Source organism: Aegilops tauschii, chromosome 3 (assembly GCF_002575655.3).
Source record: "Aegilops tauschii subsp. strangulata cultivar AL8/78 chromosome 3, Aet v6.0, whole genome shotgun sequence".
Classification (NCBI taxonomy): Eukaryota; Viridiplantae; Streptophyta; class Magnoliopsida; order Poales; family Poaceae; genus Aegilops; species Aegilops tauschii.
The window spans coordinates 189,728,181-189,799,299 of NC_053037.3; the positions used below are offsets into that span (position 1 = coordinate 189,728,181).

General features: G+C 47.5%; 4 protein-coding genes across 6 annotated transcripts; all 4 read left to right on the top strand.

The window, feature by feature from the left end:
• Positions 1–12,459: 12,459 nt before the first annotated feature.
• Positions 12,460–13,330, top strand: LOC109739409 (putative E3 ubiquitin-protein ligase SINA-like 6). The gene is made up of 2 exons (XM_020298492.1): positions 12,460–12,543; positions 12,626–13,330. Exons 1-2 carry the CDS (start codon positions 12,460–12,462, stop codon positions 13,328–13,330), a joined length of 789 nt encoding a protein of 262 aa, XP_020154081.1.
• A 20,854-nt stretch (positions 13,331–34,184) lies between these two features.
• Positions 34,185–41,942, top strand: LOC109771153 (GDSL esterase/lipase At4g10955). Of its 2 annotated transcripts, XM_020329858.4 has the most exons (3): positions 34,185–34,441; positions 38,377–38,497; positions 40,688–41,942. In XM_020329858.4, exons 2-3 carry the CDS (start codon positions 38,436–38,438, stop codon positions 41,664–41,666), a joined length of 1,041 nt encoding a protein of 346 aa, XP_020185447.1. In that variant the 5' UTR covers positions 34,185–34,441; positions 38,377–38,435; the 3' UTR covers positions 41,667–41,942. The 2 variants fall into 2 exon arrangements, with proteins under 2 accessions (XP_020185447.1, XP_040259711.1); XM_040403777.2 differs by lacking the exon at positions 34,185–34,441 and having other exon boundaries at positions 40,792–41,942.
• A 1,202-nt stretch (positions 41,943–43,144) lies between these two features.
• LOC109771175 (large ribosomal subunit protein cL37 alpha) lies at positions 43,145–44,579 on the top strand. The gene is made up of 2 exons (XM_020329881.3): positions 43,145–43,380; positions 44,110–44,579. Exons 1-2 carry the CDS (start codon positions 43,257–43,259, stop codon positions 44,421–44,423), a joined length of 438 nt encoding a protein of 145 aa, XP_020185470.1. The 5' UTR covers positions 43,145–43,256; the 3' UTR covers positions 44,424–44,579.
• A 1,868-nt stretch (positions 44,580–46,447) lies between these two features.
• On the top strand, positions 46,448–50,186 carry LOC109771162 (CO(2)-response secreted protease). 2 transcript variants are annotated; one of them, XM_020329866.4, is made up of 10 exons: positions 46,448–46,735; positions 46,891–47,107; positions 47,220–47,372; positions 47,471–47,582; positions 47,660–48,218; positions 48,301–48,404; positions 48,521–48,763; positions 48,881–48,995; positions 49,108–49,321; positions 49,399–50,186. In XM_020329866.4, the coding sequence occupies exons 1-10, from the start codon at positions 46,649–46,651 to the stop codon at positions 49,953–49,955; spliced, it is 2,361 nt and encodes a 786-aa protein (XP_020185455.1). In that variant the 5' UTR covers positions 46,448–46,648; the 3' UTR covers positions 49,956–50,186. The 2 variants fall into 2 exon arrangements, with proteins under 2 accessions (XP_020185455.1, XP_020185462.1); XM_020329873.4 differs by having other exon boundaries at positions 46,596–46,699.
• Positions 50,187–71,119: the final 20,933 nt, after the last annotated feature.

The following is a 71,119-nucleotide window of genomic DNA, read 5'->3' on the forward strand; positions in this document are numbered from 1 at the left end:
ACCGGGATTTGCATGGTGTGAGGACAGTGGACACGTAGTATACCGGCTTCTGAAGCGGGAATTTGTGTCCGTCCTCCTCTCGCTCGATGACGAGCACCGCGCTCACCACTTGGTGCGTTGCCGATATGTATAGTAGCATGGGTTTGCCAATGTTCGGTGCAGCCAGGATTGGGTTGCTCGGTAAAAGAGCCTTTATTTCTTCCAGTCCGGCCGTTGCCGCATCCGTCCACTCGAAGTGGTCGGTGCGTCAGAGAAGGCGATAGAGTGGCAGTGCTTTTTCTCCTAGTCTGGAGATAAAGTGGCTTAAAGTTGCCACACACCCGGCTAGTTTTTGGACCTGTTTAAGGTTTGTTGGCGTAGCCAATTGTGACAAAGCTCGGATTTTGGCTGGGTTTGCTTCAATTCCTCTACTGGAAATGATGAAGCCCAGCAGTTTTCCAGCGGGAACGCCGAAAACACACTTTTCCGGATTAAGCTTAATGTCATATGCATGGAGGTTGTCGAATGTGAGACACAGATCGTCTATCAATGACTCGACATGCCTAGTTTTGATGACGACGTCATCCACATATGCTTCAACTGTCTTGCCGATCTGTTTCCCCAGGCATGTTTGAATCATGCGTTGGTAGGTGGCCCCGGCGTTTTTGAGCCCGAAGGGCATAGTGTTGAAGCAGAATGGCCCATATGGGGTAATGAATGTCGTTGCGGCTTGGTCGGGCAGCTTCATTTTGATTTGATGGTAACCGGAGTATGCATCGAGGAAACACAGTGAGTCGTGTCCTGCGGTAGCATCAATAATCTGATCGATGTGAGGGAGGGGGAAGGGATCCTTAGGGCAGGCCTTGTTGAGGTCTTTAAAATCGACGCATAGGCGCTAGGATTTATCCTTCTTTGGCACCATCACCAGGTTTGCTAGCCAGTCCGGATGTTTTATTTCTCTGATGAACCCGGCCTCGATTAACTTGGCTAGCTCCTCCCCCATGGCTTGTCGTTTGGGTTCGAAAAAGCGCCGCAGTGTTTGCTTTACCGGTTTGTATCCCTTCAGTATGTTGAGGTTGTGTTCGGCCAACCTGCGTGGGATCCCTGGCATATCAGAAGGGTGCCAGGCGAATATGTCGCTCGCGCAGGAACTCTCGTAGCGCGGCGTCAACCGTTGGGTCGAGTTGTGCCCCGATGGATGATGTCTTCTTGGGGTCCGTCGGGTGGACTTGAAATTTGACTATTTCATCTGCTGGTTTAAAGGAGGTGGATTTGGGTCGCTTGTCTAGGATTACGTCATCCCTATCCACAGTGGAGTGCAGCGCGGTTAGCTCTTCGGCCGCGAGGGCTTCAGACAGTGCCTCGAGGGCCAGGGATGCGGTTTTGTTTTCGGGGCGGAGTGCTATGTCCGGATCACTAGCAAGAGTGATGATACCGTTGGGCCCAGGCATCTTGAGCTTCATGTACCCGTAATGAGGTATAGCTTGGAAGTGTGTAAATGCATCTCGCCCCAATAGGGCGTGATATCCGCTATTGAAAGGGGCCACTTGGAAGGTTATCTCTTCAGACCGATAATTCTCCGGCGTGCCGAATACCACGTCAAGTGTGATTTTTCCCGCACATCGCGCCTCCCGACTGGGAATGATTCCTCGGAAGGTCATGCTGCTTTGCTCGATGCAGCTCCTGTCTATTTCCATTTTGTTGAGTGTATCCTCGTAGATGAGGTTTAGTATGCTGCCGCCGTCCATGAGCACTTTGGTGAGCCGAAAACCGTCCACAATTGGATTGAGGACCAAGGCGGCCGGTGCCTGGACTGTCGGGAATTTTGGTTCGTCGTTGCCATTGAAAGTTATGGTTGTGTCATTCCAAGGGTTTGTTGCCGTGACTTGGCAGACTTTGGCGAGGTCGCGGAGGGCCCTTTTGCGCTGATTGTTTGAAGCAAAAGTCTCGAAGACCGTCAATATGCTGAGGTCGTGTCTTCCAGGGGGTGTTGCTCTGGGGTATTTTTGGTGAGGATATCCTCGCCGCTCTTGGCCACTTGCCGGAGTACCCAACATGCTCTAAGGCTGTGGGTTAGTATGGTATCCGGTGTTGCGTGTATTTTGCATGGACTATCGAGCCATCCCTCTAGAACTATTCCGCGCCCCGTAATGTGCTTAGATTTCTTTACTATTGGTTCAGGTGCCCCGCAAGGGTGCATCCTTTTTGCCCGGACGAAGGGTTGAGTGGAAACCGGTGGTTCCCAGAGGGTTGCCTGAGTTTTCCAGGCGCTTTCCATTGCGCAGTACTTCTGTACGATGGTTGCCAAGTGAGCGAAGTGTAATACACGACGGCGGTTGATGTCATTGAGGATTCCTACGTCCGTGCAATTATTGCAGAATGTTGAGATCGTGTCTTCGTCGCGGCAATCTTTAATCTTGTCTTTGACAAGGAGGAATCTGGCCCAAAAGTGATGGACTGTTTCCTGAGACTGCTGCCGTATGTACATAAGATCACGTATATCTGGTGGGTGGGTGGCTTTAAATCCGAACCCTGACCCAATTTAGGATCCGGAGTTTGAGAAATCTCCGAGCTTAATGGTTCGGGCTCGGGGATATCAACTGATTTTTCAGACCTATCATCCGATTCTAGGTTCGGAGGACAGGGCGCGTCGTTTCGCGGACAGGTATCCGGCTCTTCGAGATCGGAAATCCAAACATAGTTCGTCCTCAATATGGAGGAAGAGTTGTTGTTTTGCTCCTCTACTACCACTATCTGATGGGTGATCGATGGAGACCTGATTTCTCTCTGATCGGCTTTAAGCCCAATCCGATCGTAATCTGTAGCGACCCCCTAAGGCGGCGATATGATCTAAGAGTTCATTTAAAGACGACAACTCCGTCGGATCCATCCATTTGGAGTATTCGGAGTCAACACGGAGGTGATTTTCGATGACCCGAGAAGTCATCGTCGGCTTGACGGCCGTACGGGCGGTGGTAAAACTGCCCAGCCGGAGGGTTTGGCCTGAGGCCAGGGCTCCTCCGGAGGTGATACCATCCTTGATAACGAGGCGAGCCATCAATCCTGTTTTCGACGTCACTATGGAACTCTCAATGAAAGCACCAATGTCGGTGTCAAAACCGGCGGATCTCGGGTAGGGGGTCCCGAACTGTGCGTCTAAGGTCGATGGCAACAGGAGACAGGGGACACGATGTTTACCCAGGTTTGGGCCCTCCCTATGGAGGTAATACCCTACTTCCTGCTTGATTGATCTTGATGAATATGAGTATTACAAGAGTTGATCTACCACGAGATCGTAATGGCTAAACCCCTAGAAGTCTGGCCTGTATGATTATGATCGTCCCTATGGACTAAACCCTCTGGTTTATATAGACACCGGAGGGGACTAGGGTTATACAAAGTCGGTTACAGAGAAAGGAATCTTCATATCCGGACGCCAAGCTTGCCTTCCACGTCAAGGAGAATCCCATCCGGACACGGGTAAGAGTCTTCGGTCTTGTATCTTCACAGCCCATCAATCCGGCCCATGTCAAACAGGCTGGACGTCCGAGGACCCCTTAATCCAGGACTCCCTCACCCCCTCTTTGCACTATAAATTCCCAAATATTCCGAAACCCTTCGGGGTTAACCTAGATCAGAAGTTCCACCGCCGCAAGCCTCTATAGCCACCGAAAACCAATCTAGACCCCGTTTCGGCACCCTGCCGGAGGAGGAATCATCTCCGGTGGCCATCTTCATCATCCCGGCGGCCACCATGATGAGGAGGGAGTAGACCACCCTCGGGGCTGAGGGTTTGTACAGTAGCTATGTGTTTAATCTCTCTCTCTCGTGTTCTTGAGATGTCACGATCTTGATGTATCGCGGTCTTTGTTAATATAGTCGGATCATATGGTGTTTTCCCCTCTCTATCTTGTGATGAATTGAGTTTTCCCTTTGAGATTTTGTTGTTATCGGATTGAATACTTTTATGGATTTGAGAACACTTGATATATGTCTTGCAATTGAATACTCGTGGTGACAATGGGGTATCGTATTGATTCACTTGATATATGTTTTGGCACTCAACTCGCGGATCCTGAGGTGACATTGGGGTAATCTATGCATAGGGGTTGATGCACGTTCTTGTCTTTGTTTCTCCGGTAGAAATCTTGCGGCACTCTTTGAAGTTCTTTGTGTTGAATTGAGTATTATGAATATGAATTTGCTTTGGTGTTATTTTAGTACGAACTCTAGGATAGATCGAACGGAAAGAATAGCTTTGTGTTATTTTAGTACGTACTCTTGAATAGATCGAACGGAAAGAATAGCTTTGAGGTGGTTTCGTACCCTACAAACAATTTATTCTTATGTTCTCTGCTAGATAGGAACTTTGGAGTGATTCTTCATCGCACTTTGAGGGATGGTTATATGATCCAGTTATATTAGCATTGTTGAGAGGTTGCACTAGTGAAAGTACGGACCCTAGGCCTTGTTTTCAAGCATTGCAATACCGTTGTTGTGCCCGTTTACTATTTGCTACCTTGCTGTTTTTATTTATTCAGATTATAAAAATATATTTCTACCATCCATATTATACTTTTATCACCATCTCTTCGCCGAACTAGTGCACCTATACAATTTGCCATTGTATTGGATGTGTTGGGGACACAAGAGATTTCTTGTATTTGGTTGCAGGGTCGTTTGAGAGAGACCATCTTCATCCTACACCTCTCACAGATTGATAAACCTTAGGTCATCCACTTGAGGGAAAATTGCTACTATCCTACAAAACTCCGCGCTTGGAGGCCCAAGGCGTGTTTACAAGAATAAAGTTGCGTAGTAGACATCAAGCTCTTTTCTGGCGCCGTTGCCGGGGAGGTGAGTGCTTGAAGGTATATCTTTAGATCTTGCAATCGAATCTTTTAGTTTCTTGTTTTATCACTAGTTTGGTTTATAAAATAAAACTACACAAAAAATGGAATTGATGTTGCATCATATTATTGATCATCTTTATAATACCGTTCTTGAAAATGATGGATCGGAAAATTGTGCTCAATTGTTAGAAGAAGAGGTCACTAAAATGTTTGGCACAAAATATTTAAATGATGAGCATGATTGCAATGTTGTTAGTATGAATTCTTTGAATATCCATGATGCTAATGATATGCAAAGCCATAAGCTTGGGGATGCTATGTTTGATGAAGATGGTATTTTTACTCCCCCAAGTTTTGATGAGAAAATTTATTATGATGAAAGCATGCCTCCTATTTATGATGATTATATTGATGAAAGTGGGTCCGGAAGAGTGTCAAATCTAGGTACTAATGATCCCACTATTTTGGAGGGTGTTGAATATTATTGCAATAATTATGAAAGTGGATTTGGAGAGGTCATGACTTTATTTAGTGATGAATCCACTATTTCAGAAGAGGTTTCAATTGATTATTATGAGAAGAAAGTTGCTATCAATGATGATTATGGTGATGACATGTATTTTATAAATAATAATGATAATCATGAAACTTGTCATCATAATTTTAATTTTCAATCACATGATAGTTATTTTGTTGAGTTTGCTCCCACTACTATTGATGAGAATAAATTTGCTTATGTGGAGAGTAGTAAAATTTCTATGCTTGTGGGTCATGAAAAGAATGCTTTATGTGATAGTTATATTGCTGAATTCATTCATGATGCTAGTGAAAATTATTACGAGGTAGGAACTTATGCTTGTAGGAATTGCAATAATATCAAATTTCCTCTCTATGTGTTGAAAGTTTTGAAGTTATGCTTGTTTTGCCTTCATATGCTAGTTGATTCTTGTTCCCATAAGTTGTTTGCTCACAAAATCCCTATGCATAGGAAGTGGGTTAGACTTAAATGTGCTAGTCATATGCTTCATGATGCTCTCTTCATGTTTCATTTCTTATCTTTTATGTGAGCATCATTGAACTCATCATGCCTAGCTAAACGGCATTAAAGAAAAGCGCTTGTTGGGAGACAACCCAAAACTTTTACCTACTGTTTTTATGTGTTCACATGATTATGCTACTGTATTGATAATGTTTTATTGCTTTTTTTTCAATAAAGTGCCAAGTAAAGCCTTTGGGATCATGTTGGGTGATAGTTCATTTGATCTTGCTGAAAAACAGAAACTTTTGCACTCACGAAAATAATTCTCATTTTTAACATAAGAGTGCTTTTGAGTTGATTCTTTTTTAAGAAGTTTAATATACAAATTTCTCACGTGGTCCCAATTTTTTCGTAATTTTTGGAGTAGCAGAAGTATGGTTTGAGTACAGATTACTACAGACTGTTCTGTTTTTGACAGATTCTGTTTTCAATGCATAGTTTGCTTGTTTTCTAGTTTCTATGGCTTATATTGCTCAATATAAATTATATAAATGACATTCTACATTAGGAATTGTGTTGAAACAATTATTAATCTTGTCTTTGGCAGTACCAAAAGTGAAATGGTTTGCTCTTTATCATACTAACCTATCTCACAAAGTTTCGTTAAGTTTTGTGTGATTGAAGTTTTGAAGTTTTGGGTGAGATATTGATATGAGGAGAATAAGGAGTGACAAGACCCTAAGCTTGGTAATTCCCAAGGAAATAATCAAGGAATATCCAAGCAACTAAGCTTGGGGATGCACCGAAAGGCATCCCCTCTTTCGTCTCAAGCATTATCGGTAACCTCACTTGGAGCTATGTTTTCATTCGTCACATGATATGTGTTTTGCTTGGAGCGTCAATTTATTTTGTTAGGATTTGCTTGCTTTTATTTAGAATAATGTTTTGCATCGTTTTTTTCCAATAAAAGTGGCATTGATATCCTTTACTATGCTTATTTTGCAAGTCTACATGTTGCTGTTTGAAAACAGAAAGTGTATCGATGTTGCAAAAATTCCCTAGAAAAGTCAGAATGTGATAAAATGTTGAAACTTTTTTCAAAATGAGCTCTGATAAATTTTCTACATTGTGGGGAATTTTAATAATGTTTGGAGTTGCATAAGTATTGATACTCTTGCATTCTTTACAGATTGTACTGTTTTGGCAGATTGCTGTTATGTTTGCATTGTTTGCATATGTTTGCTTGTTTAATGATTCTATTTGAGGATAGGATTATTAAATATGCAGAGGCATTTAGTATGCAATGTTGAATAATAATTTTAGTGATTTGCTACAGTAGATAATGATAAGGTTTTTGCATTGGCTTATACTAACTTATCTCACGAGTTCTTGTTGAGTTTTGTGTGGATGAAGCTTTTGAGATTTAGGGAAACCGTGATATAAAAGGAATTAAGGAGACACAAAAGCTCAAGATTGGGGATTCCCAAGGCACCCCAAGATAATATTTCAAGAAGTCTCAAGCATCTAAGCTTGGGGATGCCCCGGTAGGCATCCCACCTTTCTTTTTCAACAATTATCGGTTAGTATCGTTGAGCCTAAGTTTTTGCTTCTTCACAAGATGTTTGATATTCTTAGAATGTCATTTTATTTTTGTTTTTGCTTGTTGTTTTAATAAAATTCTTAGATCTGAAAGGTTTTCAATAAAATAGTCGTCAAATAGTTGCCAGGGAGGCTAAGTAAGCGGCATTCACATCCTGTCAACGAAGCTCTTTTCTATGGAATTGCTCTAGTGCTTCACTTATATCTTTTTGAGCATGGTGTGCTTTAGTATTTTTGAAGAAATTTTCTCTTGCTTCACTTAAATTAATTTGAGAGAAAGATATATTATGCTCATGATCTTCACTTATACTCCCTCCGTTCGGTATTACTTGTCTTGGAAATGGGTGTATCTAGAACTAAAATACGTCTAGATACATCCATTTGTGCGACAAGTAATTCCGAACGGAGGGAGTATTTGTTTGTGCTTATCAAAAGAAACACATGAAAATTAGTCCCAAAGTGATAGATATCAAAGAAGGATATAATAAAAACTTTCATGAAGATCATTGGACAAAATCAACTTGATTCCTTGTAATAGTTTTGAGATATGATTATGTGATATGTGAGTCATGTTGATGAGTAATTATGCTTTAGTAAGAATATTGGGGTTAAGGTTTGTGATTCCCTATGCAAGCACGAAAGTCAATAGTTATGCAATGAAATTACATCCTACTTGTGGTGCATTATTCGGTGTTAATTATGCTTAATGCTCGCTTATGAGATTATTCGTTTCTTGGTTGGTCTCTTCTCAATCTTTTGCTAGCCTTCATTTTGCACTAAGTATGATCACTACTTGTGCATCCAAAATCCTTTAAACCGGTTTTGCCACATGAGTCCACCATACTTACCTATATGCGGTATTCTTTTGCCGTTCTAAGCAAATTTTTATGTGCCATCTCTAATTTTCAAAACAAATTTCTCCTTTGTGTGCTCGTATTGCTCGCAAGGCGGTGAGGGGTGGCCAATATTTTCCATGCTAGATGTGTTATTCTCACGATCTGTGTTTATTCACTTGTCATTGCATGAGAGTAAGGCAAAGGTATTAGGGATGCCCAGTCCCGAAATGAAAAATGAATTTACTTTATGTTGTTAAATAATAAATTCCTTGGGAAGTGTTGGTATGGAGGGCACCCGCGGATACGGTTAGCCATGGAAAGTGAAAGTATGGTGGAAAAAGGAATAAACTTTATTTTCTATTTGGGAACTGCCTATGATATATCTAGCATGAAAAGTGTTGGGAACTCTAAGTCGTTTTCGTTGGTGGGAAAAGTATGCCTCTCAAAATGTTTTTATCTCTAAATTTTCGCTTTGAGCTCTGGCACCTCTATAAATCCCTACTTCCCTCTGCGAAGGGCCTTTCTTTTACTTTATGCGATTTTTATTTTTAATTTGAGTCTCCATCTTCTCTTATAAAAGCACCAACTAGGGGGCACTATGATCATACTTGAGCATTGGGTGTAGCTAATATGCGAGTGTGTTTCATGAATGGATCAATGATTGAGCATGATGGGCTAGGGATAGCTTATTTTAGCATTGATATTTTGAAATACATGGTTGCTTGTTGATATGCTTGAGTATCTAAATTATCATGCCAAAACTAGACTATTGCTTTGAACAATACAAATGTGCAAATTTCCATGCTATAAAGAAAAGAATATGAGATGACATGTTAGGCAGCATTCCACATCAAAAATTCTGTTTTTATCGTTTACCTACTCGAGGACGAGCAGGAATTAAGCTTGGGTACGCTGATACGTCTCCAATGTATTTTATTGTTCCATGTTGTTATATTATCATTCTTGGATGTTTTAAATCATTTTATAGTCATTTTATTTCATTTTTGGGACTAACCTATTGACATAGTGCCAAGTGCGAGTTGTTGTTTTTTGCTTGTTTTTTACATCGCAGAAAATCAATATCAAACGGAGTCCAAACACCGCGAAACTTTTTGGAGATTTTTTATGGACCAGAACACCCAAGATGGGCCAGAGCAGCACCTGGGGGGTGCCCCGAGGGGGGACTGATGTCTACTATGCAACCTTCTTCTTGTAGACGTTGTTGGGCCTCCAAGTGCAGAGGTTTGTAGGACAGTAGCAAATTTCCCTCAAGTGGATGACCTAAGGTTTACCAATCCGTGGGAGGCGTAGGATGAAGATGGTCTCTCTCAAGCAACCCTGCAACCAAATAGCAAAGAGTCTCTTGTGTCCCCAACACACCCAATACAATGGTAAATTGTATAGGTGCACTAATTCGGCGAAGACATGGTGATACAAGTGCAATATGGATGGTAGATATAGGTTTTTGTAATCTGAAAGTATAAAAACAGCAAGGTAACAAGTAATAAAAGTGAGCGTAAACGGTATTGCAATGCGTTGAAGCAAGGCCTAGGGTTCATACTTTCACTAGTGCAAGTTCTCTCAACAATAATAACATAATTGGATCATATAACTATCCCTCAACATGCAACAAAGAGTCACTCCAAAGTCACTAATAGCGGAGAACAAACGAAGAGATTATTGTAGGGTACGAAACCACCTCAAAGTTATTCTTTTGGATCGATCTATCATAGAGTTCGTACTAGAATAACACCTTAAGACACAAATCAACCAAAACCCTAATGTCACCTAGATACTCCAATGTCACCTCAAGTATCCGTGGGTATGATTATACGATATGCATCAAACAATCTCAGATTCATCTATTCAACCAACACATAGAACTTCAAAGAGTGCCCCAAAGTTTCTACCGGAGAGTCAAGACAAAAATGTGTGCCAACCCCTATGCATAAGTTCACGAGCGGAACCCGCAAGTTGATCACCAAAACATACATCAAGTGGATCACGTGAATATCCCAATATCACCACAGATAAGCACATGCAAGACATACATCAAGTGTTCTCAAATCCTTAAAGACTCAATCCGATAAGATCACTTCAAAGGGAAAATTCAATCCATTACAAGAGAGTAGAGGGGGAGAAACATCATAAGATCCAACTATAATAGCAAAGCTCGCGATACATCAAGATCGTACCACCTCAAGAACACGAGAGAGAGAGAGATCAAACACATAGCTACTGGTACATACCCTCAGCCCCGAGGGTGAACTACTCCCTCCTCGTCATGGGGAGCGCCGGGATGATGAAGATGGCCATCGGTGAGGGTTCCCCCCTCCGGCAGGGTGCCAGATTAGGATCCCGATTGGTTTTTGGTGGCTACAGAGGCTTGCGGCGGCGGAACTCCTGATCTATTCTGTTCCCCGATGTTTTTAGGGTATATGGATATATATATATAGGCGAAAGAAGTAGGTCAGGGGAGCCACAAGGGGCCCACGAGGGTGGGGGTGCGCCCAGGGGGTAGGGCGCGCCTCCCTGCCTCGTGGCTTCCTCGAAGCTTCCCTGACGTCTACTCCAAGTCTCCTGGATTGCTTCCGTTCCAAAAATAACTCTCCCGAAGGTTTCATTCCGTTTGGACTCTGTTTGATATTCCTTTTCTTCGAAACACTGAAATAGGCAAGAAAACAGCAATTTGGGCTGGGCCTCCGGTTAATAGGTTAGTCCCAAAAATAATATAAAAGTGTTTAGTAAAGCCCATAAAACATCCTAGATGGATAATATAATAGCATGAATACTTCATAAATTATAGATACGTTGGAGACGTATCAGGGACAACCCACCAGGGCGCGCCAGGGGACCCTGGCACGCCCAGGTGGGTTGTGCCCACCTCGGTGGCCTCCCGCACCCCCTCTTTGCACTATAAATTCCCAAATATTCCGAAACCCTTCGGGGTTAACCTAGATCAGAAGTTCCGCCGCCGCAAGGCTCTGTAGCCACCGAAAACCAATCTAGACCCCGTTCCTGCACCCTGCCGGAGGGGGGAATCATCTCCGGTGGCCATCTTCATCATCCCGGCGGCCACCACGATGAGGAGGGAGTAGTCCACGCCCTCGGGGCTGAGGGTTTGTACCAGTAGCTATGTGTTTAATCTCTCTCTCTCTCTCTCGTGTTCTTGAGATGTCATGATCTTGATATATCACAGGCTTTGTTAATATAGTCGGATCATATGGTGTTTTTCCCGTCTCTATCTTGTGATGAATTGAGTTTTCCCTTTGAGATTTTGTTGTAATCGGATTGAATACTTTTATGTATTTGAGAACACTTGATATATGTCTTGCAATTGAATACTCGTGGTGACAATGGGGTATCGTATTGATTCACTTGATATATGTTTTGGCACTCAACTCGCGGATTCCCGAGGTGACATTGGGGTAATCTATGCATAGGGGTTGATGCACGTTCTTGTCTTTGTTTCTCCGGTAGAAATCTTGGGGCACTCTTTGAAGTTCTTTGTGTTGGATTGAGTATTATGAATATGAATTTGCTTTGGTGTTATTTTAGTACGAACTCTAGGATAGATTGAACGGAAAGAATAGCTTTGTGTTATTTTAGTACGAACTCGTGAATAGATCGAAAAGAAAGAATAGCTTTGAGGTGGTTTCGTACCCTACAAACAATTTATTCTTATATTCTCCGCTAGATAGGAACTTTGGAGTGATTCTTCATCGCACTCTGAGGGATGGTTGTATGATCCAATTATATTATCATTGTTGAGAGGTTGCACTAGTGAAAGTACGGACCCTAGGCCTCATTTTCAAGCATTGCAATATCGTTTTTGTGCATGTTTACTATTTGCTACCTTGCTGTTTTTATTTATTCAGATTATAAAAATATATTTCTACCATCCATATTATACTTTTATCACCATCTCTTCGCCGAACTAGTGCACCTATACAATTTGCCATTGTATTGGGTGTGTTGGGGACACAAGAGATTTCTTATATTTGGTTGCAGGGTCATTTGAGAGAGACCATCTTCATCCTACACCTCTCACGGATTGATAAACCTTAGGTCATCCACTTGAGGGAAAATTGCTACTGTCCTACAAAACTCTGCACTTGGAGGCCCAACACGTGTCTACAAGAATAAAGTTGCGTAGTAGACATCAGTTGTGCACGAGGAGGATGAGATCATGACGACGGAACATGACCCGATGATGGAGCTCTCTATGGTCTCTATGGACCTCACCTTGCTCCACTGCCCCTTGTCCCTCCGCCCCTTGAAGCCTCCAGTGTATGAGGTTCGAATACACCTCGTCCGTTCAGCTGATCGAGCAAGGTGCAGGTTTCTTGATTGATGTGATGTTTGATTGATTTGTGCAGTGCAAGGGAGGGCACCTGGCTTGCGCAGTCTGTCGCGGCGAGTGCCCCGAGAACCAGCGGCAATGCCAGAAGTGCGATCGCGGCGGCAGCTTCGACGTGCGAAACACGGCGATGGACGCCGTCCTCTCCTCAGTGAGGGTGGAGTGCCTGCACGAAGGCTGTGGGTTGTACGTCACTTACCACAAGCTCGCCGATCACCAAAGCGTGTGTCCGCTCGCGCCCTGCAAATGCCCCATGCCCATCTGCGGCTACGAAGGCCCGCCGTCGGCGCTCTCTTACCACATCAGCACCGTGCATCCCATGCCCGTGCACAGGATCCAGTACGGGAAGGTGCTCTACTTGCAAGTGCCAGTGTCGGAGCCACGGCTCTTGCTATTCGCGGAGGAGGACGGCCGCGCATTTATCTTGGTCGGCGGCATGCTCGACATCGGCGCGCCTATCACCGTGTCTATCGTCTGCATCAGAGCAGGGGCGTCCCCACTGCCCCACTACATGGCCAAGCTGTGGGCGAACGGCTCGCCGGGGGAGCCCAAAGTAAGGACCCACGCCATCAAGGTGGAAATCAAGGTGACAAGCAGCAAGGATCCCGACGACGTCGTCGTGCAGGAGCTGACCTTCTTCGCAGTTCCGCCAAAGCTGCTGGCCGGGGCTGGGTTGTCAAAGACAGTGTCCCTCCACATTCAGATTGACAAGCTCGCCTCCTAAATGATTCTACAGTGCCTTCTGTTTATCTTAGTAATATGCTAATATAGGGGTTAGCTCGGTCTACTTTAGCTTAAGAGATGGTGGGTTTTGGTGGCGATGCAACAATTACTTCGACATTAGATCAGCAGTTAAAGTAATTTCCAACAGTCAAACGGATATTTTGTGTCTGTTGGATATAAAGATCCTTTGGGTAAGAAGTATAAGTAGCTTAGTATATGCTTGTTTCAGAAAGTGTTGCATACTTATGCGAGTTGATGCGACACATCAAAGTAGTACTACTACTAGTAGTACTCACCCGACTGCGCACCAGGCAGATGAAGCTCGTGTTGTGTTGGTGTCGTGTGTGGTCTGCACATTAACCAAAACCTCGCGCCTCCAGGGTACAAGTGTATGTGGGTGGCATCGACCTAGGGAGCTAGAGATGGTGTGTGCGAGAAGTCCCGAGAGACTAGGTGTGTGCGTGGGAAAGAGGGAGAGAGATGATATGTGTCGATGTAATGCGTGTGAAAAAAGACTAGTCTATAGCTCGCCACGAGGCTCTTCTCGTTGAACGCCCCAATAACCGTAAGATATGTATCCGACGGTGCCAGTTATTGCACGTACACAGCAGTAGAAAAAGAAGTACCATTGCATATTACAAAACTGCCACACCATGGCCGAGAACACGTGCCCACGTTACGCCATCCGGGAATAGTGCCGCACTTCGAAACTAGAACCGTCAATAAATTTTGAGCTTGCGTCTTGTCACATTCCAAATTACTACCACGCTATATTTAATTGCAAACCTGTTCACACCGATCACAAGCTAAACGGTTTCCCACTTAGGAGCATATTAGTACTCGGTTATAAATACTACTATGCCAAGATGACTGCACATTCCTCCTCAACTTCTCATCCACAAAAACAAACAAGTCATTCAGCATCCTTCCCTTGCGTCTGCCATGGCCAGCGTGAGGTCTGGGTTGAGAGATTACCACCAGGGAGAGGCGAGCATGAAAGCGGAAGCACGAGAGATGTCTCGCCTCACCGCGAAAGCAGCCGACATGTCCTGTCGCGCGGCAGTAGCAGCACAGAGGTCCCGCCATGCCGCCGAAGCAGCACGGAGGTCCCACCGCGCCGTCAATGCAGCAGACTGGTCCGGCCGCGCCGCGGAAGCAGTATTGATGTCCCACCGCGCCGCAAATGCAGCAGAGATGTCCTCCCGCGCCGCAGCGGCCTGGGAAAATGTCTCGCGGGAAGGCGAGGACTCTTACTGGCGCATGCATGCGATCGTCCATAGCTAGATGGATCAGATCTCCGACTGGGCGAGGTTGCAGGACGACATGAAAGCCTCATTTGAACAAGCTACCGGCATCATCCGGCAACTAGGGGAGGGAAATGCGAAGCTCCGGGCCGAGAGCGACCTACTGAGGGCGAAGATCGCCGGAATGGTGGAGACCACTGCCTTGTTGAAGAGGACGGGCGTCATCATCGAGAAACTTATGGACGAGAATGCCATGCTCCGCATCGAGCGCAAAAGGCTGGTGGAGAAATCCGTGGATGCTACCAAGCAGTGTATTAAAGACATGAAATTGATGAAAGAGATCATCGCCTCTCGCCGCGAGAACTAGTCTCCGCGACCTGCAGCGCATCAAGAAAGTAGAGATCAGGGAGCCAGATCGTTGTATGTGTCTTCCTTCTTCTTTTGCCCTTGTGTTTCGGGCGTAGCCGCACGTGGCTTTTTTAATTATCTTCCTAAATATGTAAGACAATTATTATGCACTGTCGTCGTCCCTATATATTCATCAGTCTTGCTATAAGTCGCAGTAGATGCTATATAGGTCCGTCGGATCTTACATCAAGATCCACGCAAAATTTTATTTTCAGATTTTCTTTTTTCTCTCTTAAATCTCAGTCGAGTGAGACATAGCCACGCCATTAAACAGGGGCTTGGGCGCCATTAATGGAGAGCCTGGGAGAGAGGTGGGTGGCAGATGGAGGTCAAAGGGCTCTCCTCCCGATAAGCACGCGCAAGGGTGTGATCGCATGCCTCCCATACTCAAATAGCTACCCTGCATGGTGCCTCCTAGCTAATAAAAAAAGGGGACGCTGGCGGCACATAAATGGTAAGTAGAACGCCCACGGTTTCAATAATACTACTTGTGTTTCCGACTGTAACATGACAACGCTTTTTCCAAAATGACTGTGTTGATTGTTAATGGGCGCGCCTTCGCAAATCGGACATCAAAATTACCACAACATGTTGGTGCCATGGCATGACACCAAGCCAAGTTTCATGATTTTCATGCGTGTTTTGGATTTACAGGAATTAAAAACAAAGTTTCTCAATGTTTCTGGCCGAGCCACGACGCCCAGATGTTTGAATTTCATTCCCATTTCTTGTTTGAGACCTAGAAATGTACCCGAGGACACACATGTGATTTTTCAACCAACTTTGGTGCACTGGAGCATGTGCTTGTAGTTCAAATATGAATTATGCACATTAAATGACCAGAAACTCAACTAATGTATAAAAAAGGCCAAACGAACCCGGAATAATTCCAAAATTTTAACATGACACTCTTATATTTATATGTTGCCTCTGTAAAGAAAATTAGGGGGGCAACATATGTCGTTTCGCACACAGAGGTGACACGTTCCCTCTCGGAACCACGAGCCTTCTTGAGAGAAGCTCCGGTTTGCAAGAAGCTTATACCAAAACTTGTTCCAATTCGGCCAAGTTTTTTTACCACAACATGTTAGTGCCATGACATGACACCATGCCAAGTTTCATGATTTCCAGGCGAGTTTTGGATTTACAGGAATATAAAAACCCAGTTTCTCAATGTTCTCAGCCGAGTCACGACACAGAGATGTTTGAATTTCATTCCCATTTCTTGCATGGGACCTAGAAATTCACCCGAGAACACACATGTTATTTTTCAACCAACTTTGGTGCACTGGAGCATGTGCTTGTAGTTCAAAATTAAATTATGCACATTAAATTACTAGAAACTCAATTAATGTATAAAAAAGGCCAAACGAACCCGGACTAATCCCAAAATTTAACACGACACTCATATAGTTCTATGTTGCCTCTGTAAAGAAAATCAAGGGGGGCAGCGTATATCGTTTCGCACACAAAGGTGACACATTCCCTCTCAGAACCATGAGCCTTCTTGAGAGAAGCTCCGGTTTCCAAGAAGCTTATACCAAAACTTGTTCCAACTCGGCCAAGTTTTTTTACCACAGCATGTTAGTGCCATGACATGACACCATGCCAAGTTTCATGATTTCCAGGCGAGTTTTGGATTTACAAGAATTTAAAAACCAAGTTTCCCAATGTTCTCGGCCGAGTCACGACGCCCAGATGTTTGAATTTCATTCCCATTTCTTGCATGGGACCTAAAAATTCACCCAAGGACACACATGTGATTTTTCAACTAACTTTGGTGCACCGGAGCATGTGCTTGTAGTTCAAATTTGAATTATGCACATTAAATGTCCAGAAACTCAATTAATGTATAAAAAAGGCCAAACAAACTAGGATAATTCCAATATTTAACAAAATATAAACTTAATTAATATCTTCTCTATGTGGGGCATTTAATAAATGTCTATTATATATGTTTTCTACCCTATTCAAATTTAGTAGATATGACAGTTTGATGCTCTCACATAATCTATTATTGACACTATAGGGGATGTTGATTCCTATCAACTACCATATCTAAAGGTTAAAACCGGTACATAATCATCTTCTGTATTTTGCACAGTGCACTACCAACCCCTATACGATGATGCACATTAAACTGTTGATACGAGTTTTATGTAAACCAGTGGCTTAAAGTTGATTTTCATATTGTTTGAAATTGTGTCAATAAAGATTTATTTTAAGAATATTGTTTGCTGATGTTGTCGGATGTGTGTATGAAAGATGCTTTCTTTTCCTCCCGTTGCAACGCACGGACATGTTTTACTAGTGTATAAAAAAGGGCAAAAGAACCCGGAATAATTCCAAAATTTAACAGGGCACTCATATAGTTCTATGTTGCCTCTGCAAAGAAAATCAAGGGGAGGTAGCGTATATCGTTTCGCACACAAAGGTGACACGTTCCCTCTTGGAACCACGAGCCTTCTTGAGAGAATCTTCGGTTTGCAAGAAGCTTGTACCAAAACGTTTCCCAATTCGGACAAAATTTATACATATGAAAACAGGGTTTACATTATCCCGAACACCTCGCTACCTAGACCAATGTACTGTGATTTGAATTCAACATAAAATGGATACAAATATTTGAATTGGAGATCGTATGGTACATGTAGTTCATAGTGAAATATGATTACTGCTATGCATGTTTTCTGTTATCAAGATAATATTGAAATGATGGTATAACTTGACAACAATCGTATTCAAATAAGGAAAATTGATTCAAATTTAGTCCATATGGTAGACGACAATATATATGTTCATAGGGTGGAGTAAAATGTTCATATAAGATGGAAGATCAAAATGTAGGACTACATCCATTATAAAGCACAAGGTCACCTAACGATATATTCGAATTCAACATAACGTGGATTCAAAAATTGAAATTCGAGATCCTGGCATTTTTAATCATATAAAAAGGGAAATGACTCTTTCTTGTGGTGGGAATTGATTTGTTTTTTGTTGTTGTTGAGGGAAGTGCGAATTGATTTGGTACTCTACAGGGTAATCTTGTTCTCCCGATTTTTTTTTACATTTTTCTTGTAGTTTTCTCAATGGCATTTATAGCAATATAGTAAAAGGGGACATTACTCTCTTGTGTCTTGTATGAATTGTTTTTTTGCACACGTTAAGTTTGTTCTGCCGAACATGGAATCCGCGCCTTGTTATCTCGAAATTTTTCAAGCTCGAGTTTCTTTTGTCTCTTCTGCTGTGAAACTCTCGCCTCTTCAACCCACACCGTGCCTTGTTATCCTGAAATTTCGACGCGCGCGAAAACTCCCTCCTCATCCAAAATCGGTCCCGCAGCCCAGACATGTGAAATCCCCCTTCTACTCCTCAGCCGGAAATCCCGCCTCGATGCCGCGTGGTCAAAACCGGTGGGGGTACGTTTGTAACTTACCCTACATTTTGGACAAGCGCATCCCTAAGTCATGGCTCCCCCTACCTTCCCCTTCGCCCCCCACTCGTACACCAAGGCCGCCAAAACCCGCGAAACCCCACGCTCCTCCGTCGGCCCGACTGCCGCCCAGCCGGAGACTCTTCCCCGACGATGTCGTCCACCACAACAGCTCGACGTCCCTCATCCACCGCATTGGATGAGGATCCGTCATCGATCTCGTCGTCCCGTCGGATCAGCCGCCCCGTCCTCCACCTCCAAGGAGCTTGTGACGCCCCCGATTTGACCGTACACTAATCATGCACGCAAATGTGTATGATCAAGATCAGGGACTCACGGGAAGATATCACAACACAACTCTAAAACATAAATAAGTCATACAAGCATCATAATACAAGCCAGGGGCCTCGAGGGCTCGAATACAAGTGCTCGATCATAGACGAGTCAGCGGAAGCAACAATATCTGAGTACAGACATAAGTTAAACAAGTTTGCCTTAAGAAGGCTAGCACAAAAGTAGCAACGATCGAAAAGGCAAGGCCTCCTGCCTGGGACCTCCTAACTACTCCTCGAAGCCGAACTCCATGTAGAATCATCCTCGGGATCTCTAGCTCCTGGACTCCAGCATCTGGTTGCGACAATCAGGTACAGAAAGGGGAAAAGAGGGAGAAAAGCAACCGTGAGTACTCATCCAAAGTACTCGCAAGCAAGGAGCTACACTACATATGAATGGATATATGTGTAAAGGGGCATATCAGTGGACTGAACTGCAGAATGCCAGAATAAGAGGGGGATAGCTAATCCTGTCGAAGACTACGCTTCTGGCAGCCTCCATCTTGCAGCATGTAGAAGAGAGTAGATTGAAGTCCTCCAAGTAGCATCGCATAGCATAATCCTACTCGGCGATCCCCTCCTCGTCGCCCTGTTAGAGAGCGATCACCGGGTTGTATCTGGCACTTGGAAGGGTGTGTTTTATCAAGTATCCAGTTCTAGTTGTCATCAGGTCGAGGTACAACTCCGGGTCGTCCTTTTACCGAGGGACACGGCTATTCGAATAGATAAACTTCCCTGCAGGGGTGCACCACATAACCCAACACGCTCGATCCCATTTGGCCGGACACACTTTTCTGGGTCATGCCCGGCCTCGTAAGATCAACACATCGCAGCCCCACCTAGGCTCAACAGAGAGGTCAGCACGCCAGTCTAAACCTATGCGCGCAGGGGTCTGGGCCCATCGCCCTATGCACACCTGCACGTTGCGTACGCGGCCGGAAGCAGACCTAGCCCCCTTAATACAAGCGCGAGCTTACGGTCCAATGCGGCGCGCGCCACTCAGTCGCTGACGTCACGAAGGCTTCGGCTGATACCACGACGCCGGGATACCCATAACTACTCCCGCGTAGATGGTTAGTGCGTATAGACCAAATGGCCAGACTCAGATCAAATACCAAGATCTCGTTAAGCGTGTTAAGTATCTGCGAACGCCGACCAGGGCCAGGCCCACCTCTCTCCTAGGTGGTCTCAACCTGCCCTGTCGCTCCGCCATAAAGTAACAGTCGGGGGCCGTCAGGAACCCAGGCCCACCTCTACTGGGGTGGAGCCACCTGTCCTTTCAGCCCCCTCATCAGAATCGCTTGTGGGTACTCCTCGAGCCGACCCGACTTTAGTCACCACATGTGTCATGTATATAATGTATATAGTATGCACCCATGATCACCTCCCTAAGTGATCACGGCCCAGCAGTATAGCATGGCAGACGGACAAGAGTGTAGGGCCACTGATGGAACACTAGCATCCTATACTAAGCAGTAGGATTGCAGGTAAAGGTATCAACAGTAGAAGCAAGGGCAGGCTATGCATCAGTATAGGATTAACGGAAAACAGTAACATGCTACACTACTCTAATGCAAGCAGTATAGAGAAGAATAGGCGATATCTGGTGATCAAGGGGGGGGGCTTGCCTGGTTGCTCTGGCAAGAAGGGCTCGTCGTTGATGTAGTCGATCACAGGGGTACCGGCAGCGGTCTCAGGGTCTACCGGAAAGAAGTAACGGAGGGGGAACACAATAAATAACAGAGTAATCAAAGCATCACAAAGCGTAACATGGCAATACACGGTGCTAGAGGTGACCTAACGCAGTATCAGGTACTACTGGAGAAGGGGGCAAACATCCGGGAAAGTATTCCCGGTGTTTCGCGTTTTCAGACGGGCGGACCGGAGGCAAAATGTTGCATGTTCGCTATGCTAGGGACGTGTGGTGAACGAACGGACTGCGTATCCGGATTTGTCTCGTCGTTCTGAGAAACTTTCATATATAAATTATTTCTATCTGACTTACGGTTTATTTTATATGATTTTCCAAAGTTTTATTGATTTTTTGAAATTACAGATTTATTTTAATTCGAAAATTAAACGGGAAATTGCTAGGTGCACATGGTGCACTGCACCCAGAGTGCACCAGAGGGGCTGACTGGTGAGACCAGTCAACTGCACAGACAGCAGTTGACTGGTACACCTTGACCAGTCAAAGTGGCTGCCTGGCCCCACTTGTAAGTGACTCAGGGGGAGTTTTATTTAATCTAATGTTTTAGCTTAAGTTAATGGCCTTGGGCCCAGGTGTCAGTGGGGTTAGTGGGGGTGATTAGTAGCAAATCTAAGTGCCACGTCAGCGGCGCACCGGCGCGCTAACGACGGCGAGGCGGGGTACGCCGGCGACGACCGTGCGGTCGCCTCCGACCTCGGTTTGCCGCGCGGTCGTGTGCGTCAGGAAGCTGGCGAGGTGGCGCGTCGACTGGGACCGGTGGCATCGCCGGAGTTAGCCGGAGCTGGCCGGAACGGCGACGAAGAGCAGCGGTGGCGTTCGGGGAGGGGTGCAACGTCAGCGCTACGGGGCAGAGGTGAGGCGTGCGAGTGTGCGTCGTGCTCCTGGGAGCACCAGGAGAACGGTGCTGGGGTCGGACAAGGCCCACGACGGCCATGGACGCGTCGACGGAGCTCATCGGCGGCGGTGGGGGTACGGGCATGTCGCAACTACGCGTGCGAGCTTGAAATCAAGCCCGGGAAAAGGGGGAGAAGGAGCGCGCGCTCACAGTGAGGACGAGGTGCTGCTGGGCTTAAGCCGGGGTGGAGTGACGACGGCGAATCGAGGCGGCGAACGGTGGCGGCCGGAGGATGAAGAAGGTCCCGCTCCACTCGCTGCCATGGTGCCGAGCTCGCACGGGGGCGCGTGGACGACGTAGGGGAGGCAGACGGAGCTCATGGACTGGATCTCGGAGCGCGGGGTCGACGTTAGCCGCGGCGGCGAGTAAAACCATGGCGACGGCGGCTCGGCACTGCGCGGGGAGGAAGCAAAGGCGAGGGGGAGAACGAGAGGGGCGGCGGAGTGAGGAGCTAGGGTTAGCAGGAGGGAGAGGGGGCTTTTTGTACTGAGGGGAGGTCGTGGATGGCTTCCACGCAGGGCTCGGGTGGCCATGGCCGGGGGGATGAGCGCCACGATCCCCCTGCCTCCCTGTAGCAGAGGAAGGGGACGAGGGGGTGGGCTGGCCCCTTTTGGCTAGATGGGCCAAGTGGCCCAGGAGGCTCTCTTTTTGTTTTAATGTTTGTTTAGCCTTATCCTTTTTCTTATTTTTCTTTTCTGATTTAATTTTATTTCCCAAATTGTTTTAGTTTTGTAAAATATTCATTTAGTACCTAAAATAGTAACATTAATTATACCACTACCACAATAACTTTGGAACCTAGCTAAAGTAGTTTAGTATTTTATAAAATATAATAGGGGTATAACTAATTGTTTTTGCTGCTGTTGTCATCACTTTAGGGTATTTAATTATTTTAAAAAGATGTTGTTTCTCCACCAATATCATCCATGATTTATTTGTCACATTAACAACATTTTATTTTTAATATTTGAAAATATTTTATTGTTTGCTTGATTTTGAATTTGAATTCGAACCGGTTTCGAACTAACTCGAGATTAGCAACTATAATCGAGGTGATGTGGCATCATTAGCAGAGGTTCACTGTAGCTTAATTATCCGGGCGTCACAGAGCTGCCCCGATGTTCGCCTCGTCTATCGCGCCACCTCCATCCCCACAGCGCCGTCTTGACCTACCCACCGGAACCGCAGCAGCCTCACCAATTCCTTCGATGAAGCCGAGGCCTACTTGGCGCCACCAAGGAGGTTCTGCACTCACCGCTGCATTTTATCTTTTATTTGATCTCACAAGGTTGTTGGTTCTCGATACCGAGCAGCCATGGCGGGTCTCCATCAACGGCGCCGTCGCCGGCCACTTCATCCACGACGTCTCTCCTCCATGTCATTGCTTCCTCGGCGGTGACTTCCACACCGGCACTAGTTGCAGCTGCTTCGGCTCTCGCTCGCACTGCTGCTGCTGCTCCGGCTCTCGCTTGTGCTGCAGCTCTGTTCTTGCTGTCGGTCGCGCTGCTGCACTGCTCTTGCTTTCGTTCGTCATGCTGCTCTGCTCTGCTATTGATGTCGGTCGCGCTGCTGCTCCGCTCTTGCTCTCATTCGTGTTGCTGCTCTACTCTTGCTCTCGCTCGCGCTACTGCTGCTGTTGCACGACCTCCGGCAGCTACAGGAGTTGCTGCTTTAGCACTCGCTTGTGGTGCTGCTGCACGACTTGCTCTCTGCTAGTGCATTCCCTGCTCGAGCGGCTACTGATTTAGATCACTGTTTCTCTGCTACTAGTGCTCGAACGCCCTAAACTTCTATTGCAGTGCTATGTTACTAGTTCAATCAGTTTCGACAGTAAAATTCAGTTTCGACTATAAAGTTTAGTTTCTTCAGTTAAGTTCAGAGTGAACAGTATTTACAGCATCTGTCAGAGTGGCCGTGGCGCAGCTGATGCGTTTTACATCTAGTACTTTTTGGTGATGTATTTTACATCATCTATTGCAGATGATATTAGAGTCTCACTTCAGATTAATGTTGTATGTCTTGTCCTGCTTCAGCCTCACCGCCGTACACCTCACCGGAGTTGCTCCAACGACGGAACCATCCATCATAGTGGAGCAGTACCCTCGGCACCATTTCTAGAGGCCTCAGATCTTCCTCCCCGCCTCCGACAATCACACCAGCATCACCATCCTCCACGTCCAACCCAATGATGCCGAGGTCGACAACGCTGTGCCAAAGAGGTTGTACACTCGTCGCATCACTTTATTACTCTACATTCATGTCGATCCCTCAGGGATCCTTTGCTATGGAACTACTATGGTACTACTATTCGTGCATTTGGTTAGAAGGAGTGGTGCAAAGCAAAATTGGAGGATTTTTTTCCTTTGGTGTCTCTTTCAAAGAAAAAACATAGGAATTTTAATATCCACTTGGACGTCCTTTTCAAATTAATATGCATGAAGAACATGACTAATTGCATTACCGACACAATAAGATTCTTATTTTTTTTCATTTTCACGTGGTTTGACTTTCATTTGACCATGTTTCTCCATTCCTGTGTTCTTCCAATTCATGTGAACCAAACACCCAGGTTGACAGAAATCCTATGTTTGACAATGCTTTGTTTTGCACGTGCATTCCTATCCTATTCCTGTGTTTTTCCTGTCCCTGCGTTTATAGAATCCTCCAATTCTAAGGAGCCCTTATAGATTTACTTCATTTTCAGATAGGCGTTAAAGAAAACTCTATTTGTTATGTCCCACTCCTGCCGTGTCGTCATCCACCCCACCTGAGGTGCACCATCGATGGAAGCATTCACTATAGCAGAGATTCCCCCTGCAAAGTTTCTTTCGCCGCCTCAGATCATCTTCCCCGTTGCCGGCAGCCACACCAACTGCATTACCATCATCGACTGAGCAGATGAACCTGAGGACTACACAGTTCCGGAAGAGAGGTCGCACTCTTTCGTGCCTGCTTATGTTATACATCGGTTATTATTACCTGCTACTTTATCGTTCAAACTTGAGTTTTAAAATGCCCGTGGGGAACATATTGAGGCAGCAACGAATAGTATATGTCTACTATCTGGTTCATCTGGGGTCTTCTATGTGGTTCATGTTGGGTGGGCAACAAACAGTAGATGATCCATTGTCTATCTTTTTAAACTGAAGCTATAATATACCTACTATCATTAGTTTTGAATCTATCCACTCGTTTGCTACCATCAATCTTGATTTCTGCATGCACCCCTTAGGCCTTACATAATCTAACTAAGTTTTTTTATTATGCATGTCAGTTATTGTACACAATCGTACCGAACATGTAGAGAAAAAGAGAAGACCGTTGTGTGGGAATATAATGTCATGCAGACGCCGCTCCATGATGGGCGAAGTGGCCCCCCCTCCCGCCATTCCAGATTGTACTCCAAAGGAAGATAACTGTTCAGAGGGGGATTCAGAGGGAGCCGACCACACCTATTTACCCCCTGAGGTGTTTGCTCTAACCTGGCATGCTGATGTTGGTCATATCATGCATATGGCGCCTCACATTGCTTACATTATACATCTTATATGTCATCAACTTAGTTTAGATTTGCTTTGTGTGAATTCCACCTGTTTGGTTTCTATATCATACTCCCACCGTTCCTAAATATTTGTCTTTTTAGAATTTCAACAAGTGACTACATACGGAGCAAAATGAGTGAATCTACACTCTAAAATATGTCTATATACATCCGTATGTGGTAGTCCATTTGAAATCTCTGAAAAGACAAATATTTAGGAACGGAGGGAGTATATGGGAATTATGCAATGCCATCTTCTTTAGCCAGGCATCATATATGTGAATCATGCAATGCCATCCTGTTTAGCCAGTCATCATATATGTGAATTGTATCGTGCCATATTTTTTTTCATAATGTATTCCATTTGTCAACAATGTTTATACATTCATCTACTCTTCCTGTGCATCAGCCATTTGAGTCGGTCATGGGAAAATCTAGAGTAAAAACAAGGTCTTCTGAGCAGTCAGTGCTACCTGTCGATGCAGATTTCTTGCTGGTTACAGATAGCTCCTCAGAGGAGGATTCGGAGACATATGACCAGTCGTATTCCCCACCGAGGTGCATGCTCTAACTTGGCAGGGTTATATTGCTCATATCATGCATATGGTGTCTTGCATTGCCATGCCATCTGCTTAGATTAGACATGCTTTGTGTGAATGCATCTTGTTTGCTTTCTATATCAGATATGTTAATTATGCAATGCCATGTTTTCAGCCAGTTATCATATATGTGAATTATGCACCGCCATGTAGCCAGGCATCATATATGTGAATTATCTCATGCCATCTTTTTTTAGTACGTATTCCAATTGTCGACAATCTGTGTATATTGAACTACTCTTCATGTGTATCAGCTGTTTGAGCCGGTTATGAAAAAATCAGGAGTGAAAACAAGGTCTTCAGAGCAGGCAATGGTACCTGTTGAAGCATATATCTCGATGGTTACAGGTAGCTCCTCAGAGAAGGATTCAGAGACAGATGACCAGTCCTATATCCCACCTGAGGTGTATGCTCTAAGTTGCAATGTTTATATTTCTCATATCATGCATATGGTGTCTTGCATTGCTTAGTTTAGACATCATATGCACAATATTGAATTCCATCTGCTTAGTTTAGAGATCATACATGCGAGTGCCAGCTGCTTAGTATATGAATCAATTATGTCAATTATATCATGACATCCTGTATACTTAGACAGCATGTATGTGAATTATTTCATCCCAACCTATTTTAGAAAGACATCATATAGTTTTCTCATGTCATCCTGTTTAGATACTCATCATACGTTGAATTATGCCATTATATCCTGTTAAGTTATCCATCATATATCTGAAACTGTGTCATGCTATCCTGTTTAGTTAGCCATCAAATATGTGAAATTGTATCATGTTGTCCTGTTTGGTTAGACAACATATATGTGAATTACCACATCTGTCTATCATACAATGTATGTACGTTCAATTTCTTTTCTTGTTTATCAGCCATTTGAATTGGAGGGGGTGATGGCAGTATTTAAGGGAGCAAAAACCCATTCTTCACAAAAGACGGTGCTACCCGTCGATGCAGATAGAACCATGGTTGTACTGGCCCACGAACTAGCCCCACCACACATAATCGAGACTCTTCCAGATTGCACACTTACATTGTTGGATAGAGAACCAGCTACAACCCATCTAACCCCAACCCCAACAGATAGTAACCCACTTCTAGTTGACACAACACCATGTCCACCACAAAGTACCCCCACACGAGCAGTTTGTAAAGCAACTGTAGTGCCCAAAGCACGAAGACCACCACGGTGAACCCAAACTCCATGTTTAAAGTAGAAGAGCAACTGTTCTCAGGTCAGATTCCGTAGTTATGGTCCATACTCCTTTGCTGTTGCATCACTGTATTTACTCATATCAACTACTTTTGAATTTGAATCCAATTGAAACTCTAATGGCGCAACAAGTATGTTTTAAACCTATTTCTTTAACTGGATTGTTGTTCTAACTTCTTGCTCTATGTTGATTTCAGTTTCAGTTGTATAAACAGTTATGTTCTCATGTGATGCACATTACAAGTGTTGCCAATGTTGTGTAGTTTCTCAAACTTATATTCTGTCTATGCTGATGTGTTTTAAAAATATATGATTTGAACTATGTCTCTATCTTGATTTGGCAACATAAACTAGAATGATATGGACAATACAGTGACCATAGTACATAGATATATGTTTGTTTCATGTTGTTATCCTGTCCATCTAACTACTGAACTGGTTTACCAAAATGAGTTTCATATACAACATGCTAAACCTGTGATGTGTTTGCTTGTTTCTCTTGTAGAATGCGAACAAAATATTGGAGAAGAGCACCCCACTATGCAATGGTAGAGAAAGTAATGTAGATAAGGTTCAAGATAGTGAGACAACGTTGTTGGTCTCCAAGAAAGGTAATAAAAACAATCTTGTAGACAGTGAGACAACCCCACAGTCCTGCGTTGATGTAGTGTTCGACTTATTGGCCAGTACCGCTAGCACAAGCTCTTCGAACTCGCTGCCTGGATCACTTCGGCTTCCTCAGTCTCAGCTACAAGCCGAAAGGCATCAGTCAGTTGTGCTGCGGCAAGAAGCCGAAGGACTGAGGAAGTCCCTGCAGAATTCAAATGCATACTTTCTGGTGCAACAACAAGCGCTGGAGGATTTAAGCGCCAACCAAGAGAAAGTTAATAAGCTTGCTAAGCATCTTGCCAGCATTATGGGTACCCAGGATATTGTTTCTTGAGCTCTTTTGAAGTGATTTCAGTTCTGGACTTGTTTTGCTGCGGCGTTTATTTGCACTGGTCGCCAACTTTGACAACTAGTGTATGTGATATGCTGCTTTGTTCCCTATATTTGCACTGGTGGCGAACTTTGATGCCTAGTGGATGTAATATGTGTAATAGTCGTGATAGCCTAGTGTAAGTTGCTTGCTTATTTATTTCCTTGTTGTCTTCTTCATTTCTTTGCTTGTAGTCAGTGCAGTTCTTTTTTCGCAGTTTGCTAGTGGCCGCAATAACCTATTTTCTAAAACTAGGCCACAATAACCATGGGCTACATATTTACTGTAGTGACCCTGGGCCTCCTACGGGCCGTAGAAACAATGGACCTTCTACAGGCCGTAGAAACAATGGGCCTTCTACGGGGTGTAGCATCAATGGGCCTTCTACGGGCCGTATGATCGATTGGCCAAACATGGGCCAATAACGGACCACATTATGGGCCGTAAACGGGCTAGAGTTGGAATCGTCCGTTCATGGGCCGACCATAATGGGCCGTCATTAACCGACCGTATTTGATGACGCTATGAAACCGGCCTAATGGATTAACGGACCACAAACAGGCCGACTGTAACAACGTGCTGAATTTGGCCCACAAGCAAAAAAGGCCAGTAACAGACCGTAAGTAACCGAATGCTGGAAATGAGCCAAAGAATAAATGGGCCCTGAGAAGGCCGAAAGATAACATGGGCTGGAAACGGACCAATGGAATAATGGACCGTTAATGGGTATAAAGCGATTACGGGCCAGTTTCACCACGGGTCATTAATGGGCCAAGAGTTACAAAGGGCCTCATATGGGCCGAAAGACGTCATGGGCCGTACATGGGTCGGAAGTTACAACGGGCTGGAATCATATTGGACGGCCCAGATGACGCTACTGGGCCTAATTCAGATAGGCCGTAATGGGCCCTGGGTTAGCGGGTTGTAAATGGGCTATATGCGAACAGATCTTTAACAGGCTTTCCGTGGGCCGGCCCACTACCTTTGACCAAGTCAAATGGGCCGGCCTTTTCACATGAATGGGCCTCTGTTGGGCCGTGCCACATGTCGACGTATCATAGGCGCCTTCGGTCCAATGAGTGGATGACATCCGTCCCAACGGTGAGTCGACACGTGTTTCCTCCAGGCAATGGTGATTTTACATGTGGAAAATCCCCATTGGTCTGGGCTATTAACGGGTTATCAGATCCAAACCGGAACCCGATAGCTTAACGGCGACCCGTTGTGGTGGATGCCACATGACGGTTACCCTTGACGAAAGCACTTTCATGACGCGTCATTTATCGTCATGGAAGTGGACACTTCCGTGATGATAATTTTGATATTGTCATGGAACACTTCTACGACAGCACACGTATGACTATCTTGATTCTGTCATAAAATCGTCATGGATGTACATGCATGACAAAAAATGTGACCTACTCTGACAAACACGTATCATCACGGAAGTGTATTTTTTTGTAGTGCTTCTCCACAAGGGACGTGATGCCCGCGACCTGCTGCTGAAGTGAGGACAAGTCGGCTTGGGCGGAGTCCCGAGCCTCCTTGGCGGCCATCTTGCGCTGCTCTGCTGCGGCCAGCTTCACCCCGAGGGTGTCGGTCCTGCCCTGCAGCTGGACCTGCTGTTGTTGGAAGTGGGTCTCCTGGAACCTCAACTTCCGGTGGTATTCGTCAACAAGAGCCCTACGAATCTCCACCACCTTTTGGTCAATCTCTTGTTGGACCTTAGCCTCCTGAGCGGCATGGGCGTCCTCAGCCATGGCTACTTGGCGCTCCCTCACCTCCAGCCGCTTGAGCTCCAGGCTGAGCTCCAAGACCTCAAGCGCCAGCGCGTCCTCACGCGCCTGGACCCCCTTCTCATCTGAGGGGGCCTCGCGCGACGGTGCTGCTAGGGCGGCCCTGCGCGCCTGGACCTGCCGCTCAAGGACGGCGTTCGAAGCTTGAAGCTCCTTTTCCCGCTCCTCGGCCGCCTCACGATGGCAGTCAGTGGCCCTGGCCTCCTCCAGAGCGAGGGCGCAGGCCTCACGAGAAGCTGTGAGGGACACCGTGGCATCCGTAAGGGCGCTCATGCTGCACATGCCCGAGGTTGATGGCGACCTTCAGCTGATGCCACTCGCGCGCCAGGTGGAGGCCCTCTGCCTCGAGGCATGCGTCGACATCGACAAGTTCTCCCCCAAGCCGACCCAACGCGCTCATTGCTTCCTGGAAAAGGTCTGGCGAATGGCGCTGCGCCCGCGTGCGAGCTCCAGCGCACGGCCGGGCCCTTCCTCCGCGCCAGGTGCCGCCGGAGGCGCGATTTTGTTTGTTTTCTACTATGTTACCCAACAGGAAGGCCTCCACCACAACCTCCAATGAGATCTTGGCAGCCTCTTTCCTCACAGAAGGGCAAGCCAGCGGTGGACCTCCTTCTCCCGAGATCCTCCAACGAAACCGAAGAAGGATCGACTGGCCCCGGTAGCTGCACATCAACTCCTCACGGGCCTGCTAAGGGAGCATGCGGCGCTCCACCCAGGTCCACATGATATGAATCCCCTTCAAGCTTCTCTCCTTCAGCTGGACGGCGACGGCCACCAGCAGCTCGGCGTCGCTAGAGAGATCATCCGGGGACTCCCGGCAGTTCATATACATCAGGGAGCCCCCGCAGAAGGCCGACAGGTTGTCTTCGAGTCCGGACATGTAGAACCAATTCTTGTTTCAGGACCCCATCAATTTGGGGAGTTCATGGGGAAGAACTGGCTAGAGGGCCGCAACTGGATGCTTACCCCTCCAAGGTCACGGACGCTGCTGCCACTCATCTGCGTCCTAATGCAGAAAAAGTGGCGGAACAAGTCTAGATGGGGCAGTCCCCATATAGCATTCACAGAATGTGATGAACTTGGCGATACGAAGAATGCCCGTGGGGCTGAGGTGGTGGAGCTGGCATCCAAAGAAGAAAAGAAGACCCCACACGAAAGGGTGTAGGGAAAAGCCAAGCCCGCAGCTGAAGAAATCAAAGTGGAGTACACGCTCGGCGGAGAGCGGCGCTAGAGGACTCTCCCTGGACAGGGGGGGTCTGATAACCCTGGTTGGAGGAAATCACCCCTCGGCCTTCAGCTTTTGGACCTTCCCGTCCGAAGCTATGGAAGGCGACCACCTGCTCACGGCCTCGCCAGCCGCTTGCTGCGATTCGCCGACCGTGTCGAACTCTCTCTTCCTCTTCCTCTCAGCGTCCTTGGTTGCTTGGGCACCCCTGCCATGGCCCTAGGATAAGAATCTCATACTCGCCATTGTCTGTCGCTCGGGGGAGGAATCTAAAGGACCAAAGACCATGAACATCGCAATGGCAAAATCGAGGAGGCGTGCGGCTTGGCTAGAGTGCAGGTAAGAAAGCGGAGGCAGGGTGAAAACCTCTCGCTCTCTTCGCCTCTCTTATGGCCAACCACAACACGCGCCGGGAATCGAGGCATCATGATGCGCCACATCTCCCACCTTCCGCTGTAGTTACCACACCTCTAATCGTGGGCGCGGAAATCTAGGCTAGTTTTCCATCATGAAGAAAAGACTTGACGAACCCCCGTCTGACACATATGGGACGACTAACAGGCACAACCCTTCGAAGACGCGGATGAGGCTGGGGCCTCTGAGCTCCAAAAGCACGTTCTACATGAAGGAATGCGATAAAGGCTCGCGAAGACCTACCGCGCCATTCCTGAGGAGACCTCCTGGATGTGGTTAGAAATCAAAGCGTCACATGGGTGTTGTGCCTCGAGGGGTTGGGTGAAAGGATTACTTGAAGATCCCAGCCAGGCTCCAAGAATAAGGTGGCTTCAATAAAGGTCAAGAGTCTGCATTAGCTCTCGAAGACCTCTCCTGCGACCTCCGACGCGCTCGAGGGCTACTGAGGGTGTCATACACCTGGGGTGGCTCATCCATAGGTGCCCGACCTCTCGACCAACCAAGGGCCCACCAGGCCCAGGGCTAAAGGGAAACCCTAGGAGGGCGTCGAAGACCTTCTTGCCCTCCAAGACAAGGGCGATAGCAGAGGAGATCGCATCTACACCCCTGTAAACCCTAGGCCTCCATCATCTATATAAGGGAGGCCAGGGAACCTTCACAACCATCTAATCTCAGTTAGAAACTCTCGATAACAACATCAAACACCATTGTAACCCCTCACACGAGGTATCTCTCCACCATGGATAATCAAAGCAGGCAGGTTGTAGGGTATTACTCTACGGAGGCCTGAACCTAGGTAAAACTCTTGTGTGATCTCTGATCTCACACTTCTAGCCGCGCTTGGACCCATACCGAGTGATCTGACGATATTTTGCACCATCATGAGCAGTTCAAGTAAGATCTGATTAAGCATCTTTGAGTAGTTAAATGGGACAATTAGAACATACATGCGAGTTAAATTCAAGTTTGAATTATTTTATTTCAAAACTTACTTGGATTCTAATATTTATATGAGAATTATTATCATATTTAAATATTTTCACCCATCAAATATTTGGTTTGCTATTATTTTGATCTCACCACGAATAAAAAAACCATGGATGAACATTTAGGGAACAAGATTAGATGGCCGACTTAGAGCATCTACAACCGGACTTGGCAAATCCTGCCCTCTACATGTCCACGGACGCGCCCAGGCACGCCCGCGGATGCAGCTGGACCACCCCTCATATGCCCTGCCCGACAAATCACATACCTCAAATCCAGACTCTCAAATACATGCAAATCCATGCACGCCCATCATACATGTCAATATCACACGTAAATAACAAATGCTGGTAGCAAAATTACATAATTCTTACATAAAAAATTAATTTAAGTGCACAACTCAAACATTAGCTCTTTGGTTTCCATTGTGGGTCGACATATGCTCCACAAAATTACTTAGTAGTTGCTTGTGCACCTGATGATCGTGAAGAATCTGATGCATCTGCAGAAAGTTCATAAGCTGATTTGCATCTTGAACTTTCGGGATTTGAACTTGTTCTCCAGGCGCTTCAAAATCATTGGTTTGGGCTACACTATCACCCTCGTCCTCAACAATCATATTGTGCAAAATGACGCAACATGTCATCAGCTGCCACAATGTTTTCTGATGCCCACATCATTGCAGCTCCACTAAAAATTCCCCAACGAGCTTGAAGCACTCCGAATGCCCTCTACACCCTTCCTAGCTGCTTCCTGCATTATTGTAAAGTGGCTTTGTTTATTGCCTTGTGGTTTGGATATGGTCTTCACAAACGCCGCCCATTGAGGTTAGATGCCATCGGCAAGATAGTATTCCATGTTGTAGTCACGGCAGTTGACAGTGTAGTTGCACGGCGTCGGTTCCCTATTACAAAGCCCGCTGAACACGGGAGATCGTTGAAGCACGTTCATGTCATTGTGAGAACCTGACATTCCAAAAAAAGCATGCCAAGTCCATAAATCATGTGATCCCACTGCTTCTAGTATGATGGTGGCCTCTTTGGCGTGACCTTGATACATTTCCCGCAAACCTTTGGGATAGTTATTCCATTTGCCAATGCATGCAATCAATTGACCCGAGCATTTCCGGAAACCCTCTGGCCTCTCCAATAGGCAACAACTTTTCTGTGTCCTACACATTTGGTTCTCTCATATATTCTGCTCCAAACACCTGCAGCATGACTCGGGCAAACCTGACAGTAGTCTTTAGGCATGTGCTCTCCCCATCCGGACCATCTCACCAATGGCATTGACAACAGTACCAAGTGCAAGCGTCCTCAGAGCAGCCATGCATTTTTGCTTAGCAGAGAAAGAAAGTTCTCGCCCGTGCTTTTATCCGAGGCGCTGCCTGTGACTCTACATGGGAGAAGAAGGTTGAACTGCAAACTTTCGTGTTCAGAGCACTGCATTGTCTAAGGGAGTAGGGTGAGTCCGCAACAATCCCTTGTGACTTGAAGTAGTGATCATGTGCCTCCACTCCTCGACAACGTGCAAAAACAATGGTTTGCGCATACAAAAACGATGACGAAACCATGGATCATCCGAAAAAGTTGGATCCGGAACAAAGTAGTTCTTGTGCAGTAGTCGTGCTCCGGAGACCCTATCCTGATTGATCACTCTTCTCCCTTTGATCGAGCCCTTGAAATTGAGAATCTGCTCCACCCGCCGGTCCATTTCCTCGTGCATGCTCATGTCCACTTCTTCGTTCGAATCTGACGAATCGAAAAACTCATCTTCAATCATTTTATCAAGCTTCGTCTGTTCATACTCCAAGTCTGACAAAGCATCGGAATCCATCGTTTTCCTTATGAATAAATCACAAAAACTGGGTCGGACAATGTGTTGAACACATAGAGCACAAGGGGCAGCCCTGATAGTTGCCGGACGTACTGCGGTGGCATTGGGGCCGGCGACGATGTCCGCGGCGGCGAGCACGGTAGAGAGGATTGTTGCGCCGGTGCTGGCGGCGTTGAGGCTCGGAACGGCTGCGGAGCGAGGGTGACGGTGGAGCTACAAGACGTCTGGCACGAAGGATGAAGAAGAGAGGAGAGAGCAAATGAATTTGGTAGGTCAAACTGGTGGATTTTATGCAATTTATGGTCGGGTTGGCTTGTCGAATCCAATCAAATACAACCGTTTTGAGACCCGTTTGGTTACGAGTCATTGAAGGAGGTGGTTTGGGGGAGAGACGCAAGTTGCCGTGAGATCTTGTCTGCGCCCCCGCCCTCAGTTTCGGCTCTCGTCCCCTCCCACTCCGGTCCCGTCCTCATCGCTGTTCGTCAAGGTAACACTCTTCTTCCTCTGTCCCAGATTCGTTTGATCCCCATCCCCCCGCAAGATCTATCCGTTGCCTCTTCTTTTCATCCCATTCGCGCGATTTTGATTGGATTTCTCAGGCGGGGATCCAATTTAGGCGAAAATGTCGTTGCTATTTTCTCTCCAATGCTTGTTCAAGAGATTTTTTCCAGACTCGTGCCGCCGCTACCGATTTTCCTCTCAACCGCCACACGCCTAGTTGCCGGAGCCCCGATCCTCCACCGCAACTGCTCCGCCCTGCCGTTGAGCAGCAGAACCGGTGACTCTGCTGCCTTCCGTTTTTGTCTTCGGCCTCTTCCTTAACTTCTTCACTTCCCTAACTACAGCCGTCCGTGAGCACCTCCACATCGAACATCTCAGCCGGCTCCTACCTTGCTCCCTCTGCTTCAACTACCTTTCTCTCCTTCCTCGCCAACAAGACAAGATAAATTCCTTTTATGATGCCCAGTTGTTTGCTTAATTACTCTACTGCTTTGGATGGTCGCCCATTTTCTCTGCTTGATGTTCATCTGGTATTTGTGCATTGTATTAATGGCCAGATATTGTATGTAGTTCATGCTTTTGGTAACCTTTCTTTTTTTTGAATGAAAGGGGTTTCTCCCCCTGCCCCAACTTTTATTAAAAAGCAAAGGCAAGATCACCACAAATCAGGACATTGTACAGCGCTCGGCAGCAACCAAAGTAGCTGTTACAGATAAAAGGGTCCAAACCTATCCCTATTACACAGTAGTTGAAGGGACAAACTACCAACGCGATACATATATCTAGAGGACAGAGGCTGAAGAGCAGTAAAAGATAACATCCAACAAGCTCCAAAATCTGCAAACTTCAGTCTTCTGTTTTAGTTCCCACGCCAGGCTATTCTAAGCAATTCCCCTCTTCGTCGATCCAAGAGCCTTAAACACTGGAGAAGTAGCGCACCCTGGGCGGTGAACACAGTATCTTCCACTGCCTTATTAGTCCTCCCACCAGGCCCATGATGCAGTGAATACTTCGCCATCTTCGCCCCTGAAAGACAAATTCATTGTACAGAAGCCATAAGCCCCACAAGGTAGCAGAAGTAACAAGGTTGACAGCTTCATATTTTTTCTTTTGTTTCCATAAAGGAATCAAGGACAGGAATGAATCAGGTATAGGAATAGAAATCCCTTCAGCAATCACAGACCATATCTGTACAGCCACTACACAATCAAAAAAGAGATGTTTGATAGATTCGTTTTCCCCACAAAACACACATGTAGAGTCTTCTACATGCCTTCTTTTGGCTAGGTTATCCCTAGTGAGGCATTTGTTGTAATAAGCTAGCCAGAGAAACACATGGATATTGGGTGGGACTTTAATCTTCCAAATAGCATCCTGAATATCAGAAGATACCCCCCCAAAGTTAATCATTTTGTAAAAGGATTTAACAGTATATATCCCAATTTTCTCTCTCGAGAAAACACAAAAAGCTTTGAGTTATGTACAATCTCGAGACCAGCCAACACCCTAATTTACAACGTGACACGCCTAAGATCTACACAACACTCCGCGCCTGCCTTTACCCATGACTAAGCCTTGGCCATGATCATGTCGAGCAAACTGGGATGTTGGGCTGGGCTTTGTCGATGATGGCGCCATTGCGGTGCTTCCAGATCCACTTGCGCAACACAGGCGGGGTGGCTTCAACGGCCTACTGTCACCAGCTGACGAAGTTTTCTGCGACAACAACCAGCCTGGCTGTAGATTGGATCCACGGAAGATGCTCTGGTAACCATATAAGCTGCACTGTTCGATCATGTAGTCACTGTCTTCAATTACTCAAACAATCTAACAGGCAATATTGACTTTTGCAGAGTAAATTGCATAAAACCACCACTTTGAGGGTTAGGTTTGCGAAAAACACTAGGATACATTTTCTCTGCAGAAGACACCATACCTTGCGTAATAGTTTTGCAAAAACCACTGATCGGCGGATCTGGCCTTGTTAAGTGAGATTATGACAGGTGGGGCCCATTTTTGCATACGTGGCGAAACGGCTCTAGCCAAACGACGTTAGGCAGGACACAGGGCCCACCTGTCAGTTAGTTCTTCTCCTCCAATTCTTCTTTCTTCCTCCTCTTACTGAAATGTCTTTTGTGTCAAAAACGACCTCCACTTTCTCCGCCGCCGGTCAGATCCATCGCGAGCTCTTCCCTGAGGTGAGGTGCGGCAGCCACAGCTCCTCCTCCAGCCGAGCCGCCTCCACCCTGGCCGAGCCCCCTCCTCCTCTGGCTGCCGGAGCGTCGCCTCGGCCCTCCCGCGCTCTTCTTTCCTGGCTCCGGCCACGAACTCCCTCCTCGGAGCCGAGCTCGCCCGCCACGGTGCGCCAATGAGCAGAGGGATTTCGGCGACGCGAGGGGAGCCCCTGCACGTGTACGTCGTGCAGCTGCATCATGGGATTTCAGCAACGCCATGGGCTCCGTGACGCTTCCCCGCTAGCTCCTTGAGCAGAGGGCGCTTCACCGCGGGCTCGGGCCACGCCGCCCACCAGCGTCACCGGCGCCCGGCGGCCCCTGCGGCTCCTCTCCCCTCCCTCTACTCCTCCTAGTCGTCCAGATCACGGCCCCGAGTCGTAGCCGCTGAACCACAACGCCATGGGCGAGCGCCATGGACGCCGCCGCCTTGCCCGCGCAGCCACGCCGCCCGCCGACGACCATCTCCCTGGCCACTACCCCAAGCATACATGGCTTGCTGCGACGCAGCCACTCCTCCTAGATCCCGACAGCGTGCCCCCTCGCCGGCGACGAGACACGACGTCGTACTGCTTCTCTGCTCGCGTGCTTGGGCCGGCCAGATCCATGGAGTTGATTGCTTTTCTGAAGTTGATTGAAGGGTGTCCCTATAAAATTACAGGGATTGGTTTGCAAATCTGGACAAATTCATGGTCAAACGCCGTTTGGCTGGAGCCGTTACGCCACGTATGCAAAAACGGGACCCACCTGTCATAATCTCGCTTTACAGGGCCAGATACGCCGATCAGTGGTCTTTGCAAAACCATTACACAAGATGTGGTGTCTTTTGCAGAGAAACTGTATCCTAGTGTTTTTCGCAAACCTAACCCTCAAAGTGGTGGTTTTATGCAATTTACTCGACTTTTGCATGTCGGAAAAAGAGCTGATTTATATGAAACAATTAAACTATGAATAATTAAAGTGGCAAATAATCAAGGATAACATATACTTTAGAGGTTAGCAATGGTTGTATCTAACATGGCAATGGGCGGAGTGGCAGATACTTAAATACCCCTTAATGGAAAATGTCAGAAGATTACAAGGTGGGTTGATTCAGATTTTGATCCACAACTGCCCTAGTTTCATGCCAATCAAGCTGAAGCTGCTAGTATCATTGTCAACTTAGAACACACACCTGCTAAACCAAAGAGTTGATACCATGTTCCATTTTTTTTCTATCAAAATTTCTAATGATTTTGTTAATAATCGACCTTTTTCATCTGAACCTTTTATTTTATTTGGTTGCATGAGTCTCTCTGAGAATGACATTGTTGTGTGCTGTTACATCTATCTGATGACCGCCCTTGAACCTTCTATAAAAACCTTATTTGTTCCCAACTTCCTCTCCTTTGATACCTTTTCTTGCCTGATTGGCCCTGAAAGGCTGAAATGCTCAACCGCTAGTTACCTTCTGTCACAGCTGTCAGTTGCTATCCATAGTTGGAACAAACACTGATGTTCGTGCATTTAACCTTTCTGCTGGACTGAGCCAGAAGTTTTAGACTTCGTACACTAAGGACTAGAGTTGCCCCTTTCTTTAGTATTTGATTGCAACGCCCCCCTGATGTTGCATTTGTATATGTTTTGCTTGAAGAGTTCAACAATTTAAAGATTTGTACTTTTATGTGCTGACCTTTTCTACTTATTTCAGTGCTATGTTTTTCTTCACTACCAAAGCCAATCAACTGAAGAGCAGCTTTGTATAGCCTGATGGCTGTGGAGAGAGACATCTTTGGTATCTCAGGGCCGACATATCTTAATCCTGTTAGTTGGTATGTTACATAACATTTCCTATAATGTTTTGCAAGTGTTTGATAGATAGCACTTGCATAGAGCTTACATTTGAATCCAATATGTTTGCTATGTTAAATACCGATACAATTCCAGGTGCAAAAACCTGTGTACTTTTATGAGGTTCTATCGCTATGTGTTGCTTAATTTAATCCCAATAGCTGTATATCTCATGTTGTTTTTCCTGATTACATAAATTTAGCATTTGCTCGGGTAAACAATCCCACCAAACCAGTGATGTTTACGGAACTTATCATAGTCATCAGTCATAATTGGTAGATAACACAACGTGATACATTCAAGTTTATGGTGTTTATTTTTTTGCCAACGATTCCTCTAGAAACATAGAAAGGAGTGCAAGTTAGTAAACTTTGAGCATATGATAGAAAACGGAATGTGTGATGTAAACTCCTCTCTCCTTCTCATGTATATTTTCACCTTAGATCTCTATGTAATTATGTTCTTCATTCTATTCCAGCTAATCCTAGATTTGACTATGCAAAAGATTTTGAAGAATTTTGCAAGACCTATATTCATCTCTTATATTTCAGTGAAGACCATAGGATTTTAAGTAATTAATTTTATGGTACGAGGCACTAATGAACCCCAAGTCACCAGCTGGTTCTTAACATGGCATCCACACCTGGACATAGCTATGGCTGTAATGGGCCAGGCATTAGTTGCTTAATTTTTGCTATCCTACGCAATCAATCTCCAGCCAACTCCACACTGGTTATGGCCTAACCCGAAGTGGCCTGAAGCTTCATCAGTATGGGCTTTGGATTATTCATCTTTTATGTAGGCTATTTTTCTCTAATGAAATAATTCTCATTTTTATTGAAAAGTATTTGACATGGTCAGCATACTTATAACCTTGAGATTGCTCCTTTTCAATCAAAATCAGTTGCAATCCTCATTATCATTTCTTATGTTACTATATGCAGTTGTGCATTGACGTTTACCGGTAAAAACAAATACGACTCTACACGTTCATCACAGCGCATGCTTCAGGAATAAGCAATTTTTGTTTGTCAGGGCAGCAGTTGTTGAATTAGGTTCCACTAAAACATTCCACATCTGGATGTGTGCTAACATGTGAATTTGCTGAATACAAGGAAGTGTTATTGTTTAATTCAATAATGTTGCCTCCTTGGAGGAGAGAGGAAAAGATTGCCAAAAGCACTGTGAAAATTAAGTTTAGCTTAGCTTCAAAAAGTATGTTAAGTTTAGCTTAATGTAGAGTGCTAGAACAGACTAGTTATGTTTTGTTACTTCAGTTGCATTGCATCTCTATGGGTAAATGGGTGTGTATGGGTTAACTGGGTGTGCTACATGAGAACATGATTTGCAACAACTAACCACTGCACCAACACACACCTCATTCCTAATTGACGCAATTTTGTTGTCCCATTGTTTTCTTCTGCGTTCGCATCTGCCTACCTTCTCCACCTCCGCCCAGCAAATCGCCACCATGTAATCTCTGGGTGCCTCAGTGCCTCTACCATCTTCCCAGCCTAACTCGATGCCACTAACTGTCAAGTAGGGGGCCATAGATATTATTACGCTGCTGGGGCTTGGTGAGCCCCAAAAAATAGTACCAAACTGTTGGCCTCCATTGGCAGCTTAGCAAATCTCCTAGCCGTACATCTAGCGATGGATGGGTCATCTACCAATAACATCATGTACCTCGACCCAAAAAAGGATTACAAGATGGGGAAAACTACTGTAACCAAATAGAAGTAGAATTGAGCAATACGAATGGTACTGGAAAAGTGAGAAAGGATTTTCAAACTTATTTAGTTATTTTATTGTTGGGTTATAAAAAAATTCAAAAGCATTGTTCGTTTGGATGGCATAAAGTAAGTTACCCTTTCAGGAAAGATGTTGCTGATTACTGATTTAGTACAATTTGTCGCTGATTTAGTACAACAACTTGGTACTAAATCAGCGACAACTAATATGGAATGGAGGGGGTACATGACTATGGGGCAGTTCTTTTGGGGCTTATGGCTGGCTGTGGAAATAAGCTGCCCTCTCCCCTGGCAGCTTATTTCCACAGTCAGCCATAAGCCCCAAAAGAACTGGCCCTATGTTGTCCTGTTCTCAGCTTGCCTTTATGTCCTGTTCTCATAAGGTAGTAACTTTCTCTCTTTTCTTTGGACCCACAAAAGGAACTGCGAGAATAATAGGAGATCTGTGGCTGCATGTTTAGTTCAGGCTGTGTATGTTTTGGAGAGAGACCGGCAACTAAACCGTCAATCTGTTGACGCCGCAGCACCTCCTTGGTGGGAGTTCTTCCATTTTGAGATGATCCGGAAGCTTGTCGATGATGTTGACTTGTCTATATTCGGTGCAATATTTGAATTCAACCCTCCTTCAAGTAAAGAAGCTTCTGCCCAGGATGCCCCTAGATTTGTCATTGCCTTCAGAGGCACCATAACTGAGAAGGAAACTATTTCTAGAGATCTTTCCCTTGACCTCCACCTTGTTCAAAATGGTCTCCATAAGACCTCAAGATTTGCAATCGCGATGCAAGCTGTTCAAAATGTAGCCTCAGCTTTCCCTGGATCCCTGATTTGGCTAGCTGGTCATTCACTGGGTGCAGGTACGGCCATCCTTACTGGAAGAAACATGGTTAAGAAGGGCGCTTTTTTGGATAGTTTTCTCTTCAATCCACCGTTTGTCGCTGCTCCGATAGAGGGAATCAGGGATGAGAGGGTAAAGCATGGTTTCCGCATTGCAAGAAGTGTTATTACCGCGGGACTAGCTATTGCAATGAAAGCAAAAACCGAGGGGAACAATCAGAGGTCTGTTGCGGAAGAATCATTCAACATTTTGTCATCATGGACGCCATATCTGTTTGTTAATCCAGGAGACCATGTATGTTCAGAGTACATTGGGTACTTCCAGCATCGTAGGAACATGGAGGATCTCGGTGCTGGATTTATTGAGAAGCTTGCGACCCAAAACTCAATCGGAGACCTGTTTTACAAGGCATTAGGATGGGAATCAGAACCGCTGCACCTTCTTCCATCTGCAGACTTGATTGTAAACGTGAGCCCTTCACCGGACTTCAAATATGCCCATGGCATTAGCCAATGGTGGCAACCGGATCTGAACTTGCAATGCAATAAATATCGGTACTCTTAGGTACGCGATGGTAAAATGAAGATGAAGATATCTTCGCAGTATCATATACTCCAGCTGTCCGTTTGATCTCTCCATTTGTTCATATGATTCATTCAGTTTACATTTATCAGTTAGTATACTGTGACATACTATCACTTAACACCTATGTTTATGACTGCACTGTCGGCCTGCACAAAATCTGTTGATTTCCTGAAGAGATGTTCAGAATCATGCATCTGTAACCCTGTACTGTACGTTATGATTATCTTTTGTGATATTGAACAAATAATCTGTCTACATGCCTGTACTTGGATATACCCCCTCTTTTTTTTTCTGACACAAAATGCAGGACGAAAGTACCTGTATTTGAGCTCTGATTTTATTTCTATTCAAGGGATATGAGGAACCAATAATCTTCATATCCTAGGACAGCGTCTTGCTGCATTCATTGATAGAAGCCTGTCCGTATCCTTCACATCGGGTGCTCGTAGATATTGCTCTCCGTAAACCTTCATGATTGTTTCAGCGAACATTTTTGTGCACTTTATGATTTTATCTTCAGCCATTTGAAGATAATCATCCAATGGAGCTGCAGGCATGACATATGCACTTTCCATGCCGTCGATCCGTCGCGCATGAGCTTCTCATGGCCTTTTGTTCTGTTTTGGTGAAATGTCGCACGACCAACCTGTGATCTTGCACGCTCCCTCTTTGTGCCAGTTGCCGCTATCCAGTCAGCAACCATAAGAGAACATATCATCTTCGGCGTCCATGATCTTACTCTTGGACTCGAAGCTCGAATCCAATGATGAATTGTCCAAAAATGGCTCTACTAGTGGATCTATCTACACAGAATGTAATCCTATGCCATCTACATGAGCTATGAGCCGCTAAACTAAATTTACAAGAAAAGTTGGCAAAATCCACCTCGGGGTAAGTCGTCGAACACCTTGAGATCGAGCGGTGGAAGGAGTGGCACGACCAGATGGCGAGAGATAGTTGTGGGGCTGCAGCGAAGTATGGGAAGTCCACGAACGGCTCATAGCGGTACGGGCAGCGGGGGTAACAGCAAATGGCGGCGGCTAAAGAAAGTGTATCTCCTGAAATGTGAAATGTCTGTGGTACCAATACTTGGATGGATGGAGGGCTCGTTATATCGCCTCGTCCAGCCGCCAAATATGAAGGCTAGCTGGCTGATATGGGTCTATGTTAGAGTTGCTCTTAGCGGTTAGAAACGTTTTGGTATGCTCTTATACACTATCTAAAATGCATATCAAGCGGGCACCTTTGGTGATATTTGTGCAACCGAGAAACCCTAAAACAATAGCCAAGCAACATGTTACAACATGTGCGCTTGCATAGAATTGTTGAAAAATAATACGTCCACTGTAAAATGAAATCAAATGCTGTGATATTAAGCTAAAAATATATATGAAATGATGTGATTTTTTGTTTTCTTACGTGAGGAGCATCTCAGGCCTTTTCAAGCGCGACTAACTCTGTCCGTTGATTTCTGATCAGACCGCAGCGCACTCTCCCTGTACAGGCTTATCCCTCCAGCAGAGGTGGCCTTCCTCCGCATAGGATAGGCCAGAACCCAAATCCACAGCCATGGCGCTCCTCCTGTCCCCCACCGTCTCCTTCATCGCCCCCTCCCCCTCTTCCGCTCCTCGTGCCCGAGCTCTCTCCAGCTCCACCGCCACCGCCGCCAGCAATAATGCCTTCCCTTACCTCGGTAAGCTGCCGTTATGCCTCATCCCGCCATTGTCCCGTACGTTCGTTGATGTTCCATGGCTAAGTGCTTACTGGGTGATCCCTTGTTGCGAAGTCCGATGACGAAATCGGTGGAGGAATTAGTTCGGGCGTGCGTAATTTTAGTCGCGGCGTCTCTGCTTGTCCTCGATGGGAATGGCTCGTCCGGGAATTTATTCAAACAATCTGTCTGCACCAGTTTCTTGGAAGAATGTTCATTTTTCTCTGCTAGACTACATTTACTACCTCAGAAGGTTGCTCCTTTCAAACTTAGTGCTACTATAAATTGTCTTATGAGCATAGGCCACCGTTACGGACACTTGATGAAATCCGTAAGCACACCGTGGCAGCTCGCAGTTTGCAGGTTGCTACAGACGAGTAATTGAGTTTAGATGCCATATGTTTTCTCTAGCAGCTCCATCTAATGATAGTAGCGAGCACACTAAAATTAGCTACTGCGCATTACATGTGCTATGAGCAATGTGACATACATGAGCTCAGCATGTCAATGTGTACATCACTGTAAGCATAGACAGGCCATATCTTTTCTGTAGCAATTCCATCTGATGATAGTAGAGAGCACAATAAATTTAGCTACTGCACGTTACATATGCTACGAATCATGTGACATACATGAGCTCAGAATTTAAATGTTTACGTCAGTGTAAGCATAGATCCTACTAAGTGTTGTTTGTCATTGCTCTTCTTGTAGCCTCGAGACTTCAGTGCAAGACCGGCGCCTCAGTCAGCCATGTTTCTCTTGCCAAGAAAATGCCCGTAGTTGTCCACGCCTCTGCAGAGGCTGGTGCAACTGATACCGCGGAGCAACCAGAGAAGCCAAAACCAGCGGCTTCGATCGAGGACATGCCGCTCGAGTCCAAGCAGCAGATGATCCTGGAGCAGAGGGCACGGATGAAGGTGGCCAAGAAGTTGAGGCAGCGGCGCAAGCGGCTCGTCCAAAAGAGGCGGCTGAGGAAGAAGGGCAGGTGGCCACCGTCCAAGATGAAGAAGCTCAAGAATGTCTGACCGGCACATGATGTCGGACAGCTGGTCCGTACCATTCCTTTGTAAACCTACGTGTTGCGTTCCTCTAATGCATTGGTGTTTGTTTGGTTTGTACAATTTTTCTGTTCTGAAACACATAATCGGTTATAATGCAATTAAATTTTTACCATAATGAAACCTTTTTGCGTGTCCATAGCAGCAGATTGATGTGCTGTTATCTGTGGTTAGTCTATGTTGTACAACTGTCTGTCTGAAGCAAGTTTTGGGATGTTTTATTTCTTTTGCCGTTTGTTATTCTGTAAATTTTTAATTTATTTCAAATATGCTATTGGAATGCCGACTAGTCCTTGGACACCATCTTCCCTCAAATATGCAGTGGCTTAAAACTTGAAAGGAACATCGGTCCTTTGTCGATAACAAAAATATCAGTTTTCAGACAAGTCTCGTGCTTGCTGAAAGTCTGCTCTTTCAGACGAGTTTCCACTGGCTTTGATAGCTCAAAGGAATCTCCGTTTGCTTGCTCACTTGGTTACGCTGCCCAGTATGTGAATACTGCACCCAGCCCTCTCCTTTGTGGCCCTTGATGCTCAAGGAAGGAACAACAGGAACAACAACAACAACAACAACAATGTACGCCCCCTCAAACTCTTTACAGTCATCTACTACTTCTAAGTTCAATTTTAACTGAAATATTTTTTTTATCTGTCTATTTATAACATTCATCGTCTGGATCTTCGGATGCATCAAGTTCCCACTGAAATAATAACTGAAGAACAGGAACACCATGACTTAAGTTGATTCTGGGTCTGCTTGGTCAGTCAGTACTCAGTAGGCAGGCCTGAAACATAATGGCAGGCAGGCGGAATAGGGAGAACTGGATGCGGCATTGTTATGGAGCAAAAAAGCTTTTGCTCATGTGCTGGCACTTGACACTCTTAAACCTCACATCCCTCCCTTGTACTTTCTCCCTTTGCTCCCCACCATCCAGTGGCAATGAATTTCTGATTGCGATCCCGTCTCGGATCTCCACCCCAATATAAAATTAAACAGTCATCATCAGATCATCATGATATTGCCATACCAAAGTAAGAAGGAAAAATAGGCAGTGCTCTGAAAATAATACTAGTATGAAACAAATCCTTAATAAGAGAGAGAAAAAGAGAAGCAGTGCTAAGAAAAGAAGAAACACAATGTTATTAAGAAAACAGTTTTGCTAAATCTCAGTCGACTGAGACTTCGTTATGTCTCAGTCGATGCTATATTCCTTTGATTTTGCATGAAGATTCGTAAAAAAAATTCTTTTCAGTTTCTTTTTTACTTCTTATATACTCCCTCTGTAAATTAATATAAGAGCATTTAGATCACTAAAGTAGTAGTGATCTAAACGCTTTTATATTAGTTTACGGAGGGAGTACTATATTACTTGACTGAGACCATAGACACACCCTTAAGAAAATGCGTCTTCGTATTGCCTGAGGTGAGAGCTCAACTACCAGAAAACGAGTGTCACCTTGCCAAAGGCAATTCGATAAGGTGCCTGAAAATGACCTGCCCCAGCGTTGTTCAACACTAGGCAGCACCGACATGGTTAGCACTGCCGCGCAGCTTTAACGACATGTGCGGTTAAATACCACGACGGCACGGCAAAAGATTCTTGGCCGACATTACGATCCATCACTTTCCTTGTGATATAGTAGTAGTTATCTTCCTGATCAGCAACCACTGGTGAAGCAGCAGTAGAGTCCAAATGCTCACTTGTCAGCTCTAATCATGGGCAGAAGCACTAAGTAAAGCTTGAGATATAAGCATCGAAACCTTCTTTTACATCCGAGAGAATCGCTGCAACAGTATGGCTGGCTGAGTGTCATAGCGCATATATTCCATCCCTCAGTGTCAAGCAAGCTCTTCAGAAGAAGAAAAGGAACGACAATCTGTGCAGCATTTGGATATCAATATCATCTCAGACGGGCATGTGGCCGACGAGGCGACGACGACGACTAGAAAGCAGTTTCCATGAGAAGCTTCTATATGTACTAGACCCAACAAGAAAAGAAAAGCGAGGTAAAGCAGCAGCACCAGGGAAAAAGAAGATAAAGAAAGAGCAGTCAGAGTTTAGATGAATCGGATTCCGATAAACAAACCAAAAGGAAGGAGGCCCGAGCCCCAGCTACAAATTGGGCCCGTGCATGCTGCAGGTATCATATCGGTCACTCCATTTCTAGCAGGAAACTAGGAGTGAGGGATCAATGGTGAAACGCGCGCACTTCGGCATCCTCGTCCTCGCCTACCGTCTCCTGGTACCCCTCTCAGCTGAAGCACAGCACACTAAAGAGGTAGCTCTAGTAGTAGAATTATTCCTGTTATACTAGATCGCACCCGGCCATGCATGCATGCATGTGTCTCAACCCTGAAATGTGATAACTCAAGTGCTAGGAGTTGATCGATTGTTGCCTTGCCATGGTTTGTTTGACGGGCATCATCGTTTCAGTCGTATGTCGTCTACATGGGGAGTCCTTCCGCTTCCTCGGGAGCCGGCGACGTGGAGGCGGCGCGCGCCGCCCACCTTGAGATGCTGTCGTCCGTCGTCGTGGCGAGCGGCGAACTGGAGCCACGGCTGTCCACGCCGTCGCTGACGCATAGCTACCACCACGCGTTCGAGGGCTTCGTCGCCGAGCTCACCGAGGAGGAGGCCGCCGCGCTGTCCGGTTCGTTCGGCCTGGCCTCCCGTCCATTCGTCGCGGTTTTGTTTGTTGTGATGATGATCGTGCGCCAGTGAGTTGATGGTGATTTTGTTTTGTTTGGTTGTTGCACCACCAGACCACGAGAGGGTGGTGTCCGTGTTCCGGGACCGCGCTCTGCAGCTGCACACCACGCGCTCGTGGGACTTCCTCGACACGCAGTCCGGCCTCCGCACCGACCGCCTCGGCCGCCGGGCCTCCGGCGATGTCATCATCGGCGTCATCGACACCGGTACGTGCGCGACTTTTGACATCGGCATTGCCTGCAAGGCTGCAACCCTTCTGATCCGCGCGCTCAAACCTTTTTGATTTGGTGTCGTACGTCGTTAGGTGTCTGGCCGGAGTCGCAGAGCTTCAACGACGCCGGGATGGGGGACGTGCCGGCGAGGTGGCGAGGCCTGTGCATGGAAGGCCCGGACTTCAAGAAGAGCAAGTGCAACAAGTATGTACTGGCAAAACAACACTTGCCATGTTGTGCACAACGGCTTAAATTCTGCGACCGTGCATTGTGTGCCGCAGGAAGCTCATCGGGGCGCGGTACTACGGCATCCAGGCCGGCTCGGCGGCGCCCACGTCGTCTAACGCCTCCCTTGGCGCGGTAACGGCCGCGATGACCGGCTCGCCGCGAGACACCGTCGGTCACGGCACGCACTGCGCGTCGACGGCCGCGGGCGCGGTCGTGGCGGACGCGGAGTACTACGGCCTGGCCCGGGGCGCGGCCAAGGGCGGCGCGCCCGCGAGCCGCGTGGCCACGTACAAGGTGTGCAGCATGGGCGGGTGCTCCAGCTCGGCATTGCTCAAGGCCATCGACGACGCGGTGAGCGACGGCGTGGACGTGATCTCCATCTCCATCGGCATGAGCTCCGCCTTCGCGTCCGACTTCCTCAGCGACCCCATCGCGCTGGGCGCGTTCCACGCGCACCAGAGGGGCGTCCTGGTGGTCTGCTCCGGCGGCAACGACGGTCCCAATCCCTACACGGTCGTCAACTCAGCTCCATGGATCCTCACCGTCGCCGCTTCCAGCATCGACCGCACCTTCCAGTCCAGCATCGTCCTCGGCAACGGGAACGTCGTCAAGGTACGCGTTGCCATTGCCATGCTTCTTGTTCTTGCAAGCTGAACGGGAACGTCCTTGTCCTGAACGTGAGGCGGCATGTCAGGGAGTCGCCATCAACTTCTCCAACCAAAGCCTCAGCGGAGACCGGTTCCCTCTGGTGTTCGGAGCACAAGCGGCAGGCCGGTACACGCCGGCGTCCGAGGCAAGGTACAGCAAGACCATTTTGAAGCGTCCGTCTCTCAGCGTCACGGGTGCAGATCGAGTGCAGACGGATGAATTTTGAGCGTGTCGGTCACGAACTGTATTGCATATTTGCATTGCAGCAACTGCTATCCGGGATCGTTGGACGTGCAGAAGGTAGCCGGGAAGATGGTAGTGTGCGTGGGCACGAACTCGATGGTGTCGCGGCGGGTGAAGAAGCTGGTGGCGGAAGGGTCCGGGGCGAGTGGGCTGGTGTTGATCGACGACACGGAGAAGGACGTGCCGTTGGACGCCGGCAGCTTCGCCTTCTCCCAGGTGGGCGCCGACTTGGGCGCGCAGATCCTCGACTACATCAACTCCACCAAGTGAGTCACCCAACCCAACCCAACCCAACGGGAGTTTTTGCTTCCGTGTTACGTAGTGACCACTGACCAGAAAGGAAGTAAAGTAGATGAACGATGATGGGTGTTTCCCTGGTTCAGGAATCCGACGGCCGTGATCCTCCCGACCGAGGACGTCAAGCTGTTCAAGCCCGCGCCCATGGTGGCGTCCTTCTCAGCGCGCGGCCCTGGTGGTCTCACGGAATCCATCCTCAAGGTCAGTAACAGTATTAATTCACATGATTAATCAGCATGGGTCAGAAGAGAAAGATCCAATCTGGCATTTGTAGCTTGCATTCTGACAGGATGTTTCTTTTTCTTGGTGACAGCCTGATCTAATGGCGCCCGGGGTCAGCATCCTCGCCGCCGCGATGCCGTCCACAGACAAGGCGGACGTCCCCGACGGCAAGAAGCCCTCGGCATTCGCCATCAAGTCCGGCACTTCCATGGCCTGCCCGCACGTCGCAGGCGCCGCCGCCTTCGTCAAGTCCGCCCACCCGGGCTGGTCCCCGTCCATGATCAGATCAGCTCTCATGACCACAGGTATATACACATAGTCTCGACAAATTTAAGCAAAGCAGATGGGCATTTCTAACCAAAGCGAGCGATCGTGGCTGCAGCGACGACGAGAAACAACCTCGGGCAGCCGGTCGCGAGCAACACCGGCGCGGTGGCGACCGGACACGACATGGGCGCCGGCGAGATCAGCCCGCTGCGGGCGCTCAGCCCGGGCCTGGTGTTCGACACCACCGCAAAGGACTACCTCAACTTCCTCTGCTACTACGGCTACAAGGCCAAGCTCGTTCGCATGGTCTCCGGCGACGCCGGCTTCGCCTGCCCGCGTGGCGCGCCCTCGCCGGATCTCATCGCCACGGGCATCAACTACCCGTCCATCTCCGTGCCGAGGCTCGCGGCCGGGAAGGCGGTCACCGTGTCGCGCACCGCCATGAACGTGGGGCCCTCCAACGCCACGTACACGGCGACCGTCGAGGCTCCGGCGGGCCTGTCTTTGAAGGTGTTGCCCGAGCGGTTGGTGTTCTCGAGGCGGTGGACGACGGCGGCGTACGAGGTGAGTTTTGGGAGCGCTGGGGCCAGCAAGGGGTACGCTTACGGCGCCGTCACCTGGTCAGATGGCGCGCACTCGGTCCGGACGCCTTTCGCGGTTAATGTCGTGTGATTGTTTTTTTTTTTTTGTTTTTTTTTTGCGGGGATACTGTGTTTGCCTCTTCCTTTTCTTTTCTACTGGAACTTTTTCAGGGTACTGAATTTCTTTGCGTGTGATCGACGTAAATTTGTCTATTTTGTAACTAGGCTTGACATAAAGTGTACCTGGAGATGGAGCCAGCAATTCACTTTTACTCCCTCCGTCCCGGATCTTCAATTGATAAATAAAATGTAAATTATATAATATTTAGATTCACCTGAACGCTCGGTCCTGCAACTGCACGATTCTGTCGTCGCGAGCGCACGATCGTCGATTGATCCCGCCTGGAGCTCCATGTGCAACCTGGTCAGGGCGCTAGGAGCAAGTTGTTCTCTTAGCGAGTGAGCGCACGAATCCAAATCGTCGGGCTCACAAGTCAGCCCCATGGCGTCGACGTTGGTGGTGGTGCCCATAGCAAAATGTTATGGGCGATGGGTGCGGGCGGTTTCAAAAGCCGCTCTTCCTCTCCTCATTTCTCTTGCGACACCAAAGGCGGCGGAGCCGCAGAGGAGGCAAATGCAGGCAGCGTCGCCGGATCCCATTACTCCTTGCCAACACAGACGTGAAGCAACATAGTATCCCTTCCCTACTCTATCTCCCCCTTCCGAAGCATTCTCGATGGTTTCGAACTTGGAATTTTTAGGGGGCGACGGCACTGTGGGGGTGTGAAAGAGTATTTAATTGACTAGATAGGGGAGGGGGTGAATGAGATATTTTCAAGAAATTCTTCGAAGAATAGTGAACTAAACAGAAGAGAACTTAGAACAGGCAAAAAAGGTAAGCAAAACATGCAATCAAAGTCTTTGGGACAGTGGAAAGCATGCAAGTGACAAAAGGAAACAAGAAACTAAACTGACATAAGAGGGAAACATTTCATCACAAAAGACACTAAAGTAAATTGTGACACCCTCGATTCAATAATACACTAATCATACACGCAAACGTGTACGATCAAGATCAGGGACTCATGGGAAGATATCACAACACAACTCTAAAAATAAATAAGTCATACAAGCATCATAATACAAGCAGGGGCCTCGAGAGCTCGAATACAAGTGTTCGATCATAGACGAGTCAGCGGAAGCAACAATATCTGAGTACAGACATAAAGTTAAACAGGTGCCATAATATGGCTAGCACAAACTGGGATACAGATCGAAAGAGGCGCAGGCCTTCTGCCTAGGATCCTCCTAAACTACTCCTGGTCATCGGCGGCGGCCTGCACGTAGTAATAGGCACCTCCGGTGTAGTAGGAGTCATCGTCGGTGGCGTCTGGCTCCTGGGCTCGAATCTGGTCGCAACAACCGGGTATAGAAAGGGGGAAAAAGGGGGAGCAAAGCAACCGTGGGTACTCATCCAAAATACTCGCAAGCAAGGATCTACAGTTCATATGCATTGGTAACAATGAAATGGGTAGTATTTGTGGACTGAACTGCAGAATGAAAGAATACGAGGGGCATAGCTAGTCCTATCGAAGACTACGCTTCTGGCCTCCATCTTGTAGCATATAGAAGAGAGTAGTTGGTAAGTTCACCAAGTATCATCGTATAGCATAATCCTACCCGGCGATCCTCTCCTCGTCGCCCTGTGAGAGAGCGATCATCGGGTTGTATCCGGCACTTGAAATGGGTAGTATTTGTGGACTGAACTGCAGAATGAAAGAATACGAGGGGCATAGCTAGTCCTATCGAAGACTACGCTTCTGGCCTCCATCTTGTAGCATATAGAAGAGAGTAGTTGGTAAGTTCACCAAGTATCATCGTATAGCATAATCCTACCCGGCGATCCTCTCCTCGTCGCCCTGTGAGAGAGCGATCATCGGGTTGTATCCGGCACTTGAAACGGTGTGTTTTATTAAGTATCCAGTTCTAGTTTTTATAAGGTCGAGATACAACTCTGGGTCGTCCTTTTACCGAGGGACACAGCTATTCGAATAGATAAACTTCCCTGCAGGGGTGCACCACATTACCCAACTCGCTCGATCCCTCTGGCCGGGCATACTTTCCTGGGTCATGTCCGGCCTCGGAAGATCAACACGTCGCAGCCCCACCTAGCCACAACAGAGAGGTCAGCACGCCGGTCTAAATCCTAATTGCGCAAGGGTCTGGGCCTATCGCCCGTTGCACACCTGCACGTTGCGCATGCGGCCAGTGAGCAGACCTAGCAACCTCCATTACAAAGGAAGTTGCGTTACGCGGTTCAACCCGGCGCGCGCCGTTCAGTCGCAGACGTCAAAAAGGCTTCGACTGATACCAGGACGTCGAGTGCCCATAACTGTTCCCGCGTAGTTGGTTAGTGCGTATAGGCCAGTGGCCGGACTCAGATTAAATACCAAGATCTCATTAAGCGTGTTATTTTGAAGTAACCGCGGACGCCGACCAGGGGCCAGGCCCGCCTCTCACCTAGGTGGTCTCAACCTGCCCTGTCGCTCCGCCACAAAGATCCACCCAGAGGGCCGTCGGGACAAATGTCCTTTCATCCCCCAATCCATGAATCACTCGTGGGTACTCTACGAGCCGACCCGACTTTAGTCACCACATGTATCATATATAATATGTATGTAAGTGTATACCCGTGATCACCTCCCGAGTGAATACAGCCCGGTAGTATAGCATGGCAGACGGACAATAATGTAGGTCCACTAATGGAATACTAGCATCCTATACTAAGCATTTAGGATTGCAGGTAAAGGTAATAACAGTAGTAGCAAAGACAGACTATGCAGCAGAATATGCATGACGATGCATGACATGACAATGAGCAGTGCTAGGTGTGCCCTAACGCGGTACTAGGTGCTACTAGCGAAGGGGGGAAACATCCGGGAAAGTATTCCTGGTATTGACATTTTTGACAGATGAACCGGAGGTGGATTGTTGCATGTTCGCTATGCTAGGGACGTATGGCGGATGAACGGATTGCATATTCGGATCTGTCTCGTCGTTCTGAGCAACTTTCATGTAGAAAGTATTTTCATCTGAGTTACAGATTGTTTTATACTAATTTTTAAAGATTTAATCCATTTTTAGAATTAAAAGAATTAATTTGATTAGAAAATGTAATTATGACATCAGCATGATGCCAGCAGTCAACCAGTCAGTTGACTTAGTCAAACTGACGTGTGGGTCCCACTGCCATTGTCTAAGACTAACTAAACAGGTTTAATTAGTTTAGTTAAATGATTAGGTTAATTAAACACAATTAATTAATTTAATTATTAATTATATTATATTATTTATTTTTGTTCTTTCTAAAAGCATTCTGGGCGTGGGCCCCCCTCGTCATAGGCCCAGGGGGCCTTAGCGGGCACCGGGCGGTGCGGTTACGGGCGTGCGGCGCCATGCGCCCGACAGAGCGGACCCGGGCATGCAGGCGATGGCCGCCGGGGTGCGGCGGGGTGCCGGAGTTGGCCGTGGGCGCTGCGGTGGCCTGCGGGACTGGAGGCGGAGGCGTGCGGGCGGAGCGGGGCGAAGGCGAGGCGATGCACGGACGGGCGCTGGGAGGAGCAGCGGCGGGCGCGCGTGGGGAAGGAGGCCGCGGCGAGCACGAGGCCGGCGCGGCAGTAGCAGCAGCCGCTGCAGCCGCAACAATAGCGCAACGCGTGAGCAGAGGCAGAGGTAGGCATGGCGGCATCGTGAGCACGCGTGCACGACGGGGTTAGCAGCAGCAGCGGGGCGGAACCGGCGCGTCGCGCGGCTTGCGGCGGCGAGCTAGGCCGCGGTGTAGCGGGACTGGCGCAGTCGCGGCACGGTGCGGGGCGCAGGGGTGTGGGACACGGCGGCAGCGAGGCAGGGCTGGCAAGCGGCGCAGGTGAGGACGGGCAATGATGTGGCTCGGTGCACGCGCGCTATGCACGGCCCGGTTGCGGACAGGGTGGAGGAAGGAGGAGGCAGAGGGGAAGAGGCTGGGGCCTCATTGTCGGTGTCAAAAACGGCGGATCTCGGGTAGGGGTCCCGAACTGTATGTCTAAGGTCGATGGTAACAGGAGACAGGGGACACGATGTTTACCCAGGTTCGGGCCCTCTCTATGGAGGTAATACCCTACTTCCTGCTTTATTGTTCTTGATGAATATGAGTATTACAAGAGTTGATCTACCACGAGATCATAATGGCTAAAACCCTAGAAGTCTAGCCTGTATGATTATGATTGTCCCTATGGACTAAACCCTCCGGTTTATATAGACACCGGAGGGAACTAGGGTTGTACAAAGTCGGTTACAGAGAAAGGAATCTTCATATCCGGACGCCAAGCTTGCCTTCCACGCCAAGGAGAGTCCCATCCGGACATAGGTGAGTGTCTTCGGTCTTGTATTTTCACAGCCCATCAGTCCGGCCCATGTCAAACAGGCCAGACGTCCGGGGACCCCTTAATCTAGGACTCCCTCAGTAGCCCCCGAACCAGGCTTTCAATGACGATGTGTCCGACGCGCAGATTGTCTTCGGCATTGCAAGGCGGGTTCCTCCTCCGATAATCTCAAAGAGCTGTATTCGGCCTTCCATTTAATGTCATACCCCTCGGCTTCTGTGCATCCATGGCTTCAGCTTCCATGTGTCGAGCGAATACGAGAGGTCAGGGTATTTTGTGCACATAACACCCTGGCCATGTAAGAAAAGTGTCTATTTAAAGAGATTGGATGTCAGATCCATTCCACACCACGCGGAAAATCCTCAGAGCTCGCTAGGAGGAACCACTCCAACATGGCTAGCGCTCCCAGTTCTTCCTCCCGTCCCCACGGCTCCGAAAAAGGCGATTGGGAGAGATGTTCCGTATCCCACGGTCAGCTAGTGAAGCTGCAAACACAGGGATTTCTTCCCCCCGCAGATCTAGTCCCCGTTCGAGCAGGATTGACTTCCTTCAACGGTGGGGCTCAGGCGGAGAATTTCCCCAATCCATCTAAGGGGGAACAAGTGTGCTTCGTTCCCTACTTGCTAAGAGGTGTCGGATTTCCAATCCACCCGTTCCTCCGAGGACTTCTGGAGTATTATGGCCTCCAACTGCACAATTTCACTCCTGCCTCCATCCTGCACATTGTGGGTTACGTTGCTCTTTGTGAGCTATTCCTGGGTTGTGAGGCCCATTTTGAATTACGGAGGAAACTATTCTGCCTCGTCCCTCGTAACCAAGAGGGATCAATATTCGAAGTGGGTGGAGCCGAGGTATGGCGCATCGCCGAAACTGGATACCTGTCCAGCACGCCGAAGAAGGCGTTCGAAGAGTGGCCTTTCGAGTGGTTCTATATTGAGGACGTCGCCCTTCCCGAACTAGTCCGAATGGGTCTTCCCGAATTTTCAAGCGCTCCGTTGAAGAAACGCCACAGTCGGCGCCCTCAGAACCTCGAGGAGGAAGATAGCACGGAAGTCCATCAATTGATGGGCACGATAAAGACGCTTGCCCAATCCGGACTATCAATAGTCGAGGTAATGGCGACTTCCATAGCGCGGGGGGTTCAGCCACTCCAATATAGAGGGCTTCCCATATGGCACTATAATGGGGAAGATGACGCCTCCCGCTGCGGTCGGAAGGGTCCGGACACCCCCGCCGCTTTGGCCAAAATATTGGCCGAACTGTACAAAGGAGAGAAAGAGGAGTTCACTTGTATTAAACGTCGAGATGGATTTTCCATGTACAATCCTCCTAGCTGGGTCATGTACAATCCTCCTAGCTGGGTGAGTTCTAATCCCACCACTTTACTCAATCTTCTCCCTGAGTCACTTTTAATGGACATTAACCCATCCATTTGTAACAGGAATGGTGGAAGGTTACCAAGGGGATCCATAGCCCCGCCCCATAGCCAGAGGATCACAACCGGGACCTTGACCCCGGATTCGAAGAGGATCCGGACATATTCGTGGAGCTCGAGGATGGGGTGTTCTACCAGGCGAGCTATGACGGCACGGAAGTGACCATCACCCCTGACTATCCCGGTCTCCTCCCTGCCTCGCATGTAAGCGATCAAGAGACACCTTCTTCGAGAGATCTTCCTCATTACGCCTCACTCACCGCACTATTTTGTGCTCCAAAGGGGAGGCGCCTGATGCCTCAACGTGCGCCAGAGGCATCTCCTAAGAGAGCAGCGCCCGTACCAAGCAAATCTTTGAAGAGGAAAGCGAACGACAATATGGCAGAGCCTTCAACAAAGAGGTATGGTTTTTGATCATGCCCCCTTGTAGTCACATTAAACTGTGACGTTATCCGCTGTGTCTTATCAGGAAAAGTGTTCGCCGGACTATGTCCGGGGATCTTGCCGGCCGCGCCTCCACAAGTCAAGTTCCCGACCCTGCTTTAAAGGCGAGGTCTGATACAGGAGTGATGCTGGATTGTCCTTCGGCAGAGGAGTCGGATGATGTATCCGTCACAAACTCTGAAATGGAAAGTGCCATGAATCATCAGCGCCGGCGAGCCGCTATTCGCGACCCGGCTTTACAAAGGAGGCATTCAACGCCTTCAGCTCGGCTGATGCATACATCCAAGCTGCTAGAGACGGGCTTACTAGAGCCACAGACCAACATTTGAAAGATATGCGGGTAAGTACACATTTGTACAAATCTGATAATTATATACCAGTAGCCCCTGAGACTTGAAGCAGTTGATATAACTGTTTTAAGGATCATTGTATACCCAAGTGCTCACAGAGAAGAACAACCTGTTGTCTCAAGAGCTGGAAAAATGTCGGACTCAGTTGGCTGCTACTACCGCCGAACTGGAGAAATCCAAGGAGGCATCGCCTGGTAATGTTCCCCTCCATCGAGAAAATATAATCATGTACCTGCAATATTAATACTTTTTGTATCTCCCATGGCAGGATCGTCAGATCAACTGAAGGAGGCCCTGCAATTCGCGCAAGAGGCCAAAAGGCAACTGGCCGCGGGCGATCGTGTGCTGACACGGGTCAGGGAGGAGAAGAATAAGCTACAGGATGCCAACACTCTGCTGGGCGAAGAACTAAAAGATGTGCGAGCCCAGCTAGCCAACTCCGTGAAAGAGAATAAGAGGCTACGAGGCGGCATATTCAATATGCTTTTCGAACTTGTCTCCCTATAATTCGGCGACGGCAGGAACTGACAGATTTATGTCTGCAGGTATGCTGACTGGCCGTCCCGAAGAGGAAATGTCTAGGCGACCTGCTACAAGAGTTTTCCCAAAGGCACGAGCGAGTTCGGCAAGCAATGCGGAGTGTTGCCAAGGCTTTATGGCCATCCGCCTCCCCTCCAGGAAGTTGGCGGAGCTCGTGGAGCTATTCAAGGGATCCCGGCGGCGTATTCGATTATGGAAGATATCAGCCTGCTGGGAAGGTCCGCGAGAGGCCTGGGCCATGGTGAAGACACAGTACACCAAGCTTGATCCGAATCATATGGCCCGGGTTGGACCTCTAGGGTCGGATGGAAAGGAAATTCCCATTAGTTTGGTATATGACTAGGTAAAAGTAACCGCAAAATAGTCCCAACAGGATTGTAAGTTAGACAGCCTGTTAGATGGCATAGAGGAGGAAATTTTTGAGTCGCAGTGACTATGTACTTTCCTTGACATATTTGTCCCCAGCCGGATTGTAAAACGATCATCATGGTAGACCTTTTCGCTTCGACCTCTGTACCCGAAGGTATGGAGTGTTTCCGAATACCTGAGCGGCAAGATAGACTGGGGTATGCGTGGAAACCAGGCGTAGGGGTCATAGTTTCTTAAACAGACAAGTTGTATCCGGCTAGCTATGTTATATTACATTGTAATTGTAAGAAACATCGTCCAGAGAGAACAGTTCCGTTAAGGGTTCCTTTCCCTGGGTGAACATGCGTAAATATGCATGTCCGGTCTGTGATTGAAAAATTGCAATATACGTAACATCTGGGGGTTCATAATGTAATGAGTGTGAAAACATCTTTAGTCCGCCGACCGAATATTCCCTTAAGAACGCTAGCTTTCGGCTTCACCCAGTCTGAGGTACACATCCGGATGACCCGGCAGTAACAATCGCAAAGGTGCTCCCTTTATGCCCTAGCCGAACAAACGGGAATGTAGGGCATAAGCAAAGGAGCCAGGCAACCCAACTTGGCCAAAACTTAAGTCATAATGATGCATATAATGGCGAAGAAAATGTACATATGGGGAAAACACATATGTGGTGAGCTTGATGCCCAGAAAATAATAATAAGCTTCTGTACAAGAAGCCCCCAGGTATTATGGGCGTACATATTTAAGGATGTGTACGTCGTAGGTGCGTAGTTTAGCCGGACAAGAGCTTTAAAGCTAAAAAAAGTGAAAAGAGAGGAAAAAGCAATGGAAAAAAAGGGAGAAGACGAACAAAGAGTTCGGCTCTAGGCGTAGAATCTTCGGAGTCTGGCCGTGTTCCATGGGTTCGGCTCTAGGCGATTGTCTGATGCATCACGCAGGCGATACGCTCCTCCGGTGAGAACTTCGTCAATGATGAAGGGACCCTCCCACTTGGGCTTGAGTTTGTCCTTTTTCTTCTCTGGCAAGCATAGAACGAGTTCGCCAACATTATAAGTCTTGGCCCGCACTTCTCTGCTTTGATATCTGCGCGCCTGCTGTTGATAAAATGCGGAACAGGCTTTTGCGACGTTGCGCTCCTCCTCCAGGGCATCTAAGCTGTCCTGCCGATCAAGCTCGGCCTCTCTCTCTTCATACATGCGCACTCGAGGTGAGTCATGAATAATGTTGCAGGGTAACACAGCCTCTCCGCCGTACACCACGAAGAAGGGTGTATATCCGGTAGTGCGATTGGGCATGGTCCACAGCCCCCAGAGTACGGAGTCGAGCTCCTCAACCCAGTGCTTGTCTGATTCTTTCAAAGACCGCACTAGTCTAGGCTTGATGCCGCTCATAATAAGACCATTGACTCGTTCGACTTGACCATTTGTTTGTGGGTGATAGACGGAGGCGTAATCGAGCTTAATGCCCATATTAGCACACCAGGTTTTCACCTCATCGGGTGTGAAGTTGGAGCCGTTATCGGTGATGATGCTGTGTGGGACACCATAACGGTGCACAACACTGGATATGAAGTCTATCACTGGTCCGGCTTCGGCCGTTTTAACTGGTTTGGCCTCTATCCACTTAGTGAACTTATCTACCATGACCAGCAGATATTTTTTCTTATGGCTTCTTCCTTTAAGGGGTCCGACCATATCAAGCCCCCAGACCGCAAAAGGCCAAGTGATGGGGATTGTTTGTAGAGCGATGGGTGGCATATGGCTTTGGTTGGCGAAAAGCTGGCATCCGACGGAACGTTGAACAAGGTCCTGTGCATCTGCTCCGGCCGTTGGCCAATAGGAACCTGTACGGAAGGCCTTACTTACAAGGGCCCGAGCCGCGACGTGGTGACCACCGAGGCCGGCATGAATTTCAGCCAAGAGCTCCCGTCCCTCTTCTTCGGAGATACATCTTTGAAGTACTCCGGTAGCGCTTTTCTTGTAGAGCTCTCCGTCATGGACCTTGTAGGCTTTCGAGCGCCGGACAATGCAACGAGCCTCATTCTGATCCTCAGGGAGCTCTCGCCTATTAAGGTAGGCCAAGAAGGGTTTGGTCCATGGGGCAATGACTGCCATGATAAGATGGGCCGATGGTGTTATTTCAGTGGCTGAGCCCCCGATGATATTGGTATTGTGTTCAGAATCTGGGGGTATAATCAGGTCTGGAGTGGTGTTGCCGCTCTCCCCTTGCCACACCACGGATGGCTTGAAGAGCCTTTCTAGGAATATGTTAGGCGGGACGGGGTCGTGCTTGGCGCCGATGCGAGCAAGGACATCCGCCGCTTGATTACTTTCTCGAGCCACATGATGAAACTCGAGCCCCTCGAACCGAGCTGACATTTTGAGAACGGCATTATGATAGGCCGCCATCTTCGGATCTTTGGCGCCGAAGTCTCCATTTATTTGGGATATTGCGAGGTTTGAATCCCCGCACACCTCCAGGCGTTGTATGCCCATGGAGACGGCCATCCGAAGATCATGCAGTAAGGCCTCGTATTCGGCTGCGTTGTTGGAGTCTGTGTATAATATTTGGAGTACATACTGAATTGTGTCTCCAGTGGGGGATGTTAAGACAACGCCCGCTCCTAAGCCCGCCAGCATTTTGGAGCCATCGAAGTGCATGACCCAGTTAGAATATGTGCCGTAATCTTTAGGGAGTTCGGCCTCTGTCCATTCAGCGACGAAGTCGACCAGTACTTGGGATTTAATGGCTCGGCGCGGTTTGTATGTTATGTCAAATGGAAGGAGCTCAATGGCCCACTTAGCAATCTGGCCTGTGGCATCGCGGTTGTTTATTATGTCATTCAGTGGTACTTCAGAAGCCACCATGATCGAGCACTCTTGGAAGTAGTGTCGCAGCTTCCGGGATGCCATGAAGACCGCGTATGCTATCTTTTGGTACTGAGGGTACCAGGATTTGCATGGTGTGAGGTCTGTGGACACGTAGTATACCGGCTTCTGAAGCGGGAATTTGTGTCCGTCCTCTTCTCGCTCGACGACGAGCACCACGCTCACCACTTGGTGCGTTGCCGATATGTATAATAGCATGGGTTCACCGACGTTCGGTGCGGCCAGGATTGGGTTGCTCGCTAAAAGAGCCTTTGTTTCTTCCAGTCTGGCTGTTGCCGAATCCAACCACTCGAAGTGGTCGGTGCGTCAGAGAAGGCGATAGAGTGGCAGTGCTTTTTCTCCTAGTCTGGTGATAAAGCGGCTTAAAGCTGCCACACATCCGGCTAGTTTTTGGACCTGTTTAAGGTCTGTTGGCGTAGCCAATTGTGACAAAGCTCAGATTTTGGCTGGGTTTGCTTCAATTCCTCTACTGGAAACGATGAAGCCCAGCAGTTTTCCAGCGGGAACGCCGAAAATACACTTTTCCGGATTAAGCTTAATGTCATATGTACGGAGGTTGTTGAATGTGAGACGCAGATCGTCTATCAATGACTCGACATGTATAGTTTTGATGACGATGTCATCCACATATGCTTCAACTATCTTGCCGATCTGTTTCTTCAGGCATGTTTGAATCATGCGTTGGTAGGTGGCCCCGGCGTTTTTGAGCCCGAAGGGCATAGTGTTGAAGCAGAATGGCCCAATGGGGTAATGAATGCCGTTGCGGCCTGGTCGGACTCTTTCATTTTGATTTGATGGTATCCGGAGTATGCGTCGAGGAAACATAGTGAGTCGTGTCCTGCAGTAGCATCAATAATCTGATCGATGCGAGGGAGGGGGAAGGAATCCTTAGGGCAGGCCTTGTTGAGGTCCTTAAAATCGACGCATAGGCGCCAAGATTTATCCTTCTTTGGCACCATAACCAGATTTGCTAGCCAGTCCGGATGTTTTATTTCTTTGATGAATCCGGCCTCGATTAACTTGGCTAGCTCCTCCCCCATGGCTTGTCGTTTAGGTTCGGAAAAGCGTCGCAGTGCTTGCTTGACCGGTTTGTATCCCTTCAGTATGTTGAGGCTGTGTCCGGCCAACCTGCGTGGGATCCCTGGCATATCAGAAGGGTGCCAGGCGAATATGTCCCCGTTCTCGCGAAGGAACTCTCGTAGCGTGGTGTCAACCGTTGGGTCGAGTTGTGCCCCGATGGATGCTGCCTTCTTGTGGTCCATCGGGTGGACTTGAAAGTTGACTATTTCATCTGCTGGTTTAAAGGAGGTGGATTTGGGTCACTTGTCCAGGATTACGTCATCCCTATCCACAGTTGAGCACAGCGCGGTTAGCTCTTCGGTCGCGAGGGCTTCATACAATGCCTCGAGGGTCAGGGATGCGGTTTTGTTTTCGGCGCAGAGTGCTTTGTCCGGATCATTGGCAAGAGTGACGATACCGTTGGGCCCAGGCATCTTGAGCTTCATGTACCTGTAATGAGGTATAGCTTGGAAGCGTGTAAATGCATGCCGCCCCAATAGGGCGTGATATCCGCTGTTGAAAGGGGCCACTTGGAAGGTTATCTCTTCGGACCGATAGTTCTCCGGCGTGCCGAATACCACGTCAAGTGTAATTTTTACCGCACATCGCGCCTCCCGTCTGGGAATGATTCCTCGGAAGGTCGTGCTACTTTGCTCAATGCGGCTCCTGTCTATTTCCATTTTATTGAGTGTATCCTCGTAGACGAGGTTTAGTCCGCTGCCGCCGTCCATGAGCACTTTGGTGAGCCGAAAACCGTCCACAATTGGATTGAGGACCAAGGCGACCGGTGCCCGGACTGTCCGGAATTTTGGTTCGTCACTGCCATTGAAAGTTATGGCCGTGTCGTTCCAAGGGTTTGTTGCCGTAACTTGGCAGACTTCGGCGAGGTCGCGGAGGGCCCTTTTGTGCCGATTGTTTGAAGCAAAAGTCTCGAGGACCGTCAATACGCTGAGGTCGTCGTCTTCCGGGGGGGTGTTGCTTTGGGTTATTTTTGGTGAGGATATCCTCGCCGCTCTTGGCCACTTGCCGGAGTATCCAACATGCTCTAAGGCTGTGGGTTGGTATGGTATCCAGTGTTGTGTGTATTTTGCATGGCCTATCGAGCCATCCCTCTAGAACGGTTCCGCGCCCCGTAATGTGCTTGGATTTCTTTACTATTGGTTCGGGTGCCCCGCGAGGGTGCATCCTTTTTGCCGGACGAAGGGTTGAGTGGAAACCGGTGGTTCCCAGAGAGCTGCCTGAGTTTTTCAGGCGCTTTCCATTGCGCAGTACTTCTGTACGATGGTTGCCAAGTCAGCGAAGTGTAATACGCGATGGCGGTTGATGGCGTTGAGGATTCGTACGTCCGTGCAATTATTGCAGAATGCTGAGATCGCGTCTTCATCGCGGCAATCTTTAATCTTGTCTTTGGCAAGGAGGAATCTGGCCCAAAAGTGATGGACTGTTTCCTGAGACTGCTGCCGTATGTACATGAGATCACGTATATCTGGGTAGGTGGGTGGTTTTAAATTCGAACCCTGACCCAATTTAGGATCCGGAGTTTGAGAAATCTCCGAGCTTAATGGTTCGGGCTCCGGGATATCAACTGATTTTTCAGGCCCATCATCCGATTCTAAGTTCGGAGGACAGGGCACGTCGTTCCGCGGACAGGTATCCGGCTCTTCGAGCTCGGAAATCCAAACATAGTTCGTCGTCAATATAGAGGAAGAGTTGTCGTTTTGCTCCTCTACTACCACTATCTGATGGGTGATTGGCGGAGATTTGATTTCTCTCTGATCTGGTTTAAGCCCAATCTGATCGTAGTCTATAGCGACCCCAAGGCGGCGATGCGATCTAGGAGTTCGTTTAAAGACGACAACTCCGTCGGATCCATCCGTTTGGAGTATTCGGGGTCAACACGGAGGTGATTTTCGATGACCCGAGAAGTCATCTCGGCTTGGCGGCCGTACGGGCGGTCATGGTAAAACTGCCCAGCCGGAGGGTTTGGCCTGAGGCCAGGGCTCCCCCCGGAGGTGATACCGTCCTTGATAACAAGGCGAGCCATCAACCCTGTCTTCAACGTCATAGCGGAACTCTCAATGAAAGCACCAATGTCGGTGTCAAAACCGGCGGATCTCGGGTAGGGGGTCCCGAACTGTGCGTCTAAGGTCGATGGTAACAGGAGACAGGGGACACGATGTTTACCCAGGTTCGGGCCCTCTCTATGGAGGTAATACCCTACTTCCTGCTTGATTGATCTGGATGAATATGAGTATTACAAGAGTTGATCTACCACGAGATCGTAATGGCTAAAACCCTAGAAGTCTAGCATGTATGATTATGCTTGTCCCTATGGACTAAACACTCCGGTTTATATAGACATCGCAGGGAACTAGGGTTGTACAAAGTAGGTTACAGAGAAAGGAATCTTCATATCTGGATGCCAAGCTTGCCTTCCACGCCAAGGAGAGTCCGATCCGGACACGGGTGAGATTCTTCGGTCTTGTATCTTCACAGCCCATCAGTCCGGCCCATGTCAAACAGGCCGGACGTCTGAGGACCCCTTAATCCAGGACTCCCTCACTCACCGCGTGGCCGTAGGGACAAGGCAGCGGGGCTCGGGGAGGAGGACGAGGACGACGTGCGTTGACAGAGACGGGGAGGTGGTCCGGCGAGGTGGCTCCGGTGGCAGCAGCGTCGTGGTGGTGGAGATGGGCGTCGAGGGCGACGGGGTCAAGCGGCGGGCATTGGCGGTTCGTTCCCCCGATCCAGAGGAGGCGAACGTGGGGGGGGGGGGGGGTGAGGGTTAGGGTTTGCGGGTGAGGGGGTTATGGAGTGAGGGGGGCTGGCTGGGCCAGTGTGCTGGCCGCGTGGGCCCTTTGGCCCAGTTGGCAGGGGGGTCCTTTTCCTTTATTTCTATTTTTGTTTTTGCCTTTTCTTTTTATTAAATTTTCCTTTTGCTGTTTTATCCATTTAAGAGTATTTGAGCATTTTGTAAAAGTGTGGTTCCTTCACCAATATTACTTGCGATTTATTTGTCACAATCCGAACAATTTAGTTTTAATATTTGAAAACTTTATTGTTCGAATTTATTTTAGAAATTGAATTCTGAATCGGTTTTTGAACTAACACGAGATTGGCAACAGTAACGGAGGTGACATGGCATCATTAGCAGAGGTTCACTTTAGCATAATTATCCAGGCATTACAATTCTCCTCCACTACAAGAAAGCTCACCCCGAGATTTAGGAGATAAAAGGAAACAATGTGGGGTATTCTTCACGCAGGCGATCCTCGCATTCCCAAGTGGCTTCGTCTTCAGAGTGATGTGACCACTAGACTTTGAGGAACTTGATCGCCTTCTGACGTGTGCGGCGTTCAGCTTGGTCGATAATGCGGACCGAATGCTCTTTATAGGAGAGGTCCTGTTGCAACTAAGCAGTTCATGATCCACTTCTCAGATTGGGTCCTTGAAGCAGCGGCGGAGTTGTGACACGTGGAACACATCGTGAACCTGAGAAAGGTTCGACGGAAGCTCCAGTTGATATGCCACCTTTCCACGCCTTTCCAGGATAGTGAATGGACCAATATAGCGAGGAGCTAGCTTGCCCTTGATCCCGGAGCGGTGAGCACCCTTCATTGGTGTAACTCGAAGATAAGCCTTTTCGCCAGGTTGATAGACCATGTCTTTATGATGACGGTCATACCGACTCTTCTGACGTGACTAAGCAGTCTTGAGATTCTCACGAATGATGCAGACTTGTTCTTCGGCGTGTTGGATAATATCCGGACCGAAGAGTGGACGTTCCCCATTTTCTGACCAGTTCAGAGGGGTTCGACACTTTCATCCATATAACACTTCGAAGGGGGCTATCTTCAGACTAGCTTGATAGCTATTGTTATAGGAGAACTCAGCATACGGGAGAGATTCCTCCCATTTCTTGCCGAAGGAAATAACACAAGCTCAAAGCATGTCTTCGAGAACTTGGTTGACACGTTTAAATTGCCCTTGCAACTGAGGCTGAAATGCAGTACTGAATGACAGATGAGTCCCCATAGCTTCTTGGAAACTTTCCCAGAATCTTGAAGTGAATAAGCTGCCACGGTCCGAGTTGATAACTAGTGGAATACCATGAAGTGAAACAATTCTGGACATGTAGAGAGTTGCAAGCTGACTAGCAGTGATCGTTTCTTTGACCGCCAGAAAATGTGCAACTTTAGAAAGCTGGGCGATGACGACAAGAATAGCATCATTACCGTTCTACGATTTGGGAAATCCAGTGACGAAGTCCATTTCAACATGGTCCCATTTCCATTCAGGAATAGAGATAGGTTGCAGAGTTCCAGCTGGCCTTTGATGCTCTGCTTTGATACGACGGCAAACGTCACACTCAACAACATAACGAGCAATGTCTTGCTTCATATTAGACCACCAGAATCTCTGACGGATGTCTTGGTACATCTTTGTACTACCAGGATGGATAGACAGAGGCGTATCATGAGCTTCTTTCATAACCCTTGGAGTCAGATCCAGGTTTTTCCTCGCACATGGCACCACCAGGCGGCCTTTGAAGTACAAGGCTCCATCATCGGCAATAGTGAAGAATGAGGGCTTTCCTTCTGCGAGATAGCGTTTAATCTTCTCGACTTCAGAGTCATAATGTTGAATAGTCTTGATATTGCCCAAGAGATTTGGTTCGATAGCCAGGGTATTTAGAGAACCCTGAGGAACAACACGAAGATTCATCTTGCGGAACTCTGGGGGAGGGGGAGCGAGTGCACCAGGAGGAACAATATGGAGGTTCAGCTTTCTAAATTCTTCAACAAGCGAGGGCTAAACTTTGTGAACCTGGAGGTGGTTGTAGTAAGACTTGCGGCTCAAGGCATCAGCCATTACATTAGCCTTGCCTGGTGTATAGGAAATACCCAAGTCAAAGTCTGCAACAGTCTCCATCCATCTCTGCTGACGGAGGTTCAGGTCTGGCTGAGTAAACAGATACTTCAGACTTTATTAGTCGGTGAAGATCTCGCAACGATTACCAAGAAGGTAATGTTGCCACTGCTTTGGTGCATGAATGACAGCAGCAAGCTCGAGGTCATGAACTGGGTAGTTCTCTTCATGATGGCGCAATTGACGAGAGGCATAAGCAAACACTTTGCGCTCTTGCAGTAGGACACAGCCTAATCCTTGACGGGAAGCGTCGCAGTAAATGACGAAGTCCTTCTTAGTATCAGGTGGAGCAAGCACTGGGGCGGAATTCAACTTGTCTTTGAGTGCCTGGAAACTTTCCTGACATTTGTCTGTCCATTCGAACTTGACGCCCTTATGTAGCAGGTTAGTCAGAGGCCTGGCGATCTTGGAGAAGTTCTCAACGAATTGACGACAATAGCTGGCGAGACCGAGAAAACTTCTGACTTTCTTGACGTTCTTCGGAGGAGTCCAATAGAGAATGGCCTGAACGCATTCTGGGTTGACGACAATAGCATCCTTAGAGATGACATGCCCAAGATAGGTTACTTCGGGAAGCCAGAATTCACGCTTGGAATACTTAGCATAGAGTTGATGCTCTCGAAGCTTTTCCAGAACAAGGCGAAGATGTTCAGCATGTTCTTCTTTATTCTTGGAGTACAGAAGGATGTCATCCAGATAAACCACGACGAACTTGTCGAGGTATTCCATGAAGATATAGTTCATCAGACGAGAGAAGGTGGCTGGAGCATTAGTTAAGCCAAAAGACATGATGATGTACTTGTATGAACCATAGCAAGTCACGAATGCGGTCTTTGGGATATCCTCTTCACGAACACGGATCTGGTGGTAACCCAACCTCAATTCGAGTTTGGAAAACACTGAAGAACCAACCAGTTGATCACACAGATCATTGATCCGAGGAAGAGGATATTTGTTCTGAATGGTAGCTTGGTTAATAGGATGGTAGTCTTGGACCAATCGGTTTGTCCCATCCTTCTTCTTGACAAAGAGAGAAGGTGCTCCCCAAGGAGAGCAACTTGGGCGAATGAAACCACTGCGAAGAGATTTGTCGATTTCCTCCTTAAGCTCAATGAGTTCATGCGGCGGTTTGGCTATAGGAGTGGTGCCTGGTTTCAAGTCGATGATGAATTCGACAGCTCTAGCAGGGGGAATCCCTGGAAGTTCTTCAGGAAAGACGTCGAGGAATTCGCGCACTACGGGAATGTTTTCAATGCCCTTGAGTGGTGCAGCATTCAGTGCATTCAAGGCATAAATCCTTGCCTCGGCATTCTGAACCAGACGAGCATTGTAGCTTATTATCTCATCGGAAGGGTGCAACAGATGGACGGTCTTAGTGGCGCAAACTATAGAAGCAGTATGCGCTTTCAACCAATCCATCCCCAGAATGAGGTCGATGTTAGACGACTTCAGGATAATGGGAGAGGCATAGAATTCCAGCTCTTCGTTTTCAATGGGAACGTTGTGACTAACCACAGAGGTTTGACACTGGCCGGCGGGGTTTTTTTACCACTAGTGGAGTGTTCATGACCTCACATTTAAGGTCGTGCTTGTATGCAAAATCTTCTGACATGAATGAATGCGATGCTCCTGTATCAAATAAAACGGATGCTGGTACTGAATTTACGAGAAGGGTACCCATCACAGTAGCAGGCTGGTCTTGAGCTTCGTTCAGATCAATGTTGTTGGCATGAACTCGTCCATAAGACTTGGCATTGTTGTTGCGGGGCTGGTTGTTTCCACGACCAACTGTGGGAAGGGCCAGTTGATTCTGGTTCTGATAGCAGGTCCTGGAAATGTGACCTGGTTGACCACACTTGTAGCATAGACCATTATTGGGAGTGGGAGCAGGAGCTCGGGGTGGTGCAGCTAGAAGCCTTGGCTGCCTAGGTGCTGGAGGAGGCAGACGAGGTGCAACATAGGACTGCCTTGGAGCAGGCGCAGTTGGATGTACATGCTGTTTGGAATCCAGATCCTACGCTTCTGCGAGGGCGGGCCCGAAGATGAGCCCGTGTCACAGTTGCGCCTGTGAGAGCTTTGGTGTTCCTGCAGACTAGTCTCGACATTGATGGCCTTGTTCACCAAGGTGGCAAAGTCGGCAAAGTCATGTACTAGCAGTGCGAGCTTGATGTCAGCTTGAAGGCCATCACATAACTTCTCCTGTCTGCGTGCATCAGTTGCAATGTCTTCTTCAGCATAGCGGGATAAGTCCAGAAACTCCCGCTGATAAGCTTCGACAGTTTTGTTACCTTGGGTGAGGTTGCGAAACTCGTGCTTCTTCCGGTCCATGACTCCCTGAGGAATAAAGCGGGCACAGAAAGCAGCTTGAAAGTCTGTCCAGGTGATGATTGTTCCAGCTGGCAGAGTATGCCTGTGGCTGTCCCACCATTGAGCTACGGGTCCCTTCAGGAAGAAGGAAGCAAAGGTGACATAGCTAGCAGGAGCTACATCAGCAGACTCCATCTCATAGGTGATGTCACGGAGCCAGTCATCAGCATCTAGAAGCTGAGTTGCGCTGCAGTACACAGTTGGGTTGAGGCGCATGAAGTCATGCAGAGTCACTGCGGCTGGCTGCTCCTTCATGTTGGGACGAGGAAACTGAGCCATCACATTCTCCATGAACTGGCGATTCAGCTCGAACTGTTGCATCATACCAGCCATGTACTCAGGCGGTGGTGGGGCATCGCCACCACGACCACGACCACCTGGTCTAACCATCCTGCTAATATTTAACAGGGGTAGTTCAGCATTGAGAAATTTTGCAAAGACAAGAATCATTCATAATGAAACATGCATAAAGAAAGGAGCACGATAGATACTACATAGTAGTCGACATATCTTACAAAAGGGATCATGCATAGAGTTCAGTACACAGAGTTCAGTACATAGACTAAAGACATCATAGGCGGCACGCAGGCTCGCGTTGAATGCATCTAATACTAATAAGCAAGACTACATCAGTCCCAGGAGGAACTGTGGAGGTAGGTGTAGCCTGACAGCTGGTAGTGACGCGACGGGAAGTCCTCCACGCCAGTAGCCTGCAGTCTGTGAACACTCTGGTGTAGAACCCGATGTCTAGGTGGCAAAAGAGGACCAAGTGTGGGAGTGTAGCCTCCCACATCTGGCCAACCGACACCCTGGGGCATCACGGTCCTGGCTGGGTAGATAGGAGAACGTGGCAGCTCACCAGATCGGACAAAGGGGTGCAACAACGTCAAATCACTGTAAAGGTGCTGACGGGTGGTGTACAACTTGTGGCGAAGAGCTCGGTTAGCTCGATCCAGCCCATCAGCATGCAGCACCAGGTTCTGATGGTGGAAGGGCTCTCGGGTGACGGTGGAGTAGCCAGCAGTGTAGTATCCCTCCGCACCATCGTCGGATGCGATAGCAATGTGCCTGAAAGGGTAAGTGTCCAACGCCCGATACTCTCCACGAAGACATGTCAGAGCAGCATAAGCAGCATTGTGGACTGCCATATCGATGGTCACTCCAACACCATGAGAGGTGTGCAGCACAGTAGTGGAGTCATACTCCCGAGAGTAGAGGTGGACGATGGCACGGTACTGTGATGCCTACTACGCAACCTTCTTCTTGTAGACTCGTGTTGGGCCTCCAAGCGCAGATTTTTGTAGGACGGTAGCAAATTTCCCTCAAGTGGATGACCTAAGGTTTACCAATCCGTAGGAGGCGTAGGATGAAGATGGTCTCTCTCAAACAACCCTGCAACCAAATAACAAAGAGTCTCTTGTGTCCCCAACACACCCAATACAATGGTAAATTGTATAGGTGCACTAGTTCGGTGAAGAGATGGTGATACAAGTGCAATATGGATAGTAGATATATGTATTTGTAATCTGAAAATATAAAAACAGAAAGGTAACTAACGGTAAAAGTGAGCGAAAACGGTATTGCAATGCTATGAAATAAGGCCTAGGGTTCATACTTTTACTAGTGCAAGTTCTCTCAACAATGATAACATAATTAGATCATATAATAATCCCTCAACGTGCAACAAAGAGTCACTCCAAAGTCACTAATAGCAGAGAACAAACAAAGAGATTATTGTAGGGTATGAAACTACCTCAAAGTTATTCTTTCTGATCGATCTATTGGGCTATTCCTATAAGTGTCACAAACAGCCCTAGAGTTCGTACTAAAATAACACCTTAAGACACACATCAACCAAAACCCTTATGTCACCTAGATACTCCAATGTCACCACAAGTATCCGTGGGTTTGATTATACGATATGCATCACACAAGCTCATATTCATCTATTCAAACCAACACAAAGAACTTCAAAGAGAGCCCCAAATTTTCTACCGGAGAGTCAAGACGAAAACGTGTGCCAACCCCTATGCATAAGTTCACAAGGTCACAGAACCCGCAAGTTGATCACCAAAACATACATCAAGTAGATCACGTGAATATCCCATTGTCACCACAGATAAGCACATGCAAGACATACATCAAGTGTTCTCAAATCCTTAAAGACTCAATCCTATAAGATAACTACAAAGGGAAAACTCAATCCTTTACAAGAAGGTAGAGGGGGAGAAGCATCATAAGATCCAACTATAATAGCAAAGCTCGCGGTACATCAAGATCATGTCAAATCAAGAACAAGAGAGAGAGAGAGAGATCAAACACATAGCTAATGGTACATACCCTCAGCCCCGAGGGTGAACTACTCCCTCCTCGTCATGGAGAGCGCCGGGGTGATGAAGGTGGCCACCGGTGATGGTTTCCCCCTCCGGCAGGGTGTCGGAACATGGTCC

Coding starts and splice junctions, on each gene's coding strand:
- LOC109771162 (XM_020329866.4), top strand. CDS start 46,649: ATGGTGAAACGCGCGCACTTCGGCATCCTCGTCCTCGCCTACCGTCTC. Junction 47,108..47,219: donor GGAGGCCGCCGCGCTGTCCG/GTTCGTTCGGCC, acceptor TTGCACCACCAG/ACCACGAGAGGGTGGTGTCC. Junction 47,583..47,659: donor AAGAAGAGCAAGTGCAACAA/GTATGTACTGGC, acceptor TGTGTGCCGCAG/GAAGCTCATCGGGGCGCGGT.
- LOC109771175 (XM_020329881.3), top strand. CDS start 43,257: ATGGCGCTCCTCCTGTCCCCCACCGTCTCCTTCATCGCCCCCTCCCCC. Junction 43,381..44,109: donor TAATGCCTTCCCTTACCTCG/GTAAGCTGCCGT, acceptor CTCTTCTTGTAG/CCTCGAGACTTCAGTGCAAG.
- LOC109771153 (XM_020329858.4), top strand. CDS start 38,436: ATGGCTGTGGAGAGAGACATCTTTGGTATCTCAGGGCCGACATATCTT. Junction 38,498..40,687: donor TATCTTAATCCTGTTAGTTG/GTATGTTACATA, acceptor GACCCACAAAAG/GAACTGCGAGAATAATAGGA.
- LOC109739409 (XM_020298492.1), top strand. CDS start 12,460: ATGGAGCTCTCTATGGTCTCTATGGACCTCACCTTGCTCCACTGCCCC. Junction 12,544..12,625: donor TGAAGCCTCCAGTGTATGAG/GTTCGAATACAC, acceptor TGATTTGTGCAG/TGCAAGGGAGGGCACCTGGC.